Source organism: Arvicanthis niloticus, chromosome 1 (assembly GCF_011762505.2).
Source record: "Arvicanthis niloticus isolate mArvNil1 chromosome 1, mArvNil1.pat.X, whole genome shotgun sequence".
NCBI classification, from domain to species: Eukaryota; Metazoa; Chordata; class Mammalia; order Rodentia; family Muridae; genus Arvicanthis; species Arvicanthis niloticus.
In genome coordinates, this window is record NC_047658.1 from 131302022 (window position 1) to 131374110 (window position 72089).

Below are 72089 nucleotides of genomic sequence, written 5' to 3' on the forward strand. Positions count from 1 at the left end.
TATTTACTTCATTAAAAAAATCCCCTCTTCCTTAGCCTTTGCCCTCCAACTTCCCATATAGCCCCAACTTTAAGTAACTTCTATTTAACCTTTTGTTTAAATATAGAGCCTTTATTCAAAGCCAAAGCTGATAAAGTCTTAATTCTTTAGCACAGCAAACACAGACTCCTTCACCCTAGGGATACAAACCTCAATCAGCAACTCAGCAACACAGAGCACCTCATCTTTGCATAGTGTGAATAATTTAAAAAATAAAGACTGCCAGAAAAAGAGAGAGAGAGAGACAGAGAGAGAGAGAGAGAGAGAGAGAGAGAGAGAGAGAGAGAGAGAGAGATTACTCCTGATTTCAGCCTACAAAAGAACTCATTACAAGTTGTCTTAGTTTTCCTCTGAGACTCAGTTCAATATGATGACTGAGTGACATGCCACCTGGCTTTGCCTAAGGCTGTGACCTAACACAAGATACCCTTACATTATTTCAGCTGCTCCTTTGCAAACTGCAACACATTGGAAAATCAAGTCACCTTTCCTGGTCACAGAGAGTCATCCTTGGGCACTCTATCTACCTCTTCAGCAGACAGGAATATTTACAGATATGGAAAGCTCTCCCAGTAACACAGTTTGGAGTCAATTAAGTCAAAATATTTAACTGTTCTATATTTGTATTTGTATTTGTATTTGTTTTTAATACATGTTGTTTCTGTTAAGACTTCCTTTTCTGAGCCAGGCGGTGGTGCCGCACGCCTTTAATCCCAGCACTTGGGAGGCAGAGGCAGGCAGATTTCTGAGTTCTGAGGCCAGCCTGGTCTACAGAGTGAGTTCCAGGACAGCCAGGGCTACACAGAGAAACCCTGTCTCGAAAAAACAAAACAAAACAAAACAAAACAAAACAAAAAAAGACTTCCTTTTCTGAAGAACTAGTTCAGACTGAAGAGTCGGCCACTATTCATGTGTGACTCCATATGGCAAAAAGAATCATGTTCAGGGGTAAAATGAAACCATCTATTTTCTTCTTGTAAATTGTGGTGTTTTCTTTTCTCTTCCTTCCTTTTCATTTTTCTACTCTGGATTGAACCTAGGACCTTGTGTGTTGCAGGAAAGCACGGGGCTATATCTTTTATCCTAAGCTATTTCTTTTAATGGTAAAGAATTGAAACATGTAAACATATTTCCTCTTCCCTACATGTGCTCATCATAATAAATTATGTGTAACCTACAAATGTTATTCATTTATAGGTACTTTTTTACTGTTTGATAGATTTTCATGACCACACAGCCAATTCTCCTTCAAAAGCAACATGAAGTGATAATAAATAATAATTTTAGCAATTATGTATCTATTTCTTTTCATGGAAAAGCTGAGAATCTCCTTATAGGCTTCAACGTTATTTTTTTCTTCCAATTGATTTCTATTAAGACCTGGAAATGAACAGTGAAAGGCTGAATTATTAATTCCTGGTTCATTACCAGTGTGGTGAAATTGTCACTGCTGAGAAATGCTCAAAGGACATAATTTATATATAAACTGACACTTGGAGAACAAAGGCAAAGTAGACAATCCCTCGGATTACACACGAAGGAAGCAGGGGAGATGGCTCAGCCAGTAACCTGCTTGATGTACAAGCATGAATACCCTGACCTTGGACCCATAACACCCACGGGAAAGGGCAGAAATGTCAGTGTGTGTCCCTAATCCTACTGCTGGAGAGCCAGGAATATAAAAATCCTTTGACCTTGCTGCTGGTCAGCCAGTCTAGCCAATTATTATGCTTCAGGTTCAGTGAGAGACTCACTCAAAAAGTCAGGTGGAGGGATTGGAGAGATGGCTCACTGCATAAGAGTGTGTAATGCTTCTCGGCCATTCGAGTTTCCTCAGCTGAGAATTCTCTGTTTAGCTCTGTACCCCGTTTTTAATAGGGTTATTTGGTTCTCTGGAGTCTAACTTCTTGAGTTATTTGTATATATTGGCGATTAGCCCTCTATCAAATGTAGGATTGATAAAGATCTTTTTTTCAATCAGTTGGTTGCTGTTTTGTCCTATTGACAGTGTCCTTTGCCTTGCAGAAGCTTTGCAGTTTTATGAGGTCCAATTTGTTGATTCTTGATCTTAGAGAATAAGCCATTGGTGTTCTGTTCAGGAAAATTTCCCGTGTGCCCATGTGTTTGAGGCTTTCCCCCACTTTCTATTCTATTAGATTCAGCGTATCTGGTTTTATGCTGAAGTCCTCAATCCATTTGGACTTGAGCTGTGTACAAGGAGATAAGAATGGATCAATTTATATTCTTCTACATGTTGACCACCAATTGAACCAGCATCGTTTGTTGAAAATGCTGTCTTTTTTCCCACTGGATGATTTTAGCTTCTTTGTCAAAGATCAAGTGACCATAGGGTAATTTCTGGGTCTTTAATTCTATTCCATTGATCTACCTGTCTGTCACTGTACCAATACCATGCAGTTTTTATCATTATTGCTCTGTAGTACAGCTTGAGGTCAGGGATAGTGATTCCCCCAAAATCTCAAATGGCCAAGAAGCACCTAAAGAAATCTTCGACATCCTTAGTCATCAGGGAAATGCAAGTTAAAACAACCCTGAGATTCCACCTCACACCAGTCAGAATGTCTAAGATCAAAAACTCGGTTTCTGATCTTTGTTCAACTTCAATGTGTTTATTTTTGTTTTATTTTATTTTATTATGTTCCCTTAGAAGCCTATTTTTTTCTAATGAAAGACATAAAGGAAGTGGATAGGAGGGGAGGAAGGGAGGTATTGGGAGGAATAGAGGAAGGGGAAAAAAAGTAAGAGAGAGAAAGTGAGGGAAGGAGGAGGACAGAGAAAGAGAGGGAGAGGAGAGACAGAGAACATGGTTGACATAAGGATGATTAAGATTGTCTCAAGCCATGAAGAAGTTAGAGGACTGAAGGAACTGAAGGGTTGGTGGCCCCAAGAGGAGAGCAACAGTGCCAGCCAACCAGAGCTCCCCAGGGTTTAAATCACCAACCTGGGAGCACAAAGAGAGGCACCTATGACTTCAGCTGCATACTTAGGGGAGGATGGCCTTGTCAGGCATGGGTGGGAGAGGAGATTCTTGGTCCCATGAAGGCTGAACACTGAGTGGGGAGGAATTCGAGGGTGGGGAGGGGGCAGTGAGGGGTAGGTGGGAGCACACCCTTGTGGAGGCAGGAGGGAGGATGGAATAGGGGGTTCCTGGGTGGTGGGAGGAATGAGGTAAGAGGATAAAATCTGAAATGTAAATATAACATCCAATAAAAAATATGAAAAAAAAAAAGAAAAAGAAAAAAAAAGATTGTCTCAAGCCCAGGCACTGCGGAAGCCTGGGCTTACCGTGCCGACATGGCCAAATCCAAGAACCACACCACACACAACCAGAAATGGCATCAAGAAACCCCGGTCACAAAGATACAAATCTCTTAAGGGGGTTGACCCCAAGTTCCCGAGGAGCATGTGCTTTGCCAAGAAGCACAACAAGAAAGGCCTGAAGAAGATGCAGGCCAGCAATGCATCTTCAACAATGCAAAGGCAGTGAGTGCACACACAGAGGGATCACAGCCCTTGTGAAGCCTCAGGCCATCAAGCCCAAGATGCCAAAGGGCCCCAGCCGCAAACTCAGCAGCCTGGCTTTCATCACTCACCCCAAGCTTGGGAAGCAGATTCGAAGCTACATGGCCAAGGGTCGTAGGCTCTACCAACCAAAGCCCAAGGTTCAAACCAAGGCAGAGGCCAAAACTTCAGCTAAGGCCCAGGCCAAAGCTCCAGCCCAGGCTCCTAAAGGTGCCCAGGCCCCTGTGAAGGCCCCATAGAAAAGGCTCCTGCCAACATGAAGACAGATGGACTGCCTTGACACACCTATCCACACACTATTTGCAGATGACCAGTGTCCTAGGCTGTTTTTTACAAATAAACTCGAGGCAAGATCTGTTTAAAAAAAAAAAAAAGATTGTCTCAAAATTGATGACAGACAAAAGACCATAAAGCCAAGAAACAGCAAAACCTAAAAAGAGGACTCTCTCTCTCTCTCTCTCTCTCTCTCTCTCTCTCTCTCTCTCTCTCTCTCTCACACACACACACACACACACACACACACACACACTCACACACACACACACACACAATTTCCTATTCAAACTATAGAAAATAAGCAACAGGACATCTTGAATGGAGGTGGGAAGTGGGAGGATAAGAAGTAGGTCACACTGCAGAAGTGGGTCACACTGCTCTTCAGAAGTGATGCCACAAGAAAACCAGTTAGTTAATGATGATACAATTAAAAACTCGCCCTCATGGAACTCAGTACCAGTGAAATGATCCCTTAGAAATAGAAACTTCCTCAGACAAATGAAAATTGAGATAATTTGTCATTATGAATGTTCTTCAGGGGGCAGTAAAACTACAGAGACTGAGAATTTGGGTTTGTGCAAAGAAAGGATGGGTCTTAGAGAAAGAAAATAGAAAATTAAAATGAATCAGGTTCTTATACTTATCTGAAAGAAAAATATGTTCAAAATAATAATGCCACTATTGTATTTGATAATCATTACTCATAGATAAGAGAAATGAATATTAGCAATGTCCCAAGAAGCCATAAGGAGAAACTATGATGCATTGCTTTGAGGAACCAAACACCCTCGAAGCTGGAGAGTGTCATTTGGGAATGAGCCTTGGTTAGCTGAGGATGGACGTCTTTACACTCTGGGGTGATGATAACTAACACAGTTGAAAGAGGACTCATAGGCAGTGAGCTTTAAGTTATACCCATCCATGCACACAACTCTCAGTAAATCAGAATTTCACTGGCTTGAAGACAGGGCCTTTAAAGAGGTGAGCAAGTTCAGATCATGATACTGCATGATCTAAGCCAGCATGACTGATGCTCTCACGTAAAGAAAAAAATTTGGACACATAGATACTGGGGATGTGTGTGTGTACAGAGAGAAGAATCTAACTGTGGGTACAGTAAGTAAGCAGTAGGCAGCTGCTTGCAAGCAAGAAGCCTTTACTTCTTTTTTTTCCCCAAAGAAATGTGAGAAAGAAATTTATGCTGCCATACCAGATACCATACTCAGCTTTTCATAAAAAATTATAAACCATGCTAGAAAAAAAGAAAAAGCACCAAAGACCAAAAATAAAATAAAATAAATCTGAAGAAACAAAGCAGACACCAGAGCTACATGCCATGTGGCTGGGGGAGGAAACAAACTATCCTGTAATTAGATTGTTATATAGCCCAACTCATAAATACACAAGAAAACACTAAGCTATATACTTATGTTAAAAGGGTAAAAGTTTTGGTTATGATTCTCTCAGTTCTCTTAAAAGACATATAATTATTGGCAATTCTTTCCATTATAATTCCTATACTTTGTACAGTCTTCCAACTGATAAAAATAACAAATAATGCATTGCAACCAACTTACATATTTATAGCAAATGAATGATTGATTTTTACAATTATGGTTCTTTTCTTATTATCTTTGCCATTCATAACACTAACAATAAAAGAATAATCATGTTTCTTTTCTCTCTTTTTTCCCCCTTCCCTTCTCCCTCTTGCTCCAGCCCCTCTCACTCTGGACCCCACTTGCTCCAGCCCCTGCTCCGGCCCAACGTACACTGTAGCTGTTTTCAGACACCCATAGGAGGTCATCAGATCTCATTACAGATGGTTGTGAACCACCATGTGGTTGCTGGGATTTGAACTCATGACCTCTGGAAGAGCAGTTGGTGCTCTTAACCACTGAGCTATCTCACCAGTCCTCTTTTCTCTCAATAATTATACACTCAGTACTCTCCACATATAAGAAAGTACACTACTTTCAGTGATGCAAAAAATGAGTTTGACAACCATCCTACCTTTATACAAAATAATAGGGCAACTATAAAATATGACAACGTGTGAAAAGTGCCAAAGCTTACTGAGTACAGTGAAGCTCGAGGTTGCAGGAGAGCACTTCTTGGAGTGACCCAAGAAGGCTTCAAGCTAAAGGTGACATCTTTTTAAGTGGCGTTTTTGAGGTGGAATTTTTAAGCTGCCATTTTAGTTGCGCCTTTATTTGTTTATTTGGCTAATATTGAAAGTGCTTGCGACATTCAAGTCTGTGCCAGATGCTAGGAGAGAAAAACTCAGATCAAATGTTCGCTTGTCTCACTCTCTGATAAAGCTTGAGAGTGTGGCTATGAGAATAAGCTTTCATGTGCATGTATGTATTAATGTACATATGCATGTGTGTGGCCAACATAAAGCGTAAAGCAATGAGAACAACCCTGAAGGATAAGTAAATTTCAACAAAATACATAAACCTGTTCAATATCTACTGACAACCTTTTAGAAAAAAAAAACTCAGCTGATAAAATGTGGACTTTGGGGTCCTTGTGATCAGGCTTCTGGCTAAGTCCTAGGGACTTCCTGTATGTTTCCTTCTTACGTTTATGCTTCATGTCGGTTGTCTTATGCTTACCAGTATTCCTCATCACTTCTTCCATCTCGTCACACATTCACTTAAGCATTAATTGAAGTATTCTACATGCAGGGCAGGGAATGGAGAACATAACATTGCACAGTTGAATGGGATTCTTACTTTTGTGTTTACATTCTCTAAGGTAAAGATATAGACCAACATGGACAACTACATTAATTCTACTCATTATGTGTACAAATACTTATGTGTGTGTAATGAGGGTATTTGGTCCTTCATTCCAGTAAAGGGTTTTACTTTGTGTACAGGAAATAGCAAGTGCCCTTGCCTTACCGCATGTGTCACAGAGGATGGAGGAGGGGACATCCAGGGCCTTGCCAGCTTAGTGATGTTCCAAGGCACACCCCTGTAATTCCACTGAAGGGAAGGGCAAGATGCTTCATTTTACAGACTCTATCATTGAGACATATGAGCCCATCTTGGATCTTGGATGTAGCATCCTTTCATTGAGTCCTTTGAGTTGCTAATTTGAATACCCATAATTCTGAATGGCTCCCAGAACAGTTAAAGACTCTGAAGCAGATGTGAGCCTCCATGCAAGCTGATCTGGACCATATGACTCACCATGCCAAATGGTATTTGAAACAACAGATCAGAATGCTCACACAGTACAAACAAAAATGTCACAACAATACCCTCAGGTGTTTGGAGGAGTCAGTCTTCTGATGCTAAGTATTATCCTTTGGGGGAGAGTTCTGGCCTTGCTCTTGAGTCCTTGGGACTGAAGACATGGGATACCAAGTGATCATGTGATCTAAGATGCTGTTTTGGCTCACATTGTCACAGTGTTGTAAGCAAGGTATACAAGATCAATTTAATTGGTCTTCGACAACAAAAATAGCATGTGTAAGTGACTCAGACATCCTTACTACTTACCTGTGCTGTAGTGACATGCCTTTCCATCATCCATATCACTTACCTGTGCCGCAATGACATGCTTTTTCCTGCACTATGCCCTAGAGCAGAATGGAGAATTCTCCCAAGACACGTGACTGAACATGTCTAGTTTCCAAATAGTTAGTCATACTCTGTTGGTAGTGTGTTCTAGCATGTTAGCCTACTTGTGGCCTTAAAGAACCAAATAAAAAAGGAGACTCTCCATGTGAACATTAGATTGGGTGTCTAGTTGTCCACTCAGATCGGAAGAAAGCATGACCAGAAGAGTGATCTAAATGGCTGTATGTCTGTATGGATAGCAGCAGCAAGTAGTTTTGTTAGCAAGAACTTTATGAAAATAAATAAATATGAATATAATTTGTATGAAAATTATACAGGAATTAGTAAAATTTAGGAATTGATAATTTGGGAGGAAGAAGGATGTCATGGTTTGAATGAAAATGGTCCCCATAGACTAACATCTTTGAATACTTGGCCGCCATTTGGTGGAACTGTTTGAGAAGGATTAGGAGGTGTGGCCATGTAGGAAGAGTTATGTCACTGAGGTGGGCTTTGAAGTTTCAGGAAATGTTTGCCATAGTTCTCCCCTCTCTCTTTCTCTCTCTCTCTCCCTCTCTGCCTTGTGCTTATGGATCAAAATGTAAGCTTTCAGCTACTCCTCCAGCACCACACTGCCTGCCTACTGCCATGCTCCCTGCCAGGGTAGTCTAGGACTCTAAACCTCTGAGACTGAAAGATAAATTCTTTCTTCTATAAGTTGCCTGGGTCATGGTTTCTTATCACAACAATAGAAAAGTATCTAATTCAAAAGATAATGAAAAAATATCCTTGCAAAAGCACAGATTCTGGTGGCTAGTTTATATGAATGCTGACCAAAGGTCATTCATTTCAGAAAAGAAAGTTATTAATAATTAGCAAAACAAAATGTTTCCCATATGACTACAGCCGTAGTGGACAATAATTATCCAATAGGCTCATGAAGAAAGTGAACAAAAATACTATACCTATCTTCAAAACCATGGGTTGTGCCCCACCACAGAGTGCTCTAGTTAGTTATGTCAGCATGCTTCTTGCCATGGACTGAACCTCTGAACTGTAAGGCAGCCTCAATTAAGTGTCTTTCTTTATAAGAGTTGCCATGGTCATGATGCCTTTTCACAGCAATGGAAACTCTAAGGCAGTGAGAGAGAGAGAGAGAGAGAGAGAGAGAGAGAGAGAGAGAGAGAGAGAGAGAGAGAGAGTATTTGTGTGTGAGGAGGTATGATATATGTGTGAGAGTGACAATATTGTCTATAGCTTTTTAATTAAAGCTCTCATTTTATCATTTTTACAACAAAGGGATCAGGAGAATAGGCTTCACATCAGCAGGAGTCACTGATGGTAATATATGCCTGTCCTTTGAGGCAGATTGCTTAATAAAACAGTGAACCTACTGAGGACTGTGAGATGGAACAGCACCGTGTGGCTCCATGATAGATAATCCAAAGCACCATCTAATGCACAATACTCTCTTTCCATAACCAAATGTCAGATATCTAAAAACCAATAGGGGATGAGTTGGTGTTTTGTTTCGTTTTGCACTACTTGTAATGGAGAACTCACCTTTTCTCTCACCAAAGTAAGAAAGGTGATTCACTTTGGATTATCTATTGCCCACCAGGGACTATTATCACATAGTCAGCAGTACTGGCCATTTTGAAACTCTCCTTTGAAAAATAGTTGGGCCTGCTTAGCAAGAACATGCAATTCTGTAATCCAGGAAAAAAAGATTATTCTCCAGGAGATCACTGCAATGAGAAGCCTGAGTTTCACAGGGTGCCCCGATCAGTGCTTCAGAGCGCGTTGTTAGGAGCCTCGCTGAGTTTCTTGAGATTCGCAGCATCTTTTGAACAAATTATAGTCACTGACTGACTTTATTGCTGTTAGCTGAGAGTTTTTGATAGGTTTCCTGACTTTTGCGACTTAGTTTCCTAATAATAAAGTGAATTAAGTTCCCTTTGATCATGTCATTTTATCACAGCAACAGAAAAAGTAACTGTCTTAGTTACTGTTTTACTGCTACTTAGTTTTACTGCTGTGAACAGATACCATGACCAAGGAAGGTCTTATAAAGGACAGCATTTAATTGGGGCTGGCTTACAGGTTCAGAGTCCATTATCATAAAGGCGGGAACATGGCATCATCCAGGCAGGCACAGTGAAGGAGGAGCTGAGATCAGTTCTACATCTTCATCTGAAGGCTGCTAGCAGAATATTTATTGACTTGCAGGCAGCTAAGATGAGGCTCTTAAAGCTCACACCCACAGTGACACACCTACTCCAACAAGGCCACGCCTACTCCAACAGGACCATACATTCTAATAGTGCCCCTCCCTGGGCTGAGGATATACAAACCATCACAGTAACTAAGAGAAATACTGAACCTCTTCTACAATAAAATTAAACTTCTACTTGTCTTTACAATTTCGGTTATGACTTACGGTTTTCATCTGTCAGTTTTGTTTAAAACTTATGTATTTATCCGTTTAAAAGACATAATACTAAGAAACATCCTATGACAATTTGGAATCTTTAATACTTGAGAAGTATGTATTGTGTTGCACTAGAAGGGGAAACTTTCTCTCTACTGTTTCCATGAGTCCTGGGTTGGCTTTTTCTCTCTAGCCATTTTTTTCCTGTTCTTTCCTAATGATTACATCAGGGGTCCCTTGGGCCTCAGTGGTAAAGAGGACAAAAGCAAAGGAAAGGGATTGTTTGGAACTATAAAATGCCAAGAAAAAGAGTCATCTCTTAGCAACAAAACCGTTCACGTGACCAGTATCTTCATGAATTCTAATATCAGCATAAATTGGTCTTAAACCAGCATTATTCGCCCCTTGGTAGCATTTACCTACTTGTTCAGGTTAAAAGCAGTTGATGTTCTATGAGTTTGCTTGCACTGTAGTTTAAATCCCTTTGCACATGGTAAGCCAATTTCATTTTGATAGTATTTCGCCTAGCTTTCCATTTACTATTGTTCTTTTTAATGCTGATTGGTGAATAATACTGCTTTCCTTATTCACAGACATAAGCAACCATCGAGCCAGTGCCCCTCAGCTTAAAGATGCTAACACGCCTATCTTAACTTTATTCTAACAATTGCTCTAATGAAACGCTAGATGTGTCGACTAAAGATAACAATAGATGGCATTAGCATTCTTGGGCAATCTTGTGGCTTTTAAAAAGTAGGCCTTATACATGAAGTCTTGTATTTGAGGAAATAAACCGATATATTCAAACAAAGGTATCTACCAAGCCTCCCCACAATGCATATCTTTCTAAATATGTACCTATTGCTCTTCCTTTTCTCCAAAGCCAAGTAAAGTCCATGAAGATGGGTGTTTACCTCATTGCCTATCTTGTGTATTAATAAAACAGACAATTGATATTGTGCTTTGTTTACTGATTTTTTGTCTTGTTTCTTTGCTGATAAGCTCTTAGATTTTAGAACCTGTGATAGTGAAGAGGGATAAAGGTTTGACTTACATGATACGATCACAGTGACAATATTGTATACCATAATCAAGTATTCAAAAGTGAACAATTGTTTTTAGGTGTGAGGCCAATGCTAAGACCTCACACACTCTAGGTAGGCACTGTCTCAATGAGCAATCTCTCAAGCCAACACTTTATTTATTGTATTTTTAGACAAGGACTCACTGTGTAGCCCAAGGTAGACTGAAACTTATTATGTGGTCCATTGTTGGCTTGAGCTCACAATTCTCCAGTCCTTTCCCTTCATGGTGTGAAAATGTGCACCATCACACCTGGGTCAACTTTCGGAGGTGATGAAATCTGCTTCCTATGTTAGTAAAAATATCTAGCAAATATTATAAGAGCACATGAACCTTGTTTAATGTTATCACAAGGTAGACTTCAAATAAAAATAGGTGAAGTACATACACAAAGTAACAGACTAATTTAAGTAGATTAATACAGAGAGTAAAGACATGACCAGAATCCAAAGTCATCTTCTCTTCATAGGTCATTAAATCTAGTCCACTATCCAGTCTTGTGCCTTCTAGGGCCCAACATATACATTAGGATTTTTGTTTCATTGTGTTTGGAGTATCCAGTAGGGCTTAGAACATGTATGTATGCATACGAAGTTTTTTTTCTTTTGATGTGTGTGAGGTACATATGTGATGTGCTATGTGCGTGTTCACATGTACTTGTTTAAGCATGCATATGGAGGTCCCCGACTGATACTGGGAATATTCTTACATTGTTCTTCCACTGTACTCTTTGAAGCAGGGTCTCTCACTCAAAATCCAGAGCTTGCCAGTTTGGACAGTCTAGTTGACCAGCTTTAAGAATCTTCTGGCCCCATCATCCAGAGCTGGATTTACAGGCAGAATACCATGCCCACATGGCACTCAAATAGTTTAAAGTGTTCCAGCTCCTAGGATGTTTCGTTAGAGGTCCAATTATCTCCATTAATTCTATTATAGAAAATCATTAGTAGCTTTTTTATTTATAGTCTACTCAGTTTTACGTAAAATAAATTTGTACAAGTTTGTTGCAGATGTACTGGGGTTTTTTTTTTTTTCCCCAAATAATTTCACTTATTTTGGATTCCATCCAGCCACGGGTGGAACTTGCAGATACAATGGTCCAACTGCATAGTTCTTTAGTTATGATGTGAGTATTTGATGACGTAATAATATTTTCTTACGAAGCTTAACCATGATTTAGGAAGATTATTATTATTATTATTATTATTTATTATTATTATTATTATTATTATTATTATTATTTGGTTGTGTTCAGAGGACAACTTCCTGGAATTTTTTTCCCCTTCTACTGTCAGATTCAGGGACAGAACTCAGGTCTTCAGGTTTGCACCAGTAGCATTTTTACTTGCTGAGCCATCCCCCCTGGTTCCTCGCCATATTTCAGTCAATCTTCCATCACTGTGCATTTGAACTATTCGCTTTATATTTCATTACAACATATTTGTAGGACCCTCAATATAACTCTTTTAGTCTTTAAACAAAATCCTCTTAAATGTACCTCCACACTATTCAGATATCATTAGTTAGGGCTCATGAATTTCAATTCTAACCGTTTTAGGATTTTAGCCCTTATTTATAAAATGGAGTTGGACCCGGATTCTAAAACATTTCAGCTCTAAACATTTGAGTCCTATACTTATTAGATCTGTAATGACTGGGTGAGACCATTTTTAACACTTAGAACCACGAGGCATATAATTCACAGCTTTCACATCAGAACAGAGAGTGGAGGGAGGACAAATACAGAATCACACAGAGATACTGTCTTTCCAAATCAGTTTTATTTTGAGATTTGAGGACCAAGCTTGGATTTTTCTTGCTAAACTGTAGCATATTAGAAAAATTACAAAAAATTTGAATTTTAAGATTAAAAAGAGAGGCTTTGAAAAAACTTCTGTTTCCCAGCGTGCTCCTTCAGTTCCACTTTCAGAAATTAGGGCTATCCTCTAGTGTCACGAAGGGAAGGAGAAATGGTTCTAGATGACTAGACTTGACAGTCATCTGAAGCCATCGGAGGATTGTAGTATATTAATTTTTTCACTTTGTACAAAACTTTATTTCATTATATTAATTTCATCATCATCATCATCATCATCATCATCATCATCATCATCATCATCATCATTTAATCTTTTTTTAGAGTCCAGTCATTATCCTCCTCCCAGTCTGCCTCTCAACTGTTCCTCATCCCATACCTCCTCCCCCATCTCCAAGAGGATGTCCCCACCCACTCTACCCACCCCATCAGATCTCCCCACTCTCTGGGTCCTCAAGTCTCTTGAGGGTTAGGTGCATCTTCTTTCACTGAGGCCAGACTAGGTAGTTCTCTACTATATATGTGTTGGGGGCCTTAGACCAACTAGTATATGCTGTCTGGTTGATGGCTCCGTGTCTGAGAGATCTCAGGGGTCCAGGTTAATTGAGACTGCTGGTTTTCCTATGGGGTCACCCTCCTCCTCATCTTCTTCCATCTTTTCCCTAATTCAACCACAGGGATTCCTGACTTCGGTCCATTGGTTGGGTGTAAGTATCTGCATCCAACTCTTCTAGCTGCTTGTTGGGCCTCTTGGAGGGCAGCCATGCTAGGCTCCTGTCTGTAAGCACACCATAGCATCAGTAATAGTGACAGGCCTTGGACCTCCCCCTGACCTGGATCCTAATTTGAGCCAGTCACTGGACCTCCTTTTCCTCAGGCTCTTCTCCATTTTTTGTCCCTGCAGTTCTTTTAGACAGGAGCAATTCTGGGTCAGAGTTTTTGACTGTGTGATGGCAACCTCCACTTGATGCTCTGTCTTTCTATCAGAGTTGGACTCTACAAATTTTCTTTCCCCACTGTAAAGCATTTCATCTAAGGTCCCTCCCTTTGAGTGCTGACAGTCTCATATCTCCCAGGTCTCTGGTACATTCTAAACGGCCCCCCTCCCCCAAGGTTGTCTGTTTCCATTCTTTCTGCTGGCCCTCAGAGCTTCAGTCCTGTCCCTCATCCCCCCAAACCCAATCAGATCATGTTCCCCCTTTTCCTTCCCTGTTCTCTCTCCCAGCCAGGTCCCTCCCTCCCTCCCCCCTGCTGTGATTGCTTTCTTCTCATTCTCAAGTGGGATTGAGGCATCCTCACTTGGACCCTTTGGCTTTCACCTTGTTGAGTTCTGTGGCTTGAGTCCTGGGTGTGCTGTACTATTTTTTGGCTAATATCCACTTATTAGTGAGTACATACCATGCATATCCTTTTGGGTCTAAGTTACCTCACTCAGGATGATACTTTCTAGTTCCATCCATTTGCCTGCAAAACTCAGAATGTCCTCATTCTTAGTAGCTTCTGGCCTCCCACAGAGGCCAGAAGAGGATGTTGGATTGTCTGGAGCTGGAGTTATAGATGGTTGTGGGTGCTAAAAACAAATGTTCTTTGTTGCTGAGCCATCTCCAGACCCTGGTATCACTCTTCAACAGGACCCTTGAAATTGTTCTTGGTCCAGGGATGTAACACACCCCATTCATTTCATTGCTTCATCCTAGAGCTTGTCAAGAGTCTTAAGATTTTACAGTGTCTTAATCAGTTCTGTCTTGCTTTCTACAATTTTGTAGACTTTCTCTCGTTTCTTCACCAGGACCATAAACAACCATAGTTTGCTTTGCAAAACTTTTGGTTTTTAGAGATCCAAGTTTTAAATAGATACAGACTTCAAGCTTGGGAGGGAAAAAGGGGGCGAGGGGAGGGGAAGAGGAGGAGGAAGAGGAGGAGAAGGAAGAGGAGGAGAAGGAAGAGGAGGAGGAGGAAGAGGAGGAACCATCACCAGTTAGAGGCAGTCAGAATTTTGTACTCAGAAGGGACAAATAAATAAACCTGACATATAAAAATAAAAATTTAATTACAGCACTTTAAAATCCAAATGGAACCGAGAAATCTTATAATTTGTGGGGCATATGATATCAGGAACAAATTGTCAAAGCCTTGTTTCGTTGTTTGTTTGTTTGTTTTTAATTTTTCTTTTATACTCCACATTAAGGCAACGATTGCCAAACGTATCAAAAATACCAAAAGTACAGTGGGTTACTTTTTTTTTTTTTTTTTTAACTTTTGCCCCTAAATCTGATGGGTTGTTTCTCCTTTACTTTCTTTTCTTTGCCTAATGCATTACAAGGTCTAATTAAAAGGGCTACTTTACATTTCAGACACAAAGTAGCACAAGTGTGCAAAAGGAGGTCAGCAACCGGCCTCCTCCCGGGGTGGGCGGGTGGAGCGGGCACGGTGCTGCGGTCCAGAGGTCCCTGGGTAGAAGCCATCCCGGGACACGCCTGCTCGGAGAGGTGCGGGGGAACCCTCCTTCCTCCACGCTTGGTGAACCAAATTTCAATCAAAGACTCAGAGCGTGAAGAGCCGGTCCAACCCAGCCGCGATGAGGCCCTCCCTGACCCGGAAGTGCTCGGCGGCCTCTGCGAGAGCGCGCCTGAGCCAACGCGCGCGCGCGCGCCCCCGCGAAACTCCCGCCGGCGGCTGGGTTCTCCCGGAGGCGCGCCGGATCGCGGCGGCCGCCAACATGGCCGAGACGAACGAGGAGGTGGCGGTGCTGGTGCAGAGGGTGGTGAAGGACATCACCAACGCCTTCCGAAGGAATCCGCACATGTGAGTTGCGCGCCTTGCGCCGCCGGGGTCGTTGGGGGCGGATCGGGGCCGCGCTCTGGTCCACTCGCCGGGGCCGCTCGGGGCCCACGCGCGCTTCCGACAGACGGAGCGCGGCTGGGACTGTCGCGCCGGGCCAGCTGGCCGTTACCAGGACGCGTGGCGGGTCAGTTTTGGGGAGCGACCTCCGAGAGCTACGTCCGAACGTGGAGTTTTCTGCCCTGCCCGGCGCGTCCTGGGAGTTGTGGCAACTCTTCTCCCGGCCGCCCTTCGCCCGGGTGCGCTTGCCCCGCCGGCCACTGCGTGGGTCTCTGTGCCTTGGAGGCGACTCTCGGTTGCATCCAGTGCGTGCTTATAGAGGGTTATCCACCCCATCAGACTCCCTGCACCCACCCACCCCCACCCCCCTTTCAGGTTAACTAAAGGTGACTGGACGCTGCCTTTGACTTTTCCACTCGCTTGTCACAAAATTGCAAAGCGAGTGGGATGTAACAATTTTTGAAGGTGACCTGGGTGGATCTCTTAAAGCTGTTACAAACTGGATACTTTTTTTTTTTTTTTAAATCAGTAGCGTGTCCGAAGTTACAAATGAGCATCTTAAGACATTCTTACCAAGCACTGTTGCCTTCTAAAAGTTCACTACTGAACTGACACATATCTCTTCTTCTTCCCTTTCCATTTCATTTGTTACTCTCTAGGAAGATACTCTCAAGATTTTTTTTTTTTTTTTCTGGTCCTCTCCCTTTAACGAATGAGAAGAAAGCTACTAAAGAGTTACCTACACCAGTATACGAAAGAATAAGAGAGAAGGCAGACTGTAGCCCATTTCTTCTCCCCCTCCCCCGAGTAAACAAACATGGAGTCCTGTTTTGTATTATTTTCTCATTGGCTATACAACTTATTTGTAATACTTTAATTTTTTAAACTAAAACACATGAATTATTTTTAAGCATTCTAGCCTCCTTAGCTTTTTCGACTAAATGAAAAACCAAACGTACATTTTAACAAACGTGTTCTTTTCCTCCATGGTGATCTCTCATAAAAGAATTTAGAAGTCTTCAGATGGCCTGCTCCCTTGTGTCAGTTAGGGACTTAAAACTGTACTTCATTCAAGACAAAAGACTACTGGCCTCTAAACATATACCCTGACAGCTCCTAAGTCCTCTTCCTTTCCTCTTTGACTGCTGACTTTTTTTCAGAATGAGTGTTTGGAGTGATTTCCTGGCAGTAGCCATAGTGGCTGCTGAGCCTTTTAAGGAATGCTTTGATGTCTTGTGTGTCAGCCTTTGAGGTCCTTTTTGAGAATTCCAGCTGCAGTGCAAGTAAGAGACACATCCTTTAGAGAGAGGAAAAAAAAGTTGGGCAAGTGAAAGGTTCATTTTTTTTTTTTTTTAAATCATTGGTGTTGTTTTCTAAAGCATTGTAACAAAGGTTACACATTTAATATCGTGATCACTTCAGTTTTTCATCTTTGAGGTAGACTAAAAAAATACTACATTTGACAAAATTAACATTAATTAGTTCGTCAGGTTGACCCAGTGGAGTGTGAAGCAGGTCTCTGTTTTTCTGGATCACTAAACATTCTTAAAAGGGCTTCAATGCCCCTCTCTTCATCATAATTTTACTCTGCGGTCTCACTAATAAATACTCTGTCAGCGTATAATTTATGATTATTTGTAAGTATTTGGGTCATTTGAATATGAAGGCTTGAGAGAAGTTGGACACTTGAAATAAGTTATATAAGCTGTAAATATTTAAATAGCTCAATTCATTATTGAGTATTTGTCAGCAGCTGTATTTTAGTGCACATCTTCTATCCATCTTTTAAAATGTCTTGGATGTTGGACTTTGCAGAAGTGCCAGTAGGTCTTTGCTTAATCTAGCCTTTTTGGACTCAAGAAGGCTGTATTTCTAGTTTAAAAACAAAACAGATACTCCCTATCTTTAAAGTTATTATCTAATAACAGTATTATAAATTTTTTTCATTATTTACTTTTGTTTCCCATTTTCTCCAACATAAGATAGGTTGCCAACTTATCTGTTAACATCTACTCTCTTGACTATATTAAGTTTGTTTCTGTAGAAATAGTTACCTGAAGCAGCCAAAGCTCAGTAAGTGACACAGGAATGATGTTTCTGTCAGGTCTGATTGATTTCCCCCAGGCTTGGTGCTGTCTTGATCTTGAAACACTTAACAAGAATTCAGAGCACCAGTGTTAACCTGAGTCCCTCCACTCCTTGCCAAAACACTTTGCAAAGTGGAAAACACAGCATAAATATTACTTGCATGGGTGATTGGGACTCCTTTTGAGTTCTCTGCAACTAGTGGCTTGACCCAGGAATATTTATTACCATGAAGTATAGACTGTGGCTTAATGTGGAAGGCAGTTTCTACTGTACAGCCTAATTAGGTCATTATGTTAATATTCTCATATCCAGAAAATTGTTCTTTTTCAATTGAATATTGTCTTAGTTAGGGCTTTACTTCTATGAACAGACACCATGACCAAGGCAACTCTTTAAGGACAATATTTAATTGGGACTGGCTTATAGGTTCAAAGGTTTAGTCCAGTATCATCAAGATGGGAACATGGCAGCATCCAGGCAGGCATGGTACAGGAAGGGCTGAGAGTTCTACATCTTCATCTGAAGGCTGCTAGCAGAATACTGACTTCCAGGCAGCTAGGATGAGGATCTTAAAGCCCACACCAACATTGACACACATACTCTAAGGCCACACCTCCTAATAGTGCCACTCCCTGGGCCGAGCATATACAAACCATCACTTAATATCTACATTAATTTGAGATGCATATTCACTAAGTGAGACAAGAAGTACAAAGTATAGTTTGTACTGAAGCCAGATTTCTGGTGTGGTTAAATTGTACATCCACTACACTAGCCATGTGTGGCTATTGGACACTTGGAATGTTCTTAATATGAATGAGAACTGAACTTCTGATTTTAAGCATAATCATATGGGAAATACGTACTGTATTATTTGGTGTGGGTTTTGTGAAGACCTAAGACTTAACCTACATGAACAGTAAATTAAGCCTACAATGTAGTTCCTAGTAAAGATCTGTTAGTAGTAGTGTAAGTGCTGTCCATTGGAGGAGAAGGGAGGCTGGGTGTATCCCATGGGAAGTAGCATTTAATATAAACATCAAAGTCTGGGTTGGACTTACAGTGTCAAGAAACTGGGGCCATTATATTGATCAAAAGTAGCAAGATGTGATTGAAAAGATCACAGAGAAGCAGGTCATAGAAGTTCTTGCCTCTCTGGTCTAATTGTTACATTCATTTGTATAGCAAAAAAAGCACATTTGACAGGCCAAATACTTGTCCAGGGATAACCTATCAGGAGCTGAACATGTAAATTAGTGCAAAAGTGCATAGTTGAGAAAAGGGCCCTATCCTTAATGGAACTTCAAACCAATCAACAGGTAACTTCTGAAATAGGCAGAAAGGTAAGAAAGACATCATAAATAGTGATACCCAGGAGACTTTATTTGACTTACAAGGTCAAGATAGTTCTTTCAGGGAAAATACTATTTGAATTGAGACACTTTTAACCCATAGGAGGGCTACTAGGTAGGACGTAATAATGAGACACAGTTTAATGTTGTCTACAGATTGATGAATATGAGACTAAGAATAGAATGGTCTTACGAATATTTTGCTCAATTAAATGATAATATAGTTTTTAAGGTTTTTGTTTAGAATTTGAGCCCTAGATTTGAATCTTTTTATTTTATTTTCTAGCTCAATATACTTAGATAAGACTCTCTTATCTGTAAAATGGGGTAAATATTTTTACTGTAGATTATTACTTAGAGTAAACACAGACGGTGGTATACAATAAACAGCAATATATTTTTTTCTAAATAATGTCAGTAATATTGTTTCAGTGGTATACGAAGTTAGTAATCTTTAAAATTAATGAGGAGGCCTATTAGGTCTCTGAAATATCTTCATTACCAGTTAGGGGTTTAATTATTAATATGCAAGCATCAGTTCCTATAGATATTTTACTGTCTTGGATCATTCTAGAAAGAATTACAACTTATAAGACAAAAATAAATATTCAATAAAGATATTTATACAATTTCCCGAATCTGGGCTGTTTTCTGTTCTGTTGTGATACTTTACAGAGTTCATGTTGAGTATTGTCAAAAGCTTATGCCCGATGTGATCTGACTTTCTGTAAAAATACCTAAGGATGGCAAAAAGATGTATACCAAATGTTAGTAACAGTAGAAGTGGGCTTTTAGTGTGCATTTTCCCTTGAGCTCAATGGACTTCATCTGATAAAAGGAGATGCAAGAAGCTTTTGTCATTTTTAAATGATTTTGGAATGCAATGGCCTGAAAAAAATTAGTCATCTAAAGGAATAGATACAGAAATCTAAATCGAAACATTCTGTTATTTGGAAGCTTAAAGACAACATATCTTCCTAAAGAAAATGCTGTTAATTTTTTTTGGAAGTGACAAAACACCATTTTCTTAGGGTAAAATAACTTGACAAAGGATTGACATTCTTTGATCCAGCTGTCTATTGCCTACTAAAGAAGAAACCTGACACTGACCTCATTCTGTTAAATGAACTGACATCGGTTATCCTTGCCTAGCACTTCATAGTTTGTCACATTCTTCACTTTGGATTTCCTAACAGGGAAGATACTGTTTCTGTATTTCAGGTGAGCAGTCCAGAGGTATAGGCCTTAACATCACACTGGCCATTAGTGGTAGAAAGGAGACTAATTAGTCCAGGTGCTAATCAAGAGCTTCTGTCTCTACAACACTGCATTTCTCTTCATTTGTGATTTTTTTCTTTAGTTCTTCAAAGATTTATATTCTTATGACTCATTCTCTTTACATACACTCTGGTCCATTTCCTTTGCTGGAGATAGAATACGGATCTACCCTCTTTTTTGTTTGTTTGTTTGTTTGTTTGTTTGAGACAGTGTTTCTCTGTGTAAGCCTGGCTGTCCTGGAACTCACTCTGTAGACCAGGCTGGCCTCAGAAATCCACCTACCTCTGCCTCCCAAGTGCTGGGATTAAAGGTGTGTGCCACTTCTGCCTGGCCAAATCTACCCTCTTACAGATGGTAAAAGTCTGTCAAGGCTAAAGTTGCATGTTAGATGGCCCATGCTGTTCTCAGTACAGTGTATCACAAAGAAGAGCAGAGGTAACCTTTGGAAGCTGGGTGAATGTCACTGAGGAACAAGGATGACCATTCATTCAGATGCAGTTACTGAACACAGGCTGTCCATAAGGCTCTGTTTTTTGAAAGTTTCCTGAAAAGGTAGCCAGTCACAGGAGTGTATTTTTTAATTCTGCAGATGACTTTGTCCTATAATTTAGGTACCAAAATAGCACTTGGATATTTCATATCTAGTACAACTATAGTGAGTGTACTAGTCAGGGTTCTCTAGAGTCACAGAACATATGGAATGTCTTTCTATATTGAAGGACTTTATTATGATGACTTACAGTCTGTAATCTAACTCCCTAACAATGGTCAGCTGTGAATGGGAAGTCCAAGAATCTAGTAGTTGCTCAGTCCCACAAGGCTAGTTGTTTCAGCTGGTCTTCTGTAGAAGTAGATTCCATCAGATATGCTGGAAAGGAAATGCAAGCAGTGAAGAAGAACAATTTCTTTCTTCTGCCAATGTCCTTATGTAGGTCTCCAGCAGAAGGTGTGGCTCAGATTAAAGGTGTGTACCACTATGCCTGCATCTGGGACTTGTTTTGTCCCAGGCTGACCTTGAACTCAGAGATCTTGCCTTCGTCTCCTGAGATTAAAGGCAAGTATTACCTCGCCTGGGCCTAAGCTCTTCATGGCCACTATGCCTTATGATCTCCATGCCAGGATCCAGGTCAGAAACTTGTGTCTTCTGGCCTCAAGATCTGGATCACAGGTGAGCCCTCCAGTTTTGAATTATAGTTCATTCCAAATACAGTCAAATTGATGACCAGGAATGGCCATTACAGTGAGCAAAACTTGTTTTTAACATTGTGAATTTAAAATTTAAAAGCCTATCCCCAAACAGTGTGTCTGGAAGCTGGAATTCTTTTATTCTTACTAATGTAGCATTTGTTTTTAGCTTCTTAAAGTGTTGCAAGTAGTTATTAGTTCTCAAAGAACACAGTCTCCTGAGTGAGTAAATCTAGGGGTTATTTTTTGTTTGTTTGTTTGGTTGGTTGGTTGTACTAATTTTAGATTATTCATGTTTGTTCGAGACAGGGTCTCACTATAGTCCCGGCTGGCCTGTAATACAGTGCATAGACCAGACTACCCTTAAACTTACAGAGATCCTCTGTCTCTCTCAAGTGCTGGGATTAAAGGAGTTATTTTATTAATAGGCTATTTCCTAAAAATGTTCACCTTCATATACTAAAATATGAACACCAGGAAACATATTCCCAGTAACTAGGCATGGCTAGTTGTGTTTACAAGGAATTAGATGGATTTCGGTTCTTATCTCTCAGTACAGTTACAAGCTGTGCTTTGAAAACTGCATTATTGAATTGAGGTGCTTGCTCTCAGTATTTTCCTCAGAGAACTTCATTTATGTTACGAGAAGGGCCAAGTGTAACCTTTCTTATAGTTAGATATGCACAGCCTTGCTGAAAAATTCTTAGAAGTCTGTGGGCCTTTGCCTATTCTTTTTTTTTTTTTTTGATTATCAGAAACTAAAAATATGCAGTATATTCTGTGAAGGGTTTTTGTATACTGATGGTACTGATGTAGTGTGGTTTGTCTGTATTAAAAGAGACCTTTGAGTCTCTTGAACATATTATAGACCCCAAACCTTCTGCAGAATTTAATTACCTTAGAAGGAATGGTAGCATCCTTGTTTATTGACAGATCCCTGTGTCATTAACAAAGTGATCAGTAAAAAATGGTTTGTCTCTGAACTAGCCAGTTTAGAGGTTTCTCTGGGTGGTCTATTTTAGATCTGTGCTTCCTTCTGACTTGGGGTGACTTAACAGAAGAAGATTCTTCTTATAGTCTGTAATTAAACCTGTTTCCCCTTTTGTGTTTATCAAACTGCTGTCTTCTTGGCAAAGGAATCTAAGAGTCTTAGAAGGACACATCACACATAAATTCTGGAGATTAAATTGTTTATTATTATTTTAAAATTTATTTTGGTAGGGGAAAGGGAGACACCATCTCATTCATTCCAGCTAGCTGTGTGACCCAGGATGGCCTTAAGTTTCTGGCTATGTAGCTTCTGCCACCCCCCACCCCCTCACACACCCCCCCCTTTTTTTTTTTTTTTTTTTTTTTTTTTTGAGACAGGGTTTCTATGTAGTCTTGGCTGTCCAGGAATTTACTCTGTAGACCAGGTTGGCCTTGAACTCAGAGATCCATCCTCCTGACTGCCTTCCAAGTGCTGGGATTAAAGGTATACACCACTATGCACAGTTTTTGCCTCTCAATACAGGGATTGCAACATGTCTGCAATCCAGGCAGAATTAGGTGGTGCTTGGGGTCAAACTCAGGGCTTCAAAAATGCTAGGTAAGAATTCTACCTATGGAGCTGCAACTTCAACCTGTGTGTGTGTGTGTGTGTGTGTGTGTGTGTTTGTGTGTGTGTGTGTGTGTGTGTGTGTTTGGATATGGGGCTTACTCTTTTCTATCATTTTTCAGCTTATTCTCATGAAACAAGGTCTCTTCTCACTGAACCTAGAGCTTTATTTTTGGCTAGGATGACTGGCCAGAATTTCTGGCAATCCCCCTGTCTTTGCTCCCAACAGTGCTGTGCTTTAAGGCAAGTATGGCCACAGTTGGCTTTGTACCTGTGTGCTGGGGATCCTACCCCATCCTAATGTTTCTCCTTCAAGCATTCTACTTGCTAAGTGGAACCAGCTCTCTTATTGTTAAAGAGCCAAGATCAGAAAAAGGTATTAGATTTCCCCATAGTTGGAGTTACAGGTTGTAGTGAGCTGCCCCACATGGTTGCTGGTAGCTGAACCCAAGTCCTCTCTGCAAGTCAATAGTCACTGTTAACCTCTGAGCCGTCCTAAGAGGTCTTCTAACAGAGTTCTTGTTATTAATTAAAGGACATCCTATTTAAGAATTTACATAGGTAAGAATTTTTAGCACTTTTGCAAATGAAATATGTGTGTAGGTTTTACAAATATTTGTTTCATTTGTGAATGTGCTCTGCATATTGTTTATTAATTGGGTGTTTTTAGTGCAAATTTTCAACTTAGGGTGGATTGATCACATATATTTTTATCATAAGGGTGATTTTTTAAAATTCAGCCATATCCAAGGAAATATGTGTTAACCTTTATTGATAGTTTCTGTTCCACTTTTATTATTTTAGTAGGCAAACATATACACACTGGTTTCCATTCTGTTTGTTTGTTTGTTTTTGAGACAGGGTTTTTCTTGTCACTCTGGGTGTTCTGGAACTCACTTTATAGATTACACTGGTCTTGAACTCAGGGATCCACCTGCCTGTGCTTCCCAAGTGCTTAATTAAAGTCATGCATCACCACTGTCCAGCAACTGTCTTAAAACAGAAATATTTGCATAAAACCAAAATTCTTCCTCATTATGTTTCTCAAAAAATTTCTGTAATTTAATATATGTATTTGTTTTTAAAATTATATGAAGGGCTTTCTCATTGTGTACAGTTTGCTTTCTCCACATTTTCTTGGCAGGTATACCCGTTTATGCAGACCTGTATCTTATTTTCCAGTTTTCATACGAATGAGCTATGCTTACTTTACTGGCATTATGCTGTTAAACAATTTGATTGTTTCCTGTCCGGCTACAGTGCTGTGTTTTGTCTTTAGGGTGGTGGTGGGGGGGCAGGAGGGATGTAATTGCAGGATGAGAATGTGTGCTTTAACATTCTGCAAGGTGTTTTCAGATTGCCATCTACAGATAAGCTGAGTCTTCACTCCAACCAGCAGGGAGGGTTGCAGTGTACGGTTTCCCCTGTCCAGCTGTTATCAACAAACTTCATTTAAAAAATTACCTGTGCTACAACTCCAGGAGATGGGCTTAGTTCCGTTCCTAAGAGAATTAAATATGTGAGGTTTTTAAAATGCTTTGTGGGATCAGAAAAAAAAAAAAAAAAGAATTAAAAGCCAGTAATATCTTCAATTTCTTTTTATGTCTTTCATATTTAGAGATGAAATTGGCCTGATCCCTTGCCCGGAAGCAAGATATAACCGGAGTCCCATTGTCTTGGTTGAGAACAAACTTGGTGTGGAGAGCTGGTGTGTCAAGTTTTTATTACCATATGTCCACAACAAGCTCCTTTTGTACAGAACGAGAAAGCAATGGCTAAACAAAGATGGTGAGTATGTGCCGACCAGTCTTCTTCCTCTGGCAGGAGCCCTGGCTTGCAGTTGGCATTTCTGGACTCTGGTTTTGGCTCTCCGCTGCTCTGCCTGAGCAGGTGTTTGTCCTCTCTGTCAAATAAGGAGCTTAGGCTTGATCACTAGTGTTCCTGTTTGTAACCACAGTGATTATAATGGAAGTGTCTTAGGCAGGACAAGCCACCCGCTGTTGCCACAGTAATTTTATTTGTAAAATAAATACATTTATTTCATTTGTAAGATTTTATTTATTATCTGTAATAGCATCCTTTAGTTTAAAAAAATAAATACATAAATAAAAAGATGTTTAAGCATCATCAAAGAGTTTTCTAGATCCTAAAAGCACCTGATTTCTGACTCCTTAGCCAGCAGAACTTTTTTCAGTGACAGTTCAGAGATAGGCCTGGTGCTCTCCTAGCTGCAGTGACCCCCTCTGTGGGCTTTGAGTCCCAGCTGAGATCAGCCCTTCTGAGTCTTATGTGCCGAAAAGAGAGAGTGAAAATTAAGAAAGAGAAAATGTTGGTTTTTACTTCTTCCATTGTTCTGTAACAACTCTTTACGTCACCGATCATCCCTGAGTACCCCACCTGGCATCTTTTTCCAGAGTTCCCTCAGACCAAGCCTCTGAGTGCACAAATTCTACTTGACCTCAGGTCTCACTTCTGGGCCGTGTTCATCTAAGATCGAGTCCTCTCTCCTTTTGAAAAGCCCTTCCTCTTCCCTTACACAGCAGCCTTTACAGAAGTGCCCAATGTGCCTGCAGGATGGTTTTAAGTAAGATCTTGTTTCTTCAACAAGTTTAATTATCAGTTCAGTAGCCATTACCAGGGGCTCCTCTTACCAGCAGCTGCTCTGAGGACCGAGGATATACATGATGCATAGTGCACGTTTCCTTTATCTAAGACGTTTTGAGTAGAGAACCAGACAGCTGCTTTCGGGGGAAAGGTGTGTTGCAGATGTATCCCATCTGATTTCCCTGAATTTCTCTCAGTACTAGCCTTAAAAGACTGTCAAAATAGGTTAATAGCCCTTTTTCTTGTGTGGACCATGAAGTAGTCTGACTTTTTTAAATGAAAAGAGGTTTTGATTTTCTCTGTGACTAGTTTCATTTGATTGATCCTCTGACAAATGTTTCTAAGTCCCAAATGCTGTCTAAACCCGGTGTGATGTAAACGGCATGACCTGAGTTTAGGCACACACTTCAGACAAATGGCTTTTGTTAGACCTTCTTTATTCTGTCACCATCGTGTGGAGTTCAAAGAGCCATGGTACTCTATCAAGTTGTATTTTGGCAAATGAAGCTGTATTGTTTTTAACCTGGTGTAACTGAGCCAATGCACACTCATGGGGCAGAACAACTGTCTCATACAGAGGAAACAGAGTTTTTGGAGATTAAGTCTAAGTTGTCTGATAGCATTAGACTTTGCCCATTCACATGCCGAAGCTTCACCCACCTTTGTCCTGTGGCCATCCAAATCCTTCTTTGCATTTCAGGTTCTTATAGACATCATACTGCAGACTTTGCTATCTTATTCACAAGATTCCAGTCTTGATAGCCCTGTAGAACCTTATGAGGAGGACGGTGGAGGCAGGTTTTGATTTATCTTGGGTGGTCTGGAGAAGAGCTACTCCTATGCTAACCTAAGGCTTAGGTAGGTAAGGAGCATCTCCTTGTGGAGCCACAGCCTCCTCACGCCTTGATGTCTGAAATGCTAACACAAAAAGTTTGTACCAAGTTATGAACTAAAAACAGAACACAGCTGAATCTTGCTAAAGAAAGATACATTCAAATTTTTTTAGAAAAATGCCATTTCTTTGACACCCCCCCCCCCCAGCCCCTGGCTTTGGTAGGAAGTACTCCATATATTTAAAAAAGCAAAGATAGAAAGCTGATACTTTAATAAGTGTTTCAGGATCTACATGGTGGTCAGAAACTTGCAATAGAGTTATACTCGGTGACTTTTATCAGAATAGATTTTTTTCACCCGAGTTTATATCTCATACTCATTAATGATCAAATAACTAAGATATTTGAAAGAACTCTTGTTTAGTTAGGGAGTGGTATTTAAAAGCCTGATATAGTAGTACCTATGTTTGTTTGGCAGAAGAATGATATTATAATTCTGATTGGCCTACCAAAACCAAACAACCAGCCAAAAAGAAGACAAGCTAGAGTGGCACAGGGTCTGGGGTCTCTGTCATTGTGATGAACACCATGGCCAAGAGCAGCTGGGGAGCTTAGGTTAATTCTGCTTACACTCGAACATCACAGTCTCATCTTCAAAGAAACCTGGAGGTAGAAGCTGAAGAAGAGGCTATGGAGGAGTGCTACTGCCAGCTCCTCATGGCTTGCTCAGCCTGCTTTCTTATACACACCAGGACCACCTACCCAGAGGTGGCAGGCACGGCCTACAGTGAGCTGGGTCTTCCTACATCAAGTGCTAATTATCAAAGTTCACTACAGACTTTCTCACAGGTAAATTATGGAAACATTTTTCCCAAATGAGAGTCCCTCTTCCCAAATGACTCTAGCTTGTGTTAAATTGACATACAATTAGCCAGCACAACAGCATGAATAGTCAGTCCCACAAGGCAGAACTCTGTCCGAAGCACTCAGTATATTTACGTGTACCTTCTGTGTTTTTCTTTTTCTCCCTCATTTCTTTTTCTGACCAGACCTATATTTCTCAGCTGGGAAAATGCTAATATCTCATAGCTGGTTGATCCCATTGCAGACTCTTCTGTAATTTACATCCTTCACAGCACTGACTAACCACTTCAAATAACACTTTCCAACATCTTTTTCCCCTCTCAATTTTTATTTTAAATTTAAAATATAATTATATCACTTCCCTCTTCTTTTTTCTCCCGTCATCCCCTCGTCCTTTCTTCCAGTTCCTCCATGCCCGCCCTCATATTTATTATGATATATATTCGTGAGTATATAGTATACTATCTTATTACATTATTATGCTCACACCTTATTTCATTATTCTCTCAGAGCCAATGAACAGAGCTAATGAAGTATTGAAATTCTTTAGGTGGATTTCAAGGCCTTTAACCATCTAGTCAAAGCCTAATATCCAGTGCTATCTCCATTCCATATCTGGCATCAGAGATTGCAAGTTCTTGGCCCCTAGTCAGATACTTATCTACAGACCTGTTTCATTTTGGCTTATATGTTTCAAAAACTGTCCTTAACTAGTTGAATACGTATTTAAAATCAGGATGGAAATTTGAATTTCTGTCCTTACTTGAAAAATTGGTTGGCCTGAGTGTTTAAGCTTCTACATGGCAGCAGTAACCTACTATTTCTTAACTAAGCAGAGCTTCTGGCGCACTGTGACCTCTCCATGCCAGTTAGATTCTGGGAATAGTGCCACTTGCTGCTGCTAGCCATTGTTTTGCTGCTGTTTTGACTCTTATTTGACCCCTACCCTATGTCGTATTTAATCTTTAGTCCAGCCACAGTTGGCACTGCTGCATCCTGACATCACTGTGTGCTTCTGCCTTTGTGTTGCCATCGCCAGCCTGGTTGCTGCATTAGCAGCTGGATTCACCCTCATCCCTGAGAGGTTTTCTGCCTACTACAGGTCTCGCAGCCATCTCTGTACTCTAGGGGGTTCTTAAGTGGGTGATTTCATAGCTGCCACTCACATAGTGTATCATACTTTGTTGAAATACTTTCCCTGTTAGATAGTGGGTTACTGAAAATGAGGATCATGGCTCTTACTCAATACTGACCCTTGTCAGATGACTAGCAAGAATTCTTAGCTTAGTCCACTGTTCAGTACGGTCATAAATAGCTTTATCTTAAGCTTCCCTGTATATGGTCCTTGAATGTATTTTGGAAGGAGACTAACCAGTATATTATCTTGAATTTATTTAGTTTGGATGCATAGAAACCGTTCTCTGTCAGAGATAGTAGTAAAACCAGGACAAATCTCAGCAAACAAAGTGTATTGATTTAACCTCTGACTTCAGTAGTATCTGAATGTGCTTTTCTTGTTCCAGCTATAATTTAGCTACTTCCTGTGAATGATTTGCCCAGATTCACTTTCTGCCTGTGAGGTGATGATGGGTTAGTCATACACTGGAATGTGTATAGTAAGCATGTATTTATTGGCCTGTGTTTTATATTTGGAGAGAGGCCAGTTTGATTTCAAGAGTCTGTAGGACTTTTAGTAGCTCTTGACTTCTGTGTAAGGCTGTAGAAGAAATGGTTTGTAGCCAGTGAAATTTATAGTGTAAAGTCATTGCAGTCAACTGTTACTTACACATGTTTATGTTTGGAACTTGGTTCATCCTTCCTGTATGGGATAAAGCATTTGCCAAAAGTGTGCTCACATCTGCTTTGCTGGAAGATAGACTTGAAAAGTCAGAGCATCAGCAGTCTAAGGTTAAATGACTTAATCTCTTTCTTCCTTTGTTGTGGTTGGCCCAGTTCTTGTTTCTTACATTATATGCCACCCCCAACACCCCCCAAACACACACCCCACCCCCACTTGCCTTGGAACTGACTTCAGAATCAGGAAAGATGAGAAGTTCAAGAGGAAGGGTAAACCCTGGTTGTACTTAATTCCTAGACACCGCTGATGGTTGTCAAGGCTGCTGATGTCCACAGATATCAACATGGCTTCAAGGGCCATGATCTGAGCTCCCTCTGACTGTAAAGAGAAACGTGAATACTGAAAAATTCATTTTCAGTATGTTCATTAGCTCTGCCTATGCTGCTGTACAGAGGCTTCTTTCTCACTTTTACGGAATAGAAGTTGCATTAAACATATAAACAGAAGTAGCTCTTGTGGGGACTGAGAGCCAGTGTACTCAGAGTGGAACAGCTTTTGGAACAATTGCAGACATCAAAGAAACTCTACACCTTCCCTATCACATAGAAACCTTTCCATGTGCCATAAGTGCATGCTGGTACCGGGTACTGATAACTGTTTTGTCAGGTTAAGAATTTAGCCAGTTTTGGTGTAACACAATTTGCCTCTTTCTGCTGTAGTTGTCTGTGCTCTATAGTTCTCTGGCTTTCCCATACTTTGTTCGGTCTGCAGTGCTTTTACTATTGCACTCATTTGTAGTCCCCACGGGTATACTAGTAAGAACTAGTCAGGGCAGGAGCCAGACCTTCACCCACCTCCACCACTGTGATGAACAAGCATGTGATGGAGAGATGGAAAAGACAGAAAAACTGAGCAGTGTATGTGCTGTGGAGAGGACCAGGCTCATGTAAGTGGCCTGCCACCTGAGGCCATGGTGATGCCCAGGGTCATGTTACCTCTGAGGACCATGCCTGGGTCCAGGGTCCTACTAGTAGCAGCCTGGGTCTGTGTTGGTGTCCATGGCCTGTGTTACCACCAAAGGTCATGTGTATGTCTGTGCTTTGTGCTGCCACCTGCAGCCATGGTGATGTCCATGGTCTGGGCTGCCTCCAAGGGCTTTGTCTCGACCGGTAGTTGTACTGCAGTTGGGGCCTGAGTTTGTGATCTGTGCTGTCACCAGAACCACACAGAAGCTCATGATTCGTGCTCTTGCTGACTGTAAGGAGCTAGAGAGCTACGTTTGTGGTGATATCGATGAATGCAGACGCACAATGGATAAAGAGGGTATGGAAGGCTGTGGTGACAACCTCCACCTCAAACTCCATCTCTCCAACCCTACCTACCCCCAAGGTAGCAGCCTAAACAGGAAGCCATCAAAGAGAAATCTTACAAAGTGTGATAAGGTTGCTGAAGAGTAGCTCTTCACAATTGATGGCTCCTGGCGGAGGTGTGGGAGGGAAAGGACTCAGATCTGTTTAAGGGGCTGGCCACTGAGTTTGACCATGCTCCAGTGAGTATATACATGACACAAAGTGGGCTTGTTTTTTCTCTTTCTTTATCCCTTTCTTTCTTTTTTCCTTCCTTTCTTTCTTTTTCTTTTTTAATTTTTAATTTCTTTTATGGGAAAGATCACTAGGGTAGGGGACAGACATGGAAAGACTGGAAAAATGAGTGTGATAGGGTTGCATGATGTGAAATTTCCAAGAATCAACAAAAATATTATGTTAAAAAATAGAATTAGGCTTAGCTTTTTTGGACGGCCCCAAATGTAGTATATATCCCATGTTTGCCCTTCCTAGCAAGAAGATAACGTTATGAAGGATAAAATTGGGTCTTATCAGAATTACACCCATCCTTCAAGTGGTGACTCATTGTTGATACTTAGAATATTTGTGAAACTAAGTGGATAGTGATATAGAACATTATATTAGTTTCCTTGGTAAACATTAAATTCATGTCAAAAACCATTACAAATGAAAGAAAATGGAGATGAATTAGATTATACTTTATTTGTCCAACGCACTTGCATGTAGGAACTTGCAGTAGGGAAATGTGGGTCACAAGTCATCATGTATAGCCAGCTTCTCAGTGTTTGAGTGTCCAGAGGGATCAGTAGCAGCAGAAGCATAGGTGCCGAACAATTGTCATCTTCTCATTAACATTATGTGAGAATAATCAGTGGTTAACTGGGCCATTTTTAAGTGGTTGCATGAGATACTTATGTGTTTGCTCTTATGTTTGAAGTTTATCCAGTATTACTGAGAACATTTTATTTATCTGTTATAGACAGGCATTTTAGTTGCAGTGTAAGTGACATGCCAAAAGTGTCATGGTTAACCTTATCACAAATTAATTGATGAAAACTCTAAATATCAGGGCCGGAGAGATACTTCAGTGTATTAAGAGCACTGGCTGCTCTAATACACGCTTCAGTTCCCTGCACCTACATGGTGGCCCACAACGGCTGTAACTCCAGTTCCAGGGCTCCCAATGACCTCTGCCGGCACTAGGCACATGTGCATACATACATTCATAGGTGATATATAATATAGACAAAGCATCCATATACATAAAATGATCTTTACGAACTCCTTAAGTTTCATGATTCTTTTGTAAAGTTAAACAAAAGTAGCTTGGCTCAGGCCGACTGCGAGGCTGCAGTGAAGGAATGAGATTCTAGCTTCAGACCGTGCTGCTCCCAGCAGGGCCACATAAGCTGCATCAGCGACTCCTGTATTGTATACACTTGGCATTTAATACAGCTACTGCCCTTACCTACTCTAGCATTGTGTCTCTAGATTAACAATAGCAATTCTAAAACGATCTTCAATTTTAGAAACGACAAAATGTCTAGAATTGGCCAATTTTGTTCTTTTAAAAGCAGGCTTATGAAGTTTACCTGAATCCATTGGCATCTTATTAAGACCATGAGGAATATCTAGTATCTATAAATAGCAAGTCCTCAAAGAACTGCAAATAGTAAGCTAAAAGGAAGAGTGTTGTATGACTGAAGGTTAAGCGTGTAAGATTAAAACAGTAGAGTGTCGTTTTTCTTTTAAGCCATCACATTGATGTTTTAAAATATAATAGGTTAGACTCCGGAGAAAAGTAGTCACATTACTCTCTGGCAATATAAGATAGTCACAGTCCATTTAGAGGACAATCTGTAACACAGTAGGAGGCACATTGATTTTTGTATTGTTTTGCCACGGTGATTCTCTTTCAGGAAATATATCCAAAGAAAATAGACCATTACAAGTCTTTTTAACATGATTACTGTACTTTTATCATTGCTATTACTCTGTAAAATGTGTAGAAGGAAACTTTTTGCAGCAGAATGTAAATTAGATTATGGGTGATTTTCTTTTTCCTTGCCTCCCTTTGAAAATTAGTGTTTGAGACGTTGGTAGAACTAAAGGAATGGTGGTTTCAAAATTGTTATTTAGTGTAAATTACATTATTGCCAGATCTACTAAAAGAATGGAAGATTGATTATTCCTTATAGGCATATTGTAAACTTGTTAACTTTTAAAAGAATTATACAAATCACAAATAAAAGGAAATCTTGACGTCCTACAAAGGTCTGTCTGTCATTAAAACTCATATGGTCTGAGATACAGGTTATAATGAAAGAGAGTGAAGAGGACCTTCCAAGAAACCGGGCTTTGGTGGGCAGGACTGTGTTCTTATATGTCTCTCTTCATTTTAGAACTGATAGATGTCACCTGCACTCTGCTGCTTCTCAACCCAGACTTCACCACTGCATGGAATGTGAGGTATGTCATTTTCTTCAGTGGCAAAATGAAGTTTGTCCAGATTTCTGAAGACACATAACCCTATGAGTTTTAGCTGCTTAAAAAATGAAGTATAAATCAATTGCCCATAGCATCCTGTGTTTACTTCTTAGACAAATTCTTTATAATATCTCCATGACAGTTCTAATACATGTACTATGCCCCTTGTAACTGTCTATTTTCTATACACATTTTTCTCTTAAAATATAGGTTGTCCTGCTGAACTACAATATACTGTTTGATGCCTTCTTGTTTGGGGACAACAGGCACTTCGTGTGAGTGATTGGAGCACTAGGCATGGCTTGATAGTTTAGCTGCACTGGAGTGCCAGAGAATGTGTGGGAAGGGCATTTAGGGCCACAGGCCTTTAGTATAATCATTGTGATACTGTGAGCACTTGAATTATCTGACATTTGAGGGTTGGAAGAGAGATCACAATTGATTAATTCAGACAAAAACCATTTTTATTGAAGTTTTATTTTTCAGCTAAATGATTATTTCTGAAATTTACCATTTAAAATGTCCAAACCATGGTTGACTCTTGTCTTGGTCAAGTTTTTATTGCTGTGATAAAACACCATGACCCAAATTAACTCAGAGAGAAGATGGTTTATCTCAGCTTAGAAGTCTAAGGTCACATGACCCAAATCAACTCAGGGAGAAAAGGGTTTATCTCAGCTTAGAAGTCTTCGGTCACACACATGTCTGGTAAGGGAAGTCAGGGCAGGAGCTCAAGGAAGGAACCTGGAGACAGGAAAGGAAGCAAAAGTGGAAGAGCACAGCTTACTGGCTGGCTTCCCATGCTTACTGAGCCCACTTTCATATATAACTCAGGACCAAGGGTACCATAGCCCACAGTAGGCTGGGCCCTCCCATAGCAATGATTAATCAAGAAAATGCCCACAGACTTGCCCATCTACCAGTTTAATGCTGGTGTTCTTTCTCACTTTAGATTCCTCTTCCCAGATGACAAAGTTGACAAAAAACTTATCCAAGGTGATAATAAACTCTGAAGCAATAACTTTTAAGCTTTAATATGGTTCACTCACACCATTTCTGGTTTAGTTTCTCTGGGGTGAGACCTAGGGATTTGCATGTCTATTGTGTTACAGATGATGCCTATGTGGTGATCTGAGACCTAGCCCCAGTCCCCCTCCCCCTAGGCTTGAGGTTCAGTCTTCTGCTGTGGTGCCTGGTCTCTCTGTAGGTTCTGGGGATCAAACTCAAGCCCTCCACTCACACAGGAAGCACTTTGCTGACTGAACCCTTTCCTCGGCCTTTCTCTTTTGTTATCTATTCTTTAATAATTAATTCATGGTGATTCACCATGAATTTTATTAAAAGCAGTGAGGATGAATAGAAAAGTAACAGTTTTCTTTTTGTTACAGGAAAGAGCTCATCCTCTCTGGCACTTTAAGTCCAATTAAGGATCTACATCTGGGAAAATTGGCCTTAACTAAGTTTCCTAAGAGTCCAGAGACATGGATTCACAGGTGTGGTTGACAGTTTCGTATTCCTGTTCAGTATTTAAGATCGTAGCTTATGAAGCACGGTTGTTTGTTCAGAATTTGAATTCTAAAGTCACATTACACACGTTTGATTCTAAGAATTATCACTTGCTACCTGAGTGCCCATGGTAGGAAGTCCTTCCAAGCCTAAGTTTTCATATTTATAAAACAGGAGCAATACTTAAAACTGTTTCATAGAATTCATAGTTCAGTGCTCTTGAAATCTTGCATACAAGCACTGCTACAGTGCCTGGCACATAATAATTGCTCACTAATGCTGGCTGCTTTCACCCATCTGTTACCGTTTTTGGAGATTGAATTTAGATAGTTAACTATAATATATGGGCTTGTGTAAATGGATTATATATTCTAGCTAGTTCGTATAAAAGACACAAAATCCTGATGTTTTATTTACAAGCTGTGAGCCTAGATTCGGCAGATTCTATGCTGTTCTCACCTGTATCCAAATCATGCACCTTTTCTCGCCCGGGCTGGTTTGATCCATCAGTCTGTCCTCGGGGCATTTCTCTCAGCCACATGTTCCTGGTCCATCCCATCTCATGGAGACCTCCTGTTTTCTCCATCTTTCTCCTTCTCCCCATGGTCTCTCCCAGGACCCCTCACTTGGTTTCTCAGGTCCCACCTTTCTGTGCTGCCCAGTCACAGGCTCTTTCCTTATTTGAGGGTGTACCCCCTAACCAGATCTTTAGATTTTAGAATTTAGGATTTGTATACCTAACAACAGACCAACCCCCATAAGCTTGTGTTCCTGGTAAGCATGGTGGTCTAGTTGTTGAGATGATTGAAAGTAAATTTTAAAGAAGCTGAAGGTAACTGAGGTGATTGGTGTGTGGACTAAGTGAAAGCTATTAAAACCATGAATGCATGGAGCATCTTTAGGGTGGGAATCTGAGACAGCCAGGATACAAGTAAAGACCTGAAAACTCTGTTATTGGGAGACATGCTTTTCTGATGTCTCATGTAACTCCCCTCCCTTCTCCAAACTACAGTGGTGTGGCCTACTGGTTTGGAGAAGCTATCCAGGCAGTTTGTCCTCCTCACACCTCAGACATTTCTGTCATGAGCATTGTTGGGTTCTTGGACAGGTTTGAGGCGTCATGGCTGTAATCTTACCTTGGGCTAGCATTGTGAGTAGACTCTTACTAAACCAGTTAGCTGTATTTTCTTCCTAACAAAAAGTGGCGTGGTATGTCCCGGGGAGATGAGGGTGGGGCCGGTGCCAGAAGGAAACTATTAAATACATATCTCAGTTATTGGGGAGGAGGTCTGTAGTTTAAGAGCAAAACAGAGTTTTGTTGTGAAACTTCATTGTTTAACAATGAAATGAATGTTCTTACTCATTTTTCTGTACCTGTGGGTTTGAAATTTTTCAGTCTGAAAGTATGCTTCCATAAAATTATAAACCAATTAGGAACCTTTTCTGTTGCTTTTGACTGAAATGTATGCTGATGCAAAATATACATAGACAAAAGGAAAATCTGTGGTTAAGGACATCGCAGACCTTGATGCTTCAATATATTTTATTTTTTCCACATTTTATGCTGAAATGTAGAAATTTTGCTTAATGAAAGCTATCAGAACAGAGCCCTTTGTTTGCAAACAAATGCAGGAGAGACATACACACATGACCGACACACGAGTCAGCTGACTCCTCACCATGCCCTCAGCCCTGTGCCCAGCCCGCCACACACGGAGGTGTCCTGGCTCCCTTTGTATTTCTTGGTCAAGTTGTGTTTGGAAGTTGGCATTTTGGAACTGATAACTTCTTTCTGACAGATCTTATGTTCTAGAAAAGATTCCCTTTCCTGTCTGTCATTCTCATGTCCCCCTTCTGGCCCATACTGTTAAGTTAACTTGTATTCCAGAGCACAGTAGCAGCAGCCCCTTGGTATCCCCATATCCCAACTTATGGAGGATTTATTTTTATTACCTGTACATGGAAACCAGGAACCAGGGAAATGATTGTTTTCCTCTCTCCCCGTGTTCTTTCCTCTTCTTTCCTCCATGCTATATTAACAGGCGCTGGGTGCTGCAACAGCTAAGTCAGGAAACGTCCCTGCCTTCCTCTGTGGCCAAAGGAAGTTTAGGTGCAGTTCCTGCAGAGAGGACACAGCGGATAATACAGGAAGAGATGGAAGTCTGCAGTGAAGCAGCAGGGAGATACCCCAGCAACTATAATGCCTGGTCCCATCGCATCTGGGTTTTACAGAACGTGGCCAAGCTGGATCTAAAGGTAGGACTATTACTCTTTCTCCATGGCCAGTGCTGCCCATCCGCCCTTGAAATCTCTGTAGTAATTTATCCCTGAAAGTAATGTTCCAGCAGCCCCGGAGGATCAAGGCAGTTATGGGTTCCAAAGAAATCCTCATAATTACAGAAGGGTTTTCATCTCCCACTGGCACAGCTTAAGACACTGGTAAAGGAAATATGTTGGCAGACCAAAGGCATATAGAACCAAATAGAAAGGGTCAGTACAACTCATTAAGATTATTAAACTACTGAGAATTAAAATTATCTCATGGCATTCTCTGGACACATGTTAACGAACTGAAATAGCAGATTCGTACTCATATCCTTTGCTCTCGGAAAGGAAAGGAGAGGAGAGGAGAGGAGAGGAGAGGAGAGGAGAGGAGAGGAGAGGAGAGGAGAGGAGAGGAGAGGAGAGGAAAGGAAAGGAAAAAGGAAAGAAAAGGAAAGGAAAAAGGAAAGGAAAGAGCAGGGACAAACTTGTAAAAGAGCCTATAAATCACCTGGGTTCCCAGGGCCTCTGCAGGCCTATGGGATCAGAATCAGGTGACATCTGCTCACAAAGGTCTTTCCCATAGGGTCAGTGCGGCCCTCCCCTCTCACAGCATTTGTTTTCCTTTAGAAATGGGGAGATGGAAGTTTCTGGAGTATTTTGAGGCTTAGACTTAGCTGTAGTTGGATCATTTGGAACATTTAGTACTCATCCTTCAGAATGAGAGCCCCTATGTTTCTTTTTCTGTTACAAAATCATCTCCATTTTTCCTTTGTTGTTTATGGTGTTAGGATTCCATAATAGTGTATGGTTCTTTTCTAAATCTTCCTGGGGCTGGGGCAGCTGAAAGAGGTGAAGTCAAAGGTCAGTGTGCTCCAGGGGAGTTTCCTGTAGTTGTGGTTCACCAGCTGTGTTCTCTCTCTCTCTCTCTCTCTCTCTCTCTCTCTCTCTCTCTCTCTCTCTCTCTCTCCTTCCCTAGTCTTTCAGGGTAAATATAGGTTTTACTTCCAAGGGAACGTAAGCCAACAGAGGAGAGTAGACCCGAGCAGACAGAGCAGGTGCATCAGCCTGGTTCCTATTGACCCCGACATGGAAAGTAATCCTTTGAGATTTTATTTTTAAAATGAAGACTGCTGTCTATCTTGAAGTTAGTGTGAGGATTGCCTGGGTTACTGTGCTGAACTTTCTGGGTTTCTTTCACACAGGATTCTTTCTCTGTCTTCCCACTCAAAAGATTAGGTGGGATGAGCTGCAGCGGGCTTCATCTGCTTAGTGCAGTTTGTCATGAGAAACACTTCTGTATTGTCATTCCCAGCTGCTGGAACTAGACTGGTACTGTCTACCAGATGAACTCTTGTTGTGAGAGCCAACCACAGTTAGAAAGTAGCAACCATTTCTGGTGCTTCCAACGGGAGCTCTGCGTCCTGTTGGAAGCACCAGAAATGGTTCGCTGGGAAACAGCTGCTGAGAGTAGAGATGTACTGTCATGTGGTTGATGTCAGGGCTACTGAATACTGCAGCTCTTTATCTCTGCTCTATAGCATGATAGTAGAGTGGGGCCTGGGGGGTGAATTGGGACTGAAAGGTCAGTGAGATGAATTGTGACAGGAAACTTGCCTGCAAGCCCTGGACCCATTTAGGGCGCATTCTCATAACATAGAGGCAATGCACCAAGGAAAAATTCTTGGTTATTTGAGATCATCTTATGTTAAGTACATAGCTCACTGGGGAGATTTTGACTCAGCTCCCTGGATCTACTTCTGTGCTCACTCACATCTTGTCATCATTAACAAAGGAGACACATGCAAATCATAGCCATAGTAAGTGAAACACTGTTTTAAACCAACTAGAATGGCAATAGTAATGGCAGACAGTAGCAAATGTCACTGAGGATTCAAAAAGGGGTCCTTAATATGGCTGGTAGAAATATAATCTAGTGCCATCTTAAAAAAAAAAAAAAAAAAACTGTGGACTTGCTGTATGCGGAGGGATCAGGTATAGCTAAAACCAGTAGATTGTGCTCTTGGGAGAAAAGAATGGTTCTTTATGCCTCTGGAGAACTGTAGGTAAGTTTATATTAAAGCATGAGTGAGTGAGGGTGTTGAGAGACCCAGACTAATGACAACTCAGCTGCATAGCGAATGGGAAAAGCAAAGCCCGAGGTGATGTCTTAGTAAAATGGACTGCGACCATAATAAAGGAATGAAACTGGAACATTATGTGATGTAAGTGAATCTGAAAACGTGATTCAAAGTAACCCGATTCAGAATCTGACCATACAATCATTTTCCTGATGAGTGGGGGATGGAAAATGATGCCTCTGGTAATGGGGGTGGGGGGGCTTTTTGGCAGGTGTGTGTATATAAAAACATTGGAAATCAGTGAATTATGTTAACATGGTTCTGAATACGCAAAAAATAGAGGTTTATAACTTTGATTAGAAAAGAAAAGCTTACAAAATAGCTAAAAAATTAAACAGACACTATGGCATTAGGTATTCAATTATGTTAAGTAATTAAAAGACAGGACTTTTTAAAAAATAGACTAGGTAATGTTAAAAATATATAAACTCCAAATAATTCTTAGTAGATATAATTATGTGAAGATTCCATTAATGCTAAATATGACATGCTATATAGAAAAAAAGAATTTTTGCTCAGTTTGTGATAACTAAGTTAGATTTTTTAAAGGTATAAACTGAACTAAAATAGATTTTTAAAATCTGAGAAGAAAATCGAGACCTGGGGGATGGTATGCTAGGTAAAAATAAGCCATGTAAATGTTATATAATCTCACTTTTATGTGGAATCTAAAAACATTTGAACTCATTGGAAACCAAGTAGAATGATAGTTGGAAAAGTTGAGAAAGTGATAAAGAAAGGAGAGTTTACCTAGGTGGAATGGATAGTCACTAAAGACCTCATGCAGCTTAGTGTCCAGAATTATAATATCATATGTAGGGCACAAAGCGATTGCTTAGTGATCACTCAAGGGTTGAGCACTCTCTGCTCTAACAGAGGACTGGAGTTTGTTTCTCAGTACCCACGTGGTGCTCATAACTGCCTCTATCAGCAATTCCTAGGGATCTCACACCCTCCCCTAATCTCCACAGGCACAAGATACATGCATGCAAACAAATGACTCAGACACAAAAATCAGTACATTTAAAAAGAATAGTATCTTATGCATATAGCTAAAGCTTGCTGCAGGGATATCTTAAATAGTCTCATGATAAAAAAAAATGATAACTCTGTGAGGTGATTATCTTGGTTTTTATAATCCCAAAATGTATATACACTTATGATTACATTGTATATCACAAGTATATATATTTTTAATCAATTACTTGTAGGCTTAGATATTTCAAAACAATTCTTTTTCAACATTCCAACCTCCCTTTTAGCCTACCACCTACCAGAAGTAGGGGCAAAGAAAGGTTAATAAGTACGGAGGTTGTGGACCAGTTAAGAAATAGTTTTTTGGGGCGACTCCAATCTTCTTTGTCAGGAGCCCAGTCCATTAGCAAAGCACTAAATATAAATCAGCAGTGCCAGTCCAGTTTACTCACCAAACACCAAACACAAATCAGTAGCAAGCAGTAGCTCATCCAGAAGAAACCAGGAGGCTCTGCTGATCAGCACATGAGTCCATGGAAGCTACACAAAGCAGCTGGAATACCACCAGATGTTCTTTGGTGTGTTTCTCTGTATAAAGTCATGACAAATGAAGATCAGCAAAGAAAGCAAGGCAAACCAATGCAAGAGTGTAACAAAGCCCAGAATAGGCGAAGCCCAGTGAAGACCAGCAAAGAGCTACAAGGCAAACCAATGCAAAAGCATCATCTACTGGTCTTAGAATAGCAAAGAGTGGTAGGCAGAATTGCCAAAGATAAATAAACTTTGGCCTCTCCACAGATTCCATACCCCATCACTACCTTCCTCAAAGTACTGGTGCCAGGCTGGACTCTGGCAAAAAAGACAGCTTTATAAGACTGATGACAAATATTATAATGTGCATTCTTGGAAGGCTGTACAATTTATCTTCCTGAATAGGAGATTAGATATGCACATGGTTTTATGTGTAAGAATGTTACTCATATGTGAGTAGAAATAAGGGACTAGTTAGTCAAATGCTCATCTTGAGGATGAACTGCTGGGTGATAACGAAAGGTGCTGTTGCAGAGTGGTCATTGCAGTAGCAGTGTCCTATTGCCCACTCTCTTGTCACTGTGACCAAACACCTACAAGAAGAAACATGTTGGAGGAGGGTTTTGACTTACACTTCTGAGGGACCATGGTCCATCATGGCAGAAGGAGCATGAGGCAGCTGGCCACATTGAGTCTGCAGTCAGCAATAGAGCAAGGTGAATGCCGCTTCTCAGCCCACTTTCTTCCTAGCTCCAGAGCAAGCCCATGGGATGCTTCTACCTACATTGAGGATGAGTCTGCCCTTAGTTAAATCATTGTAGAAATTCCCACATAGACACACCCAGAAGTCTCTTTCCACATTGATTGTAGATCCAGCTAAGTTGACAGTGAAGATTAGCCATCACTTACGCACTTAAAATTTAAGCAGAATAGAATCAGTTCAAAAGTTATCTCCCAGTGGATTAATGTGCAATGTGGGTTTTTTTTTATTCTTCCTTATTATTACTGTTTCTATAATGATCATTTTGTTACCACTGTCTTAGTTAAAGTTCAGTTTATTTCATCTTATAACTCTCGGGTTATACTCTATCCCCAAAGGAAGTCAGGGCAGGAACTCAGGCGGACGCCATGGAGGAACTGCTACTGAGCCTGTTTTCTTAAGCCATATAGGACCACTTACCCAGAGGTGGTACTGCTTCCCATGGGATGGGACCCCCAACATCAATCATTAATCAAGACACGTACCCCTCTTGTCTATGGGCTAGTGTTATGGAGGAATTTCCTTAATTTAGATTCAATCTTAAGTGACTCTAGTTTGTATCACATTGACAAAACCTAATCAGGACAATCGCTTCTGTAATCAGAGGGAGAGTTACTAGAAAAGCATATGAGTGCTGGCATGAGTTTTCTCATACTTTGTTCTAGACCAGTCAACGCCTCTGTTGTATAGCCTGCTGCTATGTTTACTTAGTTTTCATTTTACATGGAAGTTGGAAAAGAGGAGGGACACTTAAGATATATTCTACAGAGGCACACATCTTGTCAGCACCTGACAGTGAAGCCATTCCTCTGTGTTTTTAAAGTCATCTAAAAGTAATTGCTGTCTTTTTTAAAAATCATTGCCTATATACCATTTTATTCTATTAAAAAAATACCCTAAAATAAGAAAATGCTTTGAAATGTCTGGTTTCTTTTATGACTTAATATGCATCTTACCCATAGAGAAAAGAATAGCATAGGTTTTGTTTCCTTAAGAAGTCTTAAACTGGGACGTATTTGTGCACATGTGTGTATGCAGAGGCCAGAGGTTGATTTGGGGGTCTTTCCACCTCCCCTCCAGTCCCCCGCCTCCCATGTTGTATGCATGCATGCCTGTGTACACCAGAGCAAACAGGCAAGCAGCTTTTTCTATTGCTTTTTCTCTTAATTACCTTGCTACATGATCTTTCACTGGACCAGAAACCCACCCTTCTGGTTAGCTGGCTAGCCAGTGAGTTCTTGGCACCTACCTATTACAGGCATATGCAGCCATGCCTGGCTTTCTTCATAGACACTGGGAATTTGAACTCAGGTCATCGTGCTCATGCAACAAATGCTTTTCCATTGAGACGTCTACCCAGCCCTCAGCTCTCTGAGATAAGTCTCACACTGGACCTGAGGTGTCTGGTCTTAACTGATCAACAAACCTCTGTCATCCTCCTGCCTTTATCTCCCTAACACAGGGGGTCTGTGCCCAGGTCTTCATGCTTGTGTGGCAAGTGCTTCACCAACCGAGTCATCTCCCTAGCCTGTTTAAGATTGTTTTTAAAATAATTAAATTGGTTTTATTGAAAAACATTCATCTATGTGTTGTATTTGCTTCAAAATTAAACAATAAATTAAACCTTTTTTAAAATAGAAAAAATATTTAGTCAGAAATAATGTAAAAGTTTTTCATGTTATATACATTCAGTTTAGATAGTTGTGGTATTATCAGTCTATATTGAGAAGCCACACTAAAAGAAAAAAGTTTCTAAAGACAACTAACTGTCCTATTAATAGTGGGCTGATTCTTAAAAATAATAATAATAGCCTTAACGATATTTTTCAGATAGATATTCAAGTAGAACTGGCTGTAAGTTTGCCAAATGTTTTTCTTGGAGATTGTCAGCTATAGCTTTGTAAATGAATGTAGTGGCAATGATTGAACTTGGGGATCCAGACCTCAAAGGCTAAAGCAGAAAGATCGTGTTGTAGGCCAGCCTGGACTATGGCACCAGACTGGTCCTGTCTCAACAAAGGTAAAATTAAAAAAAAAAACCTTGAAGATGATACGAAAAACATTTAACTGTATACTTTGCCCATGTAGGCCAGTAATCTTAGTGTTTTATACTTGCCCTTGGCTTTGTTAAATTTCTCATTTATTCATCAAGTCTTTGCAATCTACTCTAATGCTAGTGAATAGAAGAGAATGGAAACATCAATTGGACTGGATAAATACCCTGTACCAATTTGTTGTTTATTAAAAATGAAACATCCTTACAATTCAGTGATAATGAAGACACCTGCAACTGTTGTTTATGTGAAAATGTACAAGTACTGTGGAGGTTCCCAGGGAAAGATTGCTTCTGCAAAGGAGCAGATAAGTGAGGTATGAGAGGATCAGTCAGTACCAGAAAACCGTTGCCTGGAACCCTGAAGCAGGTCAAGTCATCTGGGGCTGCACAGGCGTGTGGTCCTTTCCTTAGCTTGTCTTGTACTAGAAACCAGGCATGATGGCGCTCATCTGTCACCTGTCACCACTTAGGAAGCTGAGGAAGGAGGACCCTGCAGGTCTGGGGCCATTCTGGGCTTGAAAACTTTCAGAAGACTAAGCTACAGAGTGAGACCCTGTCTCAAAACATAACAAAATAAAATAAAAACAAACAACACAGAACCAGGAAAACCAACTCCTAGTGGAAACTGTCAGGCCTGTGATGATACTTTTCATTTGTCTGCCACCAGTCCAGACCGATACTGAACAATACTTCTTCACAAATATTGTCCAAACCCATAGCATTCATGTAATACATTGCTTTGTAATACAATGTTTTAAATGCTTTAGAACTGAATTGGATCTCGCAGGTTCATTATCATCACCACTGAGAGGAGTCTGAGGCAAACAGTGACAATTGTGAGCTCTCAGCAGTTCTATTGTTTGTGCATCATAGTTTTTGCTTACCTTTAGAATTAACTGGTGGGACCAAACAGTCTCTGCTTTTATGGTGTTTATTGTGAAAAGTAGTTACTTTGAGTCTCTTACTGGAAGTATAGTGCATATTTGTACAAGTTGAATATAAGAAGTATTAAATGTAATAAGAATCAAAACTACCTCTGAATTTATATTGTGTATTTTGCCTTTTACAGTGGTATTACTTGTAAATAAATACCCTAAAAATTCATAAATTTGGGATTGGTGTTTTTGTTTGATTGGGTTTTCTTCTTGTTGTTTGTTAGTTTTTGTTTTTTGGTGGTGGTGATGGTTATCCACAATGTGATAAGGTGAAGGGAAAGAATAGCAAGTCTGTAAACTCTGTGCTCAAAAAAAAAAAATCCTTTTTTGCTTTTTAAAGTGAGAGGGAAGTTAGCTGGTTAGCTGCATTCTGCTTCTAAGAGAACATCATGCAGGATTTTGTACAATGTTGATGAAAAAGGAAAAGCCTTTGTGCATGTTCTTCTCACTTCCCTTTTTCCTCCTACAAGATCCTTCTTGATGAACTGTCTTCTACTAAACACTGGGCGTCCATGCATGTCTCAGACCACAGTGGATTTCACTATCGCCAGTTCTTGCTGAAGTCATTGATTAGCCAGACTACGATAGACAGTGCTGCACCACAGCACAATTCTTTGAAAAGTGAGCCAAAAGATGAAGCAGCAGCAGCTTCAACAGAGGAGCCAAGTGTGAATCTTCCCCAGCTCCTAGAAGAAGAAGTGGAATTCTGCACAGATCTTATTGATTCCTATCCAGGACATGAAACCCTTTGGTGTCACAGGTAAGAAAGAGAAAACACATTTCTTGTGATTAACTGGGTGTGTCCATATGAGACTGCAGAACCTGATGTATCTGACTTCTATCTGTGGACATACATGTGGTCGTCTGATTGTAGCGTTTCCTGGCTGAGTGAGGAAGGGCTTTTGTTCACCACCGTTGTCCTTGTTAATACACGATTTCTCACATCTCTGCCTGTGGTTTAGCTTCACCCCTAACTACACAACAGAATGACTTGTGTTACTTCCAACATAGTATAGAAACAATGGAAAACATAAACATGTTTTATAACTCTTTGAAGATCCTGACATTAGCATATCCTGGATAGAATGCTACCTTGTGTTTTTTAAAAAAATAAAACCTTCAGATCATCTTTGATGTAGGCAGGATTGAAACCAGTGCTTAGATGGTGGGACATAAGGTGAGCTTTATCTTGTCCCCCACTCTAATGATCTTCAAATTAATTATCTTACGTATAATAACAAATAGAAAAGCCAGCAATTTTATTAACCTGGATTTTGAGTACATTTGATATTATATAAAGTTCATGTTGAAATGAAGTCCAGGTGAGTTAACACATTGCTTCAGTTATATTGGATCTTAATTTGGAAGTATCTCAATCTTTACAAGTCCAAGATCTGCTTCAGGTCAGTTTAAAACTAAAGACTTGTCTTTGCTAGTCAAGAATACAGATTGTAAACACTGTATTTCTTAAGTTAACTGAGTCCTGACACCTTTCTCCAGTCTAATCTTTCTCATGGCTGCTTAGTCTGTTAACTGCTAATCCACACTAAGTACATTCAGAAGGCAGAAGTTATCTTTCATTTTTTTAGAACCTTCAAGAGTAGACAGTGGTCTTTTTATAGCAAAGAATTCTGATTGTATGTCTTTAAGACAGACAGGACGTGAGGCTCTTGTTCAGAGACTTGGCTGTTCTGCTGCATCTCCTCATCACAATAGCAAGGCCTCAGGGACTTAAAATGTTGATATTTAAGGCCTTGGCCCTTGAATGAATGATGAGGTATAACATCTTAGAACCTGTAATATGTCAGGTCATAGTTTGTGTAGCAGGTGCGCACCCTGGGAAAAACTGTTTGAGTATTATACAAAGCAATTTTTCATTTTAATAAGCAATTCCAGGCTGCTGCTCGATTGAAAATAGGAATAGTATCTTTTATGTGCATTGCTCAGAGCCCAGCACACCTCTGCTGAATACTGATGTGTAAGACTAAAGTGGAAGTTTGGGAGAAATCTTAAATAAGTCACCTTGGGTGTATTCTAATTTTAAAAAAAGACTAGGGACTGGCGGGCCAGCTCAGTGAGTAAAGACGCTTGCCAACTAACCTGATACCGCAAGGTCTATCCTCCCTTGAACTTAGCACATGGAACATGGTGAAAAGAGAAAACTGACTTCTGTATTCATACATCACACACACACACTCCTGAATTCATACATCACACACACACGCACACATATACTTCTGTATTCATAAATCACACACACACACAGACACGCACACATGCACATACGCACATATACGTGCTCGCACATAAACAACTGAATGAATGAATAAATGCAATAGACATATCCTCAGAAAGGACTAGGCAGAGGTTATGAACAGCATCTCTAGTCTGGAGGAACTGTTTACTGTGCCTTATTTTTAAATTACTTGTGAGATTCTAAATCGTTGGTATTTTGTTTTTTATAATAATTTATGGTGAATATTGAGCTTTGACTGTTTCTAATTCATGTTGGAGTTAGAGCTGAAAACTCAGTGTGATCCAAGTAAATGTTTATTGCAAAGCCTTAGAGCAATGCGGGTTTCTCACGCACCAGCCCGAATGAGGGGCAAAACCCTGAGATCTCTGTCAGTTTCTTTTCCCCCAAACAGTTTTGGGTTTTGAAATGGGTGTGGGCTAATACTGTATATTAGTTATCACCTTCTTTCACCTGAGAATTTTGAGTTTTGTCATGATTTTCTTTCTCTCCCTCTCCCCCCACCCCATCACAGGCGGCACGTTTTCTACCTTCAACATCACTTAAACGGCAGGTCTCCTCTCAGCTTGACTCACCCGTCACCTGCAGACTCTGGGGGGGCTTTGAATGACTCGCACCAGATTCCAACAAGCCCTCAGCTATCTCAGGCAATGGAAGTGGACGGACTGAGTGACTCTAGCAAGCAAGGCTATTCCCAAGAAACCAAGCGCCTGAAGCGGACCCCAGCTCCAGACTCCCTAGGCCTAGAGATGGAGCACAGATTTATTGATCAAGTATTGTCCACTTGTCGGAATGTAGAGCAAGCCAGGTATGCCAATGCATACAGGAAATGGCTGGTGACTTTGAGTCAGTGAAAGGGGTGGATTCATCCTAAGAAATTCCTTTTAGTGCAATATTGCTTTTCTTTCTCAACGCCATAGTTGCATGAACTGACTGGCTAATTGTATTCTTCATTGATAGCTTAAAAGTCTCTAAGAACCTTTTGTTTTATGTATTTTGTTACGAGCCGGCATTCCTTTGGGTATAAGATAATCGTATAGTTCCTTCCTGCTAAACGATGTCTTAATTCTTTTTTTTTTTTCCTCTTTGATCCATGGCGCTCTATGTCCATCCTTGGGCTTCTCATCTGTCTCTTGAGATTGGCTCACAGGCTTCACTCAGCTCAGTTCAGTTGCTACACAGGCAGTTTCTTTAAAAATTGAAAATTTATGTTGCAGTTCAGCTTAAGAATATTAATACATATGCAGAAGAACTTGCTCTAATTGCAATTTTGAGAATAAAATGGCTAGATGGGTGGATGTGAGAATGTCAGCCACTTCTTTCTCAAGCATGTTCTCCAGTTATCCACTCAGAACCAAAGCCAGGAGTGTTGGAATTTATATAGAAAAAATGCTTCCAATGTAATCTATTTTTTAAATGATTATTTAAAAGAAACTAAACTAATTTAAGAGCTTATGTAATTGTAGTACTGAAAAATTATTTTTATTACTAGTTTTGATAGATTGTTTTTACCTCATATTTGGTATATGCCAAAACAGCAAGTTAGCCCTTATAAAATAAATTCTTTTTTAAAAACTCTACAAATGCCATTTTTAGTTATTACTATTTTTTCCTTCTAAAGACACTCATGAAAGTGGGAAATAGAAATGTAGTCCTGTAAACCTTTTTTTTTAAATAAATAAATAAATAAATAGTAAGTTACTGAGGTTATACTGGATAAACTGCAAAGTTTTTTGTCAAGTGGCTAGTCAGAGTTTGCTGGCAAAACCTAGAGAGGAAGACTAGTTTTGAGCATTTAGTTCAATTTTTACTTTTAAAATGAAACAACGCTCTTTGATACTAAGTTCATCAGGGATAAGTACCAAAGTCCACACTATAGCTATATCTCAATAACAAGGGCTGTGTTTTTCAGGTTGGAGAAGTTGGGTGGGAATGGGTCCAGTCTCCTTTCTTATCACATCCACCCCTTCGGATGAGCTGTGATTCCTCTGTGTGTACACCTTCTCTTTATCTTGCTAGTCCATTCCGTACTTTACGTCACTCCCTGGCGCATAGTTTTTTCTCATGTTCTTTTTTCAGGGATGCCCACAGAAGCTATTATCACTGTTATAATAACTTAATGTTATAATAGCTTAATACCTATCTATAAACACAGAAAGTATGAATAAGAGGTGCCCCTCTCAAATTCCCTTTTAATGGTTGTCTTGGTTACGGTTTCTATTGCTGTAGTAAAATGTCATGACTAAAAGCAACTTGGAGAGAAAAGAGTTGATTTTGCTTACACTTGCAGGTAACAAATAGTCCATCACTGAGGGAATTCAGGGCAATAAATCAAGCAGGGCTGGAACCTAGAGGCAGGAGCTGATGCAGTGGCCATGGAGGAGTGCTGCTTACTGACTTGTTCTATGGCTTGCTCAGTCAGCTTTCTTGTTAGTACCCAGAACCACCAGCCCAAGGAGTAGCACCACTCACAGTGATCTGGGCCCTCTCCCATCAATCACTAATTAATCCACTATCGGCTTGTTTACAGCAGGATCTTGTGGAGCATTTTCTCAATGGAGGTCCTCTCATCTCAGATAACTCTAGCTAGGGTCAGATTGGCATAACACTAGCTGTCTCTTGTCCTGTATATATGAAAAATGCAAGGATGATTGCAGAAATCAACCCAGACATCGTGTTTGGCATGCTCTTTTTTCTCACGCTTGGTTATGTGCATTGCAGGTTGAGGGACAGAAGGGAAGGCAAACCTCTCCTGCCTTGCTTTGGTGGACACTTGTACTTGAGTTAGGCATACTGCATTAGGAGGAAAACAAACTTTTACTTGGGAATCATGGTCTTATTGGGTGGCAGATTGCTGAGCTGGGTGACACTTAGGAAACCAGGAAAGAAAATTTCTACTGGCCCCAGTAGATAGATCTTACTTTCTTGGGGCAAAGTTGTTTTCACTATCTTGTAATATTTAGATGATAATATACTTGCCATTGTGAACATAATTCCACAGCCTTCTATATACAAAGCATATTTTGAATTATTAAATACCTCAGGTTCTACATGGACCTCTATAGGGAAAACCATTACATGATGTGTAGGTCCTTTGAGATTGAGAATTGACACAAATGACATGTAGCTCCTGTGTCTGGACCCTGTCTTGACTCAGTCTCACCTTTTCTTCTCAGCATCCTTTTTAGTGTCCCAAGTAATAGGGCTTATCTTTGATATAGTATGTGTCAGGACATGAGCATAGGCTATGCCTTATGAACATCAGATACGTTTTTATAGCGCTTCATGCCTTTTTATATCTCCTCCTCAGCATCTTGATCATCTAGGTGTCAGCTGCCTTCTTTTGAGGCTCAGCCCACGCCTTTCTAAAGCCGTGGTGGAGTCCTCTAATATACTGTGGTTGCATCTTCCTAGTAAAGCTGGAAGTAGGTAGTAAAAATGCAAATCTCTAGAAGATCCCATTTCCATGTGGGTTTTGTATGCTACATTATTTCTGAAATTAGCATTTTCAAGTGTTCATTCACAGGACTTAAGATTTCCCTGGAACTTTTTCCTAAATGTCTGGCATTCACCCTCACTAGCAAGCTACTGTGTCTTTGACCAAATGAATTCATGCAGTAGAAAAAAAAAATGTCTAATTTAGGGGCTTATTTAGTCATATGCTTCTTCATCTATGTTGCTGTTAAAAGGAAAAGATGCTTTAGATGGACACATTGCATCTGATTTTCCTCCTGTGGATCAAGGAAACCACTGACGCACAACAAGCAGTAAGATCCGTGATCTTCACCGTAACCCCGCCCTACCTGGCTTTGTTTTTAAAGTCTGTCTATTTTGGTAATTATATAGTCTGATTATATCATATGCCTTGCATATCATAAGGACTTAGTAACTATCTATTAATGATTAATTAGCTTTTTGAAGAAGGGAAAGATTGGTCTTGCTCATGAATGGTGGAATAATGATCAGGAAATTAATGAGTTATACGTGAATAATTCTTAATTCTCTGTAATTCTTAAGGAGAGCTCACAGGTGTAAAATCAGTGAGATTTAGATTTGGTGTCTTCATTACCTTGTTTAGATTTGTTATCTCTCAGCTGTGAGATGGAGCTCTAGAATTCTCTTAGCTGTTCTTGGTCTCCATTAAAAATTCTCGGTCGGTAAGATCCACCCCATAGGAATATTGCTTTCTTTCACTAGATGGTGTTGGAGAGCAGATCTTGCATACAGCACCAGAGGCACATTTTGAGCAGCTGGGATTATTCTTGGGTTTTAAAGACTTGTTGATCTGTAATCATCCCGATCCCCAACTTGAACTATGACCTTGTAGGTTCTCCTTGACCCTGGGTCACTTTTTAAGCCCAAGGGTTTTATACCTTCTTAGAAGCTCTGTCACCTTTCTTACTCAAATGGCACAGCTCTCATTTAAGCTAAACAAGTCATTAGTTCTTTTCGTTTTCGCTGGTGCTGAGGCTCAAGCTCAGATTTATTTTCAGTCATAGAAGTAAATGTGTACAGATTATCACCAGAAGCCACTTATAGTTTCAAATAAGGGCTATGTAACATACAAAGTAGAAACAAGCTTTTGAGTTTATGTGCAGTGGTCTGTAGAAAGCATATGTGGTAGACAGTATTACTTCAGTAATGTTCCGCTCCTCTCAGTTCAGTGTGTGTTTGTGTGTGTGTGTGCACATGTGCGTGTACGTGTACAACTTGCTACAAATTGTCAGTCCTGAAGTTTTCTCCTACTTAGCACAAGGTGGTATGTGACATGGGCCACATACAACTTCAGAGTAGAACCGCAGGGAACATCTCAGTTGGCTCCCTGAGTTAGGAAAGATTCGGCTGTAAAATGAATAGTAAATAATCTATCCCCTTTTCTTCCCCCAAAAAGCTTTTTGGGTTTACTGTTGTTTTCCTACTCAAAAATTTTACCTTAAAAAATTTAAATGCTTTATCTAGAGGTTTTTAATATTGTAAAAATCATATCTTTATCTTAACTGAAACTGCAAACCCGAGCAAGCAATGTGTTTGTTCCGCCACCCCTGGCATGCAGAGTCTGTAATGAACTCCCACTTACTCGAGAAGCATGTTGGGGTTACCCGGAATTTTCAGCAAACTCAGTTTCATAGAAGCAGTGAGCAAGGAAAAAACGACCCAAGGATTCCACATACTGTCATACTGTCTTCTTTAAAATAACTACATTGTGCCTTTCTAACTTCAGTGTGTGGTACAAGGTTATCTTATACTAAACTCTTGTGTTTAGGGAGTAAAAAGTGTAGAAATTTTATCAGCTTATTGTATTGAAGTGAGATATACGGACTGGAGAAGATAGGATCTTTTGATTTATATTTTATTAATTGGCAATTTTTATGTACCCTACCAAGAATACCGAGAGTTAGAATTAATTCTCTGTCTCTCTGACAGCTAACAGTTTGAGTTTTGGAAGCATCATAATTACAGGGAAGTCTGTGCATAATTAAAGACACACAAAAGCCATGCAGCCTGTACTTGAAGAGAAGGAGGCACCCCATGCACTGCCAAAACAGAGAGCAGGTGTTATCCCAAGTGACCCTTTGCCTTAGTCTAAGAACCTGTCTTCCTCCCAAATTCAGCCATGGGGTAGGATAGTTAAAAGGGAAAGAATGGGACTAATACCAAAAGAGAAGGTAAATACTAAAATGAAATTTCAAGTTTTATGAATTTGTGTGTGGAAGGGGAGGGGAGCCCTGTCAGAGTTCATGATAGCATTTAGTTTTCATTATGATTTCTTAAGAATATATAGTAAATATTCCAAAGTGCTTTGCAGAGAATTCTTGAATAATACATCTCTATGTTGTGTCCATAATTGACATAGAAACCAGTGTCTTCTGTGTGGCTTTAGGGTGGGAGGGGAATTCTCAGGCTCCCTATGTCTCGACCCTCTCAGGCCATCCCCGTCACCACGGAACAACTAGAGGCTGTTCGTTTAAAAAGAAAAGGCAGTTAAGTTGATCTGCTGAAGAAACAGTATACTTCAAAGGATGTTAGCTGTATGTGGTTCATGCTTTCTGAACAAGAGCATGAGCCACAAAGCTGACCCTGACGTTTATTAGGCTATTGTTAATCTCAGGGTGTAGAAGATTTAATCAATTTAGAACAACATTTTATATTCTGTGGCCAAAAAGAAAAAGCAAACTATGCTAATTATATTGCTAGCTATTAGTGTGCAAAATCTAACATGGACCATCTTGCTTCTTGTCCTGTAGTTGTATTGAGACTGGTATAAATGTTGCCGTGAAAAGATTTTCTGTGTTATTTTTCCACTATGGGCAAGTGGAGGAGAGTATACATTGTTTCAGTTGATGTTCTCAGCCTTTAAAAATCATACTGAGGAAAATAGTCACTGTTGTTTTGCAAACCAACAGCTGTTTTGCTTCCTAAGACTTTGTTTTCTCTGCAAATGTGAGCCGCAAGACAGACAGGTTCAGGACATCACATAGTGCTGTGCATGTTGTTGGAAATTAACAAATCAAAACTGTTAAGTGCTGGAGAAGGAATATTATTAGCATATCTCTGTCTTAGCATTATCCACATTTGGGTGAACTATATAATTTTGTATGAAATATACATTATGTTTAAATATACAAGGCAAGATACACAATTGTATAACATTGCAACCAAAGCTGAGGTTCTTTTTAAGTATTGAAATGTGTGTGTGTATGTGCACACAGTATGCACATACATACATCTAACAAGATCTAGAGATTAGGCTTACATGGTTTTTTTTACACAAAAGATTTTATGCAGTGATTTTTTTATTTTCATATTTGCTCAAAGTATTTTAACTTAAAGCAGTTTTCTTGACAGACAACCTCCTCCAGTAAAGTTGGAAACTGACATGTGTCCATTTGCCCTATTTAAATATTTGTGTGAATAGAAAACTGATTATGGGTTTGGTGGTTTGTATGTTTATATGTTACTCTGTTTTTCTCCCATATTGTTAAGGATTCAGCCTTCATTTCATGCCTAACAGTCACTTTCCTAAAAGCACTGAGCAGCACGCAACAGATGCTCTGGTCGTGTTTATGAAGTGATGCATAACACACCTGAGGTTGGTGTGATGTGCCACGGGGATGAGTGCAAATGCTGACTCACAGGACACTCCAACACTCCCCTAGAAACAATCGTTTGTCCCCACACCCAGTGTCATGTATTTAAGGCAGGTGGCTTTCTGTTGGTTTAAGAAGTGGTGGGGATGGAGTATGGATATGAGCAGTTGTTCAGTGAGTACTTAGCTACTGCTCTAACATCAGACAAAGTTAGCTCTCACCAGGGAGACGGTTGCCATCTCTTCACTGAGGAATCTATTTGTAACATGATACGTTACACTGTGAAAAATGTTACTACATGACATGAATTATTATACCTGTTTGTTTAGGCTGGAATTAGAAACATAAGAAAGGTATTATTTAATAGAACCATGGCATGGAAACAGGAGTTGGAAAAAGTTTAAGCAGTATGAGGCACATTTAGTAAATGTCTCGAAGTGTCAGCAGCTGAAGAGCCATGCTGTCTTCCACAGCCCATTTATATATTGGCATATCCAGTACTTTGTAGCAGAGGTTTTTCATTTCTCTCTAATTCTCAGTTGCTTTGCTTTGTCTTAAAGGTGATAATGATAACACGGGAAGTTAGGCTGAGTAACTTCATATAATTTTCTCAGAGTATATTTGACATGAGGAAGAATTTTTTATCAATGGTATTGTAGCTATTCTGAGTTGACCTAATACAAAAGATTAGTCAGTTTGGAAACAGACATTCCTACCTGAACTGTGAGGGACCGAGTGTAGTGCAAGGGTAGTTAGGCTTTGCCTTCTGGTGCGCTCGCTGAAGCATGATCATGTATTGGTTGTAGTCAGCTTTGTATTGTTGCTGTATTTTGTTCTAGGAGAGTAACGGGGTGTACACTAGGCTAGATTACATTACTGTTTTTGAGCTGGAAACAATAAAAAAAATGAGGTGTCTTAAGTATGCCAAATATTTATATACTACTATAAAAACTAAGAGGAAGAAGACTATTAAAGGTACAGAAATGACTTTTTCTAAACTTTGTATGCTAGTTAATTGCGTAGTTTAACATTATAAAACTGAGGGACTTTCACTGAAGAGAAAGATCTCAGATACTATATTCTACTATCAGAATTTACCATCTGTGTCAGTTTACATTGTAGATTTTTCAAAAAGAGCATTCAGTGGGCTGTAGTTAACATTGGACACGTCAATGTAATCAGGGTACACTGTAAGATCCCAGATATGAAGTATTAGTGTGGCTAGCTTTTTTTTATTGGAAACAACTGTCTTCACTGATAGATACCACTTGCCTAGTGTGACAGTCTGTATTGAAGTTCCCTTAGCTCTTATATATATATAGCAATCCACAGTTTTAAAAGGATTAAATCTCATGAATTCTTTACACATAAAGTGTATATTATGGAGAGGAGTAAGAAAAACTTTTGTAAAATGGTATGTGCAAAGTACACTTGTGGTATTTTGGGGTTTAATACCCCAGGATGATTAAATTATGCTAAATTTTAAGGTTATCACTTGGACTTTTGGTGAGGATTAACTGTAAATTCTAAGATTAACATATCATGTATTGTCTGTAGCTGGTTTCACTGGGAATGTGATGTGAGCCCCAAAGGTATTACAGTTTTCTAGTAGCAATGGTTAAGACACATAATTAACTTTTAATATCATATCCTATTTAGCTTAATCTAGTAAAACACTCTTTCAACAATAATCACTGTAACAAAATTAAGGAGCCATCTCTCTCCTTTTTCCCTTTATATTAGTCTTCACAGTTCACTGTGTGGTTTGCACTCAGGCAGCCCTCCACTGCGGGCATGCTTTGTGCCCTCAGGGTCCACATGTGGCCACGAGCTGCAGCAGCAGCAGCAATGCAGATTTATAGGGTACGAATATGAATCTGTTTAAATTTGGAGGTGACAAATGGACATGAAATTTCAGTCCTTTAAGGATTGTTTAGAAAGAAATCTAATGAAGTTTTCCTTCATTTTAAGTTAACTTTGCTCTAGAAATTGGATCAACGTGATCCAGTTTGCCCAGCATAATTTGAAGAAGAAATTCCATGCCATGTAAAACACCACTGGGACTGTTGTAAAGGTACTGATGGTGGGACAGTGACTGTCTTCAGTCTGCACTGAAGTCGGTCTTGTTTCTTCAACATACTAGCTTGAGTTGCATGCTTACTGCATATCCATACCTGTTTGTTTCCCATAATTTTTGTTATATAATGATGTATATTAACCAGCAACCCTAGGATTCTAATCCTATGGAGCTGTCTGCCAGAACATAATGATGTACCTATTAAATTGTGGTAAGTGGCAGAGAAATAGCTTGAACCATTTTTTCCCATTAGATTTGTGTTTTTTTTAACATGTGGCCATGTACCAAACCAGCTGTAAATTACTGTATTTCTGTAGAATATGGAAACGGTATTGTCTTTGATGATGTCTAAGTAAATATTACCTCTCCTAAAACAATCGCTATGTGTGTTTTATCTCCATGCATGTTAAACTTGGCTGCATCTGTCAAGATGCCCAGCTGACTGCTTTGATTATGTTAGGTGGATGAACTATTGTCTGAACAAAATTGACAACTGGTTATCATATATATATACAAAGAATAGAACATTAAAAAATGAAACTCAGAGAAATTACATTGTTGTTTTTAAAATATATTAACAGTGACAGACTGATTTAGGGAAGTCATTGTGTCCAGATATACTCTATTTTTATGTATTCAAATGAAGGTATAAAGTGAGATGTTACTACTAGTGTGACACCGTGTCTTGTCTCTGTGTAATAAGCCAGAAATGGCAGAAACTTACACTTCATGAAGAAATCTATAGATGGACCCAGAAAAGTAGCCAGAAAAGTAAATACTGACTTCACTCAGAGTTTAGTACTTCTTGTTTGTGGAGAAGGCTTTGTTAACACCGGTTATGTTAGCAATGATGTGCTATTGTCTATGCATGTTTGTATAGGAAACAGGCTGTGCAGTTTATTTTTGCATCATTCCAAAGAGCGGGGTATTTGTTTGTTGTAACTAATGTGGTAGAGAAAGTAGTTTATTAAAGACAGTCTTCATTTAGACTAATAATCAGACAGTATAAATATGACAAAATGGGTATTAGAAAAATGTGTCCCTGGAAAACCATACTGTTTAACAGCATGCTTCCCCAAATGTGTGTTCATTACTAGTAACATGGCTGGCACACCGGCTGGCTGAATTAGGATGAGGATTACTTGCTGTTGGTCTGCACTGAGCAGACACAGCACTTTGTGCTGTAATTTCAGAGTTTTACCTTTAGCATTGCATTATGTTAAAAAGAAAAGCAAGTTCTTGTTTAAAAGACAAACAGCATAGCTCCTGTCTCCCAGGCATTCCTTCCCCAGGGTTGGGCATCAGCTTTAAGCCACAGTGTTCTTGCATGAGAGTCGCCATATCACGTCATGTGCAAGGATAGCAGAAAATGAAGGGCCGCTTGCTCGCTCTTCTAAGCCTCAGAGAAAACAATGATCAGCATATGTTCCTCCACAGAAAGATTCTTGAGTAATATTAGCTTCCAGGATAGACACAATTTAATGCTTTAAAATCTACATGTTCAGTATCAAAGTACTCGGAGTCACAAAAGCCTTCATATTCCCCTAGGAGTAACTACGCCCAGTGAAAGGTCTGCCTTCTATCTCAGGAGCTAGTGGGCTGTCATGCTTTGATGTTTTTTAAGTTGCTAGTGATCTAAGCAGACACAATTTTGAAAGAAAATCAGAAGATCATTTAATAAATGGGGTTGGTAAACCTATTATTCGCCCATTTGTTTTCTTTCCAAATAAATTTTGCTATTTTATTCTCTACTTTGGTCCCTGGGGTGGAAATATCCAGTTCTCTAAAGACATCTGATTTGTGTCCATTATATGATGTTTCTGTTAATTCAGTGATGCCATAGGGGGGGAAATGAAGGCATTCTGTACAGCACACACTGCAATAGAAAATCACAAAAAGCAACAATGGGTTGGGCAAACTGCTTTAAGAGCACCTAATTGTGTGGGAAATAGCCCACAATTCATTTAACTTTTGGAGTAAGTTGGAAAGCTGTATATAAAGTAAGGTCCTAGCTTTCTTAAAAACAAGTTTTAAAATGTTCTTTCCAGTCATTACAGAACTAACTTACTGAACAGAGTAAAATTATTGGGGGAAAAATAATTGCTTTTTAAAGTAGTGTAAGTAGGAGATCCTACTTAAACCAGAACACTGATGGAGAAGGACTTCAAAGTAGCTTTAAAAAAAAAAAAAAGGATTAGGCAAAAAAAGAAAAAAAAAAAAGAAAAAAACACTTTTGAACATGAACATTGAAATTATCCTTGTGGTAACAATTATAAGTAAAACATTTAGTTGAGAACTGTAGGTAAATACACACATGTACACCTACTAATGTGTGCAACTCTGTGCATGCACACAGTTTTACTCAGGTAAAGCCTTAAAATTAGATTCCTACATCTAAGAAGAGGGTAAAGAAGGAAGGGTCTGGAGAGGTGGCTCAGCAGCTGAGAGCTCACTGAACATGATTCCCAGGACCAACATAGGGCAGACCACAGCCAGCCCCACAGGATCCAAACCCCCCTTGTAGACTCTTTGCACAGAGACACTCATGTAAACATATCCTACAGACTTAAACATGTACATGTAATTAGAAATAAAATTTTAAAACCCTGAAGATAGTGGAACCCTGACCGAGACCAGAATAAGATAAGAAATGCAGAGGTTGCTGGCTGGGTTCTTTTTGGTTTTTGTTGTTGTTTTAAAACCTCTGCAGTGAAAATGTCTTCACATACACACAAGTACATGGGTAGCACTTCTCTGATTATTAAGTGAGAGAAAACTTTGAAAAAATTAAAGTACCCTATTCATGATTAGAAAATGACAGAAACTATTTTTTTATTGTTGATCTATAGACTCAATATCATGTCAACTCCAATGGATTTTCTTTCACAGACATTGGCAGGTTATATGGAAATATGGATATATTCACTATCTTGTGGTATTGGTTTCACAAATATATTTGTAAAGGCTTATTAACTGTTGTATATATGTTCAGCTTCATTTATTATATGTGAATTGTACTGTAAAGCTGGTAAAATGTAAATATTCTATTGATGATAGTTTGTGTAAAGTGGGTACTAAATAAACAATGTTTACAGAAGTATATAGCAATAAAAAGAATTTAGTATAGTTGTAACAATCCTTTAAGATTTTTATTTTATATGTGTGAGTGTTTTGCCTGCATATATGTAAGTGTACTACATGTATGCAGTGCCCCATAGTCAGCAGATTTGGGGAACTGGAATTTCAGATGGTTGCAAGCCACAACGTGGATGCTAGGAACTAAACCAAAGTCCTCTGGGAGAACAGCAAGTATTCTTGGCCATTGACTCATCTTTCCATCACGTAGCTGAAGCATTCTTGTTAAAGAGGTAGCTCACTGTAAAGCCACAACAATTAAACTAATGCGGCATAAGACTACTAGATAAACAGACCAGTGGACAAAACAGGAGTCCAGAAACAGGCCTGTAGACATTCTGTTACTTTTTGTCCTGCCCAAGGTACCACACCATTTCACTAGGCAAGTTAAATGATAGCTAATGATGTGTCCACATGGAGAGAGAAACTATAACGACCACCTCACAGAAAGACAACTTTAAATGAACCATGATGTGGACCAAGCAACCTAGTCCGTAAAACTATAAAGAAATAAGAGAACAGACTTATAATGAGGAAGGCAAACATTTTTGTTAGGAAAGAAACAAAGGGCACCAATAAGTGTGCAGTTCAAAAATAAAATTGTGAAACCCAGGTCATGTATGCACTGTATGGTTACACATGCATTCAAAGACCTGAGAGGAAGGCAGAGCTGGGAACCGTGCCTGAAGGGGCACAGGAAGTTTATCATGGAATGCAAAACGGGGGGTTATCAGTTCAAAGAACTGGCCAGCAGCCTCTGCACCATTGAAAGACTTCACTGGATACAATGAAAATGAGACCTCATGTTTCCAGAAAGGTATCTAACAACAATTTCACAGCTAACTTGGAATATAGTGGAGAAGCAGAGCTGGCTCATTTTTCAAAATACCCACCTTTCAACCAAACTCTTACAAAGCACAGATAGAAACAGTGTCTATGCCCAGGCTTAAAAGAAAAAATAGGTCCCAGACATGGTCTTAGAACAGCCAAACCATAGACTTACTCGGCAAGACATTAAAGTAGCTATTTTAAATAGGTGCTAAAGTGACCAGACTTAATTGAAGGAAACAGAATAACTATTAACAAAGAGAGGATTTAAAGTTCTGGCAACTTACACTGAAAATTTTCACTATGATAATAATCCCCCCCTCAAAAAAAAAAACGAGGCCTAAATTTTTATAAAAGCTTTTTATTTTATTTTTAATTATGTGTATTTGGAGGGAGAGGGATGCAGGTGTCCACAGAGGCCAGAGGAGGGCATTGGATTCGCTGGAGCTGGAGGTAACAGGTGGTTGGGAGCCTGCTGATGTGCTAGGAATGTAACTCTGAAGGGATGATGTGCTAGAGATGTAACTCTGAAGGGATGAAACTGCTGAGCCATCTCATCAGCACCTCATCCCTGAGAATAGATTAAGTAGGAAGAATAGCAAACTTGAAGAAAGTTCGGTTCCCAATAACCAAGTGGAGGAGCAGGGGAAGCAAATGGAAGACAAGTCAGCAGACCACTGGCATCTCCCCGGGCTTGCTGGCGAGAGAGCCACGGGTGAAGAAGAGAGGGAGCAAGGCAAAGGAATATTGGGGTTACAGTGGTTGCAAACACCCCCCAAATTTGATGAAAGATGAGATGTCTATGATACGGAGATGAGGATTTACTTTGGCTATCAGTTTTAGAAATGTCAGACAATAGTTGACTAGACTGTGGCTTTGAGGCTTGATGGGATTCCAAGTGGCAGTACTATGAAATATGTAATGGAGAAAAATGCTTACTTCCCGGTCAGAAAGCAAAACAGGTCCCACACACCCTCTTGAGGGTACACTGGCAAATTTGAGGATACAAATGAGGTGTTAACTCCTAAAAGTTCCACTGTCCTCCCAGAGTGCTTTTCTGGAGCCCAAGATTTGTCACACATGGGCTTTTAGGGGACATTCAAAATCCAAAGCACAACACCAATTTGCAAATCTGGAACCCTAACAAATGATGATATACCCAAAAAGCAACAACAACAACAAAAACAACAACCCACCTTTTTTTTAGAAAGTCAAAGCCAAAGGAACCCTTAAAAACAAGAAAGAAATAACTTTTTGTGTTGAATGAGATGTGCCATCCCCGCCCCCACCAGCCCCCAAGTCTTGGCCATTTGAATACTTGGTTCCCAGTTGGTGGCACTGTTTATGGAGGCTTAGAAAGTATGGGCTTGCTGGAGGAGGTATGTCACGGGGGTGTGTTACATAAGCCTCCACCTATTCCAGTTCACGCTGTCCGCCTCCCACTTAGAGTTCACGATGTGAGCAGTCAGCTTCCTGCTCCAACCGGCATACCTGCCATGATGACCTCTAACTCTCTGGAACTGCAAGTCCAAATAAACTCATTCCTCCATAAGCTGCCTTGGTCACAGTGTTTTACCACAGCAACAGTAGCTTGTACTGGACTGCACACTTGTAGCCCTTAAATTCACATGTGGGTTCTTAGACATGGAGGTTGGAATAAGCATATCTGTGCAAAGAAGCTTAGCTCCATTTCCGTGACCTCCAAACAAATGGCACCGTGGCTGCTGAAAAGCTCAAATCAAATACGTATCAAGGTCATTGGTTTGGGAAAAGACAAAGTTATCATGCATCTGCGTTCTCTGCAAGACATGGTTGTGTGGCAGGGGGTCATGTTGGGCTAGATGGTGATGACCTAGGTAGGGGTCCGTAGATTCAGAGACAATGAGCCCACTCCATATGAACTGAGAAATGAATGATTGGCTTTTCTTTAGGTTGCATCTGAGTGATTTAACAATTCTACTTACAGTTTTATGTATGACTCATCTCTTCATTCTAATTACTGCATCTTGCAGTGATTCTCAGCCTATAGCAATAGACACTGTGCTTTGGTTAAGTTAGGACAAGAACAACATAAATGGGATAGGAAAGAGCTACACAGAAGCAGATCTGTAACTGTTAGCAGTAAAGTGGTATGAGTCCTAATGAGATTGGCATAAATTAAGATGCTAATGATAGTTTTCAGGGTAACCAGTAAGAGGATAAAACATCTAATCACACAAGAAGTGACTAGAACTATACATTAGATAACCAAAAGGAGACTGCAGAAGAGTTAAGGAGGAAGAGAGAGTCATAGAAAGTAGTAAAATGATAGAATAGAGCCGACTTTATCAGAAACCAGGGGCATCAAACTCTCCCAGCCAATGGCCAGGGTTGAAAACATGAATTTCAAAAGGAGCAGATCCACAGTGGGTCATCATTAAGAGGTAGATTTATATGCAGTGACTTGTACAAATACACTGAAGGTAAAATAGAAGCAGAACTGTGCAAACAGGAGCCAGAAGAGCTCTAGGGGCTAAGTCCCTATCAGATAAAGTGAGACTTCAAGACAAGGACTGTTTTAGGAGATGGATTTTGCTGATGATAATAGGGCAGTTCATCAAGATGACAGCAATTACTGGTATATATTTAATAATTATATCTCCCCACAGTAATGTCAGAATTGAAAGGAAAGACAATATAGTAATAATAGTTAGAGGGCCATAGGAATAGCCAAAGATGCTTGCCTCAAAAGCCCAGCAACTAAATTCCCATAGCTTAAATAGTTAGGAGAGAAGAGAATAAACAAAGATGTCCTCTGACATCAGCATGCATGCACCTGCTTCAATACATACACACATAAGATAATAACAATTAGTTTTAAAGAACAATAAGTTGGAAATCTTAATACCCAACTTTCAATAGTAGCTAGAACAACTCCAGAAAATCAGGGGGAAAAAATAGGAATTCAACTAATAACACAGACACATAAAAATATAGAAATCATGGTAAAAAAAAAAAAAAAACAAATAGGCAGAGTATTCTTAATACCATAATGGTGGTTGATAAGTCACATATGTGTAATTCGGTTAAGAGACGAGACTATATTTAAAAGCAATGATAGCTATCACGATTTGTCAATGGATACACCATATAAAAAGATGTAAGTTGTTGCATCAAAAACAGACATCAGTTTAAGACATCAAACTAAGCTTTTACTTCCAGATGGATCACAACAAAGGTATTAAGAACACACCATGGGGGGGGGGGGAGGCATGATACTCTCCTTAATAAATTGTGCTGAGAAAGTGGATATCCATTCATCTGAAGAAGATTAAAGGGCATCAAAGCTTTACCTGATGCCACACACCAGGGTTTTCTCTCCCTGGAAATATTTATAGGAATATAGCAGTAGGTTTACAAAGCAACCACTCACTGATACATAATAGGTTTATTTCCCACAGTTCTCTGGTATATGTACAGTGTTTCCATTTATTAAAGATGAAAGCAAACTTGCATCTTAACAAGATGGGATGTGTTTACTTTTCATCAAGAATTAGATTTCATCTGAGTATTTGATACCAGGGTTAATAGATCATCTCCAATCTTTTTCCAGAGTTGATTGATATTTTGATTTTATAACCACCAGTGCTGAGAAATAAGCTACACAGTACAAAATAACATACAAAGGTTTAGGGTTATTTCAGAAGTAGTTGGACATTCCATCCCAACTCAAAGCAAATTTCATTTTTGGTAATTTTTTTTTCCAACATGGTTGACCAGAACTCCCTTTGTAGACCAGGCTGGCTTCAAATTCACAGAACCCTAGATGCCTATGCCCCACAAGTGCTAGGATTAAGGGTTTGTGACACCACACCCTACGTTCATTGAACAAATTGTTTTAAATGAACACACACACACACAATTTGGATATACTAATCTAAATTTGCATGCTGGAGAATGAAGATAAGGAAATATTAAACTCATTGTTTTCTGCAAATAAACTGTTGTTTCTAAAGAGCAGAAAACTGTTCCTGTAAGAATTACAGTGATTTCAATCTTGAGCTTCCATGCTTGAGGCTGTTGCGGGAGATATTTAAATCTCCATTCCGAATAGGACCGGTCAATGAAAACACAACTCAGTAATTATGAATATATTCTGTAAGCCTAGATTGGACAGATACCCCTACACTACTCCATTCCCCAGCTATGAGACCCTTATTACTTTAGGATTTTCCAGACCCTGAGTCTGTCCTTCTACCTCCTGCTTCCCAGTCGTCCTCTTCTTTGTCATCTTCCTCCTCCATTGTCTTCCTCCAGTCCTCCCCTCTGCTCTCTTCCCATCAACCTTTATTTCTCTACCTTCCCTTCCTCTGCCCAATCACTGGCTGCAGCCTTTATTTTACAGATTAAGATGGGCAGAAGGTTCACCAGAAATCACCTGTGTAATGACTCACACCTCCTCTGCAGCCCTTCACAGGAAAGGGGGATTAGTATCAAAATACAAGGCCAGGGCTGTCCACAACAGGTGGCAGGCCAGGTCAGGCAGCCCAGGTCAGGTCGGCTCTGTGTGCTGTGATGACCCCGCAGTGCAAAGCTATGATTCAGATCCTATTCAGATCCAAGTCTAGTGGACTTGTTTGATGAAACCCAGCCAAGCTTTGCCAGGAGCACAGGGTTCACTACTTGCTTGATTTAGATTTGGTTGTTGCACTTTCTGAACTTTACTCCCATATATGACTCCCATGTTCAGTTACATAAACCCATAAGGGATCAACACCCATATTAGAAGAAGTGGGGCTGTATACAAAGAGCAACTCAAACAATCTTAGGGACTTAAATGAATCACTTGGACACTAGTAAGACAAAGATCAGGTGAGAGCTCCTGGCAACTTTTTTCCTCCAAATAGAACCCTGAAGTCACAGAGAACAAAAGTAAAAACAGGCCAATGGGATTACATAGAAACTACAGTGCTTATCAGCAAAGGAACCAGCTGAGTAAGGAGACAGAATGCAGAATAAAAATGTCATGGAAAGCTCATCACCAAGATCATGGTATTACAAGGTAGGGCCTTCGAGAGAGAATTCTCATGAGTGCTTTACAGTTGTACTGTCATGATCAGTGCTAGCATGAACAGGCTTCAAGGAACCTGGTTGCTTTTACACCATAAGAAAGCACAGCAACACGGTGTCCTCTTTGAAGCAGAAAGAGACCCTTTACCACAGAATCTGATTCCTCCAAAATTATGAACAATATATTTGTGTGCCTTATAAATTGACCAATGTAAGGTGTTTTTTACCTGAGTGGATTAAAAACAAAAATATTTGTAAGCCTTGAAACTAATAATGGGCTGATATTCATAATGCGTAAGGAAGTCAATTCATAGTAGGAATTGAAATGATCCAATTAAAACTGGTCAAATAACTTAAGTTTCAATGATATGTAAATGGCCAATAGATAAATGTCAAAGTGTTAAGTGCCAAGTATCATAATCAAAATAAACTAAAGCCATAATGGTTTGTGCTAGCAGGACATATACTAAAATTGGAATGATACGGAGATTAGCATGGCCTGTATGTGAAGATGACTTGCAAATTCATGGTGTTTCCGTTTTAATGGCTTTTTCCATTAAAGAATAAAATGACATTTTTAAAAACACGGTCTTTCATTTCACAAACATTAGAATGGCTTTCAGGGGGAAAATGGTGGTAAACACATTTAAAAAAAATGCTTGTGTGCTATTGAAGGATGTAAGTAAGTATAACCATTATGAAAAATAATATGGAATTTCCTCAAAAAGAGTAAATAGAGCTAATGGAATTCCCATCAATCCCACTGACAGAATGAACCGAACCATGTGGGGAAAGCAGGGTCAGGGCTGGACAACAAAGTAAAAGTCAATGAGAAATGTAAAATAATGTATAAAGTGTGAGAGCTTTGGGACACCATGAAAATATGTAACCTTTGAATTATGAGCATAAAGAACACCTTAGCAAAGGCATAGAGAATATTTTTCAATAAAGTCATAGAACATTTCTCAAACCTAGAAAAAGAGATGGGATCCAATTAACAGAGGCTTATAGAACACCTAAAACATTAAAATCACAGTGTAAGGAACAGATATTAAAAGCTCCAGGAGAGAAAGTTACTTATAAAGTTAAGCCCATCAGAGTAACACCTTTTTTGTTTTTGTTTTTCTGACAGAAACTTTTAAAAGTAGAAGGCCTGAAAGATATATTCCAAGCTCTGACCTCAAATGATCCAGAGTTAGGGAATATTCCAACCAAGAAAAAAAAAACCCTTACAGGTGTACCCATATGCTTGGGTTTTAGTTAAAACTTATGTAGTCAAGTTGATGAGTAAGATTAGCAATTCCAAGTCCACTGCTTGTCAACACAATCATATTTTTATGTCATACTTAATTTCCACATGAAAACAATAACCAAGTCATAATTATGCCTAAGATTATGTAGCTATCCCATATATAATGCAATTATCCCACCTTGGGCCTCTAAGCAAGAATGCCACTCCCACTCCATTCCAAAGGGAAACTCTCCAGAGGGAAACTTTAGAGGAAACTAGCTACTATATGGTTTGATTAGTCTGTCAACCTTATATCAAGATCAGGTAAGGCTGCATATCAGGACCATTACAGACACCCACCAGAGGTTCCTCAGGTATCACCCTGCCCAGACATAGTTTACTGTCTTTCTGGTCCTAATGTGTATGCTCATGCTTTACCTCCCCTATATGGCAGATGAGACTTGTCAGTGTTGTGCCCTCAATGAACTGAAGAGGTCTCAGGACCCACCTCTGAAATATCACAAATGTCAACCTGTACTATTATACCCAGCAAAGGTATCCACTGACATTAGAAAAATAAAAACTTCCTATTATAAAAACAAATTAAGAGAATTTATAGCCATCAGCTCCACAGAGGATATTGGAAGTCTGAAAAGAAGGATAAGGATACCTAAGAGGTCACAGGGAGTAAATAATGTTACAACAATTAATGGAAAGAAATCTAAGAAGACACAAAAACAATTTATAAAATGATGTATACAAGTCTTTCAATATAACTCTAAATAGTAATAGACTCAATTCTTTAATAAAAAGTCACAAACTAGCAGATTAGATTAGAAAACAAGATTTTGTTCTAGTTGTTGTTGTTCAAACATAAAGCAAGTTTCAACAATTTAGGAAATGGAAGTAACATCTTGAATTCTCTCAGACCACAGTGGAACACAAGTAGATATCAATAAACACTAGAGAAAAGATACAAACTTGTTGATAACAAACAACAAACTACTGAATGATAATTAGGGGTGAAATAAAGAAAAAATTTAAATTTCTATAATTGAATGATAATTAGAGACTAATATATTCAAATCTATGGGACACAATGAAGGCAGTCTTAAGAGGAAAATTTATAACACTAATCTGAAATTAATGATTCAGTGATGCACTGAAGGCCTTAGAAAACAAAATTAAACCATACCCCCAAAAGCAGACAGGAAGATATCATCAAAATCAGGACTGAAGTTAATGAAATAGAAATGGAATAATAATGCAAGCAATCAATGAAAGAGTTGGCTCTTTGAAAAGATTAATTAATAATTAATTTGACAAGGTATAGCCAAATTAATCAAAAGAAGAAAATACAGTTAGAGATGAGAAATAAGAAATTACAACAAACAGAAAATTCAGAGAATTGGAAGGACATACTTAAAAAAAAAAATCTATATTCTAATCCCATAAAATCTAAATGAAATAAATGAATTTCTAGAAAATGTGACCTACCAAAGTTAAATCAAGATGAAGCAAAGCATTTAAATGGTCACATAATAACCAATAAGATAAAAGGACTATGAAAAAAAATCTCAAACCTAATAAAACTCTAGGGTCTGATGGATGTAACACAAGGTTCTATGACACCTTTAAGAACTAACAGCAATACTCTTCAACTCATTCCATAAAATAGAAAAGGAAGGAATACTTTCAAACCACTTTTAATGAAACCAGGAATACCTCCAATACTAAAGCCAGCAATAAAATACTAAGAAAATACTAATAAAAAATCAATAAAATTCTAAACTCAACAAAACAGTTATAAACCAATTTACTCAATGAAAATAGATGTAAAAAAATCAATAAAATTCTAAACTCAACAAAACAGTTACAAACCAATTTCCTCAATGAAAATAGATGTAAAAAAAAAATCAATAAAATTCCAGAACAAATCTGAAATATGATCCATTATAATCAAGTCTGTCTCATTCCAGAGATACAAGGATGGTGCAGCATATGTAAATCAATAAATGTAATTCACCACATAAACTCAAGGATATAAACCACATGATCATCTTACTAGATGAGGGAAAGGCTTTAACAAAATCCAACATCCCTTCATGATAAAAGTCTAGAGAATTTAGGGATGCAAGGGACATATCTCAACATACAGTCAATATACAAGACCATTATATGGGATAGATTACCAAATTTATTCTTAAACAAAACATATATCCAGAATCTTACATTGGTAAGAAATCTTTATAACCAATACAAAATTAAGTTATAATTTCTTACATTGATACAAAATTTATATATTTATATGTTGATACAGATTTAAGGTTTTCATTGATATTAATCTTTATATATTGATACAAGAATTAAAATATTATTACTCTTAGATAGGCATTGTGCCTATTCAACTCATTTAGAAATACAAGGCTTTGACTCAGTCCTTCTAATAGCTGCTATTACAAACTTTCAAGATGATTAAATAACACAAGTTAAGGGCCAGATTGTAAACTTATAGTTATATTAGATTCTAATTTAATTATAATTATTTTTCAATATTACTCAAATAGAAATGACTAAGAATCATTAAGGTTTAACAGTTCAGATACACTTTATGTAGTCTTCAAAAACATAAAAAATCTAAAAAATTGGGCTGGAGAGATGACTCAGTGGTTAAGAGCACCAACTACTCTTCCAGAGGTCCTGAGTTCAATTCCCAGCAACCTACATGGTGGCTCACAACCATTTGTAATGGGATCCAATGCCTTCTTCTGGTGTGTCTAAAGATAACTACAGTGTACTCATATAAGTAAAATAAATATTTTTTTAAAATCCACAAAACGTGACATTTAATATTGTTTCATTATTAAATATCATTTGGCAGTGAGACATATTTACTCCTGATAGCTTCTTCATTCCCCTTCAAAGAAAAAAATTAGATATCAAAATTTCCATATAGAGTTACTCCAGTTGTGACAAGATAGCTACTAGACAAAATTTGCCCTATTAATCTACAGACAAAAAATACTGTTCAAAAAAGACACACAATGCGAAATAGTTAACAGTTTATCTCTGCCAAGACAGAAAAAACTAGTCCTTCATAGTTTCTAATTCATTTCAACGTCTGTTAGATAGTTCTAGGCCAAAAAACTAAGGATAGATGTTCCAACGTTTTGAGAAATAAGAGACTCTCCAGATAGTCAACTGTCTCTACAAATTGTTAAATTTTAAAAACTATATTTTTACACTATGTCCTATATTTTCAGATAATAATTCATTCTCAAATTTCTGACAGGGTTAAAGACTAATTAGAGTCTCATAATCAAACTTGTTTAAAAGTTGTTTAACATTTTAAAAGATGATATAAATTAAAAAGATAGTTTTCCAATGATAATACAAGTTAAAGTCAAACCTAATTCAGATACAAAATAATTAACTCTTTTTTTTTTATTTATTGTATTTATTTATTTATTTATTTTAGTTAACTGCTCCTTAGGCTGTCCTCGGACCACCACAAATGCTCTGTAGCATATTCTTTATTTATTTATTTATTTATTTATTTATTTATTTATTTATTATATGTATATGAGTGCACTGTCACTATCTTCAGACACACCAGAAGAGGGCATTGGATCCTATTGCAGATGGTCTGAGCCACCATGTGGTTGCTGGGAATTGAACTCAGGACCTCTACAAGAGCAGTCGGTGCTCTTAACCACTGAGCCATCTCTCCAGCCCAATAATTAACTCTTTATGTCAAGATACATGATAGAATACTTTATCTAGATTAACAAAATTGATAGACTAGACACTTTTAGTATATATCATACCTCACAGTTTACTTGACTGTTATAATTATGTTCAATATACATCCAAAACAGGGCCCTTTAATGGACAAAAAAGGGGGGGAAATGTAGTCCATAGCTAGGATCATGATAGAGAGAGAAAAATTAAATCAGGAACAAGGTAAGGATGCCCACTCTCTCAACATCATTCAATATTGTGCTTGAAGTCTTAGCTAGAGTGGTAAAACAAGAGAAGCAGTCAAAGGAGACACAAGCAGGAAAGTAAGAAGTCAAAGTATGTCCAGGTATATAATTTTACGCATAAAGGACTCTAAAGGCACAACCAGTAAACAGCTGCAAGTGACAAATACATTCAGCACAGTAGCAGGATACAAAACACACAAAATTCAGTAGCCTTCCTGTATACCACCACCAAACATACCAAGAAAGAAATCAGGGAAAGGTCACATTCACAATGGCCTCAAATATATATGTGTGTGTGTGTGTGTGTGTGTGTGTGTGTGTGTGTGTGTACACACAAGATACATATATGTGTATATATATATATATATATATATATACATATATATATATAATCTTCAATGAATTATGCTGGTAGAACTTAATGGCTACATGTATGAGAATGAAACTTGATCTTTATCTCTTATCCATACAAAACAACTCCGTGTGGATCAAGGATCTCAACGTAAGATCTGAAAGCCTAAATTTGACATAACAAAAAATAGAATATGCTTCAAATTATAGGCACAGGGGAGACCTTCTGCACAGGACCCCAGTGGCACAGACACTGAGACCAATGATGCACAGAAGAGACCTCACGAAACTAAAAAGCTCGGGTACAGTCAAGGACTCTGTCACTGAGGGAAACGGCAACCTACAGAATGGAATAAAGTCTCTAGCAGCTCTTGTCTAGAATACACAAAGAACAGCAACAGTTTAAAAATGTTTAACCTCCGTAGGCTCGTCAGCAATCAGCCCGTCAAAACTGCTTTAGATTTTGTATTACTCCAGCCGGGATGGCTAAGAATATTTTTAAGAGACAATAAATGCTGGCAAGGATGTGGGGAAAGAACATTTATTCACTGTTGGTGGATTTGCAAAGTGCTGCAGCCGCTGTCGAAATCTGTGTGAAGGTTCTAGTTAAGCTGGGAAAAGACTTGCCGAGCGATCCAGCTACCGTGCTGTTGGACGTTTTTCCTTCGCTGTGCCCGAGCTTTCTGGTTTCATGAGGTCTCTCTTGTCCATCATTATTGGTCTTAGTGCCTGTGCTACTGGGGTCCTGTGCAGAAGCGATTCTGCATCCTACTTCAGAGATGCTGGCTGGCTCATCTTGTTCCTTGCTGCACTATTCACAGTGGCACAGAAATGAAAACAGCCTAACCTAAATGCCTGTCAACTGATGTGTGGCTATTGAAAATGTTGAGTATTCCGCAATGGAACAGTACCAAACTGTAAGAAAAAAACAATCTAAAATTTAGTTGAGGAAGAAAAGAAATCTTTAAATAAAACCATGATTCAGTATAATCTCTTAGTGGTAATTTCTTTGGTTTTGCTTTCTTTTTCAACGACTGTCTCCATGTAAGAATAATTAATACTTATTATAAAAGTTTCCAGCGTTATAACTATATAACAAAGAAAGTGACTGCTACCATGTTGGCTGGGCATATGATTCAACATTTTTTACATGCAGAATATTTAAAAATAGCAGTTGGATCGAGGCTAGGGAAATAGCTCAGTGGTTAAAGGGCTTGTCTCCCAAGTGTGAGGACCATTGAGTTTGACTACTTAAAGCCCGTGCAAATAAGGCTACATGTGTAGACGCATGCTTAACCCCAGTGAGGTTGAGACAGGCAAACCCCTGGGGCTCACTGGTCACCCACCCTAGCCTATTTGGCACGTTTCATGCTGGTGAGAAAACACATTTCCCAAAAATAAATATAATTGTGTTTGAGGAACGACACCAAAACTTGTTCTTTGGTCTCCACTTGTATGCACATGTGCAGGAACACGTGGACACATGTACCTACTCACAGTGTTTCCAGTGCACACCTGGCCTGGGAGAAGCCCTCATGCCTTATGGTTAAGTGGAAATAGTCAAACCTAAGTAACTTTCTTTTCAAAATACTTTATTAATTTAGACATTTTGACTTTAACTTGATTTTTTTAATTAACAGTATGTTGTCATCAGTTTTCATCGTAAGAATACATCAGTGTTAATTACTTATAGTACTCCTGTTTTATATATTAGACTTTGTCATTTGTGTCATCAATTCCTCATTGCCATTAAATACTACGTGGAATGTATGTTTGTGCCCTGTTGCTTGTGCAACAGATGTAAAATGTTTGAATATTTTATAATAAGTATGTTGCTCCTACCTGCCTTTACATACTTTCCTGGGAGGAATCTGGTGTTCTTAAGGGGGCT

At 39.3% G+C, this 72089-nt stretch overlaps 1 protein-coding gene across 1 annotated transcript; it reads left to right on the forward strand.

Moving 5' to 3' along the window:
- Positions 1 to 15397: 15397 nt before the first annotated feature.
- Ptar1 (protein prenyltransferase alpha subunit repeat containing 1) lies at positions 15398 to 47508 on the forward strand. The gene is made up of 7 exons (XM_034510511.2): positions 15398 to 15565; positions 24720 to 24889; positions 32949 to 33015; positions 34422 to 34526; positions 36582 to 36795; positions 44670 to 44959; positions 46968 to 47508. The coding sequence occupies exons 1-7, from the start codon at positions 15480 to 15482 to the stop codon at positions 47305 to 47307; spliced, it is 1272 nt and encodes a 423-aa protein (XP_034366402.1). The 5' UTR covers positions 15398 to 15479; the 3' UTR covers positions 47308 to 47508.
- Positions 47509 to 72089: the final 24581 nt, after the last annotated feature.

What these genes read in the sequence shown, in the direction of transcription:
- Ptar1 (XM_034510511.2), top strand. Translation starts at nt 15,480, where the DNA reads ATGGCCGAGACGAACGAGGAGGTGGCGGTGCTGGTGCAGAGGGTGGTG. An exon ending in GCAATGGCTAAACAAAGATG is followed by an intron (nt 24,890 to 32,948) that starts GTGAGTATGTGC and finishes TCTTCATTTTAG; the next exon opens with AACTGATAGATGTCACCTGC. An exon ending in ACCACTGCATGGAATGTGAG is followed by an intron (nt 33,016 to 34,421) that starts GTATGTCATTTT and finishes TTTTTGTTACAG; the next exon opens with GAAAGAGCTCATCCTCTCTG.